General features: G+C 33.7%; 1 protein-coding gene across 1 annotated transcript; it reads right to left on the minus strand.

The window, feature by feature from the left end:
- Positions 1-17525: 17525 nt before the first annotated feature.
- Positions 17526-57020, minus strand: LOC129221987 (homeobox protein SIX6-like). Its single transcript, XM_054856396.1, has 2 exons — positions 56383-57020; positions 17526-19719 (listed from the first exon to the last, which is right to left on the minus strand). The coding sequence occupies exons 1-2, from the start codon at positions 57018-57020 to the stop codon at positions 19278-19280; spliced, it is 1080 nt and encodes a 359-aa protein (XP_054712371.1). The 3' UTR covers positions 17526-19277.
- Between the last annotated feature and the right edge of the window lie 15069 nt (positions 57021-72089).

Consider the following 72089-nt stretch of genomic DNA (forward strand, 5'->3'; position numbering starts at 1 on the left):
AACTGAAGTCAATGATGTGGAATGATCGGTGTTCTTTGAAGAGCATAAGCAGATTGTCTGTTGTATTGGTGCAGTGGGCCCTTTTCTTTTGATTGTTGCGCTGGGGGGCATCCTTCCGCTTGTTCGAAGTCCAATGGGCTGTGCGCAACAGATTCACTGCTTCATTAGTCCTGAAAAGGACTTCTCCGTGCTCTGCCTTACTGATGTATACCTACAGCGGAGTTTACCTTTTGATGCAAACAACTAAGTTTCTATAAATTGCTAATATCTGCATGTCCCTGAAGAAAGTCGTTTAAATCCAAGAAAGTCAAAATAGAGACACAAGCAAATAAATAATTCTAAGCTGATGTGGTTCCGTATCGTGTGTCTAGCAAACCAACTAATGCTTATCGTTTGAATTCTATTATCGTTAGCAGCATTTATTATTTTGGGTGGTATTTTGTTACATTTGTTTTTTCGTTGAATTCCTCCAGTGACAGCACTTGGCTTTTTATATAATCACTAGTGACACCCGCACGACAAGGACGTAGCCAAGGGGTGGGTCCATGGGGTCCGGACACCCCCCCCCCCTTCCCGAAAGACCCCTCTCCTTTTTTCTCAGTTGTTGCATCTCGCATCAACAAAATTTTTCCGAAAGATAATGATTTTATGAAACGCAGCATTCTCTCCCCCTTAAATATTCCCAGTAATCGGCAATTTTCTCAGCGTTTGAGTCAATTCAGAACACGAGAACCTCGTGCAACAACTGCAGGTTCCCAATTTTCGTCTGCTTTTTGCTGTGTCACCTACTCCGTTCGAAACGTGGAAATGTCCCTTTCGACTTTCAAACCAGCTGGGTCCTGTGACCTTGAAATTCAGCCCCTCTCCTTGGTCCATCAAATTGCCATTGGCAAAGTAAAAACAAGCACTTATTACCACTTCCGCTGTATCCCACAGGCTCATTGGCGTGGTTTTCTTTATTTCTTTCTCTTTTCTTTTTGGATTTTCGTGGATTTCGTAGACGCATGTTGTACGAAAGACAGCCAGAGTGAGGTGCGTTCCTGGTGAATTAGTAATTGAATTCCGATTCTTTTCTGTTTTAACACGCAGATTTATTTACCTCATACTTATAGGAAAAATATCTTGAACAAAATTGTATGCAAAAGAAAATTAAGTTTACCCAAACTAGGTAAGTCGCAGTGCTCTCTTTTAAACTTTCCTTCATAATACGAGCAATTTTACGTGTTAATGTGTTTTTCCATTTAAAAACTCATTTTAGATTGTAAGCCAGCAGCGAAAAAAGAAATTCTACACATTTCGTGTGTTTGAGGATGAGAAAAATAATTATTGATTTTTTTTTCATTTTAACTCTATATTTTCGGCATGGTTCATTTCAGATTCATTTTATATTTTGATAAAAATTTTATTTGAACTTTTAGATTACTTTTAACATCTCTCTCCTTTCTGAGTAACAAATTACGCAGATTTTTTACTGATGTTTTCCCCCCAATATTCAAGCATGATCATGGAACATATTAAATGCCCCCAAAAAAATTCGTGTTTGAAGGTAAAATAAATAAAATAAATGAATAAATAAAACTTGAAGTTGATGTAACAAACTTTTTACGGTATCAAAATCTTATAGAAAAATTAAATTGAAAATTACTTGAGTATTTTACTGTGATCCATTTATGAAATTACAAGTTCGGCCATATTAACGCATGTAAAAAGTAATTTATTAGAAATTATTAGTTTTAAATCTTACTGAATTGTCTGAATTCTATGATCCCAAAAGAAAAACAGTTAGTTTTTAATTGACGAAAAAAAAATCTTATTCGATGTTGTTCCATAAAACATATTTGTATTTGCATCATTGGAATGCATTTCTGATTGTTATTCACTGGCTTTGTACTAAGGAGTTATTTAATTAGCATCTATGCATCCATCTTTAGTAAATTGTGAAGGTAGCATTAAACATAACAAAAAACAGGCATGTGCATTTAACTATAAATTACTAGGTGAAAATTACCGCTATTTACTGTGTTACAAGCAAAGAAACAAAAAAGCTGAATACGAGGTAAACGTTTTTGAGCTTTTCTTTTTATATATTGCCTTTTTTTTAACACTTATTTTCTTCAAGCTAAAGATATTTACTATTTCTTGCAATAGAGTGTTTTGCTAACATCGTATTGAAGAAAAAAAAATCATTACCTGCGTCGTAAAATATGATATGTATTGTTGCTAAAATTAACAACATGTTGTTAAAATAAAATTACACGGATGCTTAATTTAATTCATTAGGTATCGGCAAATTTCCATTAATCGGCATGTGAAAGATCCCTTAGGTCGTTTGACTGTGAATACTCTTGACAAAATTAAATTCCTTTTGCAGTTTCGCATCGATGAGAGCTCAGATGTCTCCATCTGGTGGAAACCAGGCATCAAATTTCCCTGTGACATTCACATCCGCGACTTAATAGTGGCATATGATTGACTGGATGCCGTATCGTTGGTTCGCACTTGTTCCGCAAAAGGCTAAAGCCTCTAATACAGCCCCGTTAGAAAGAAAAAATAATGATAAAAAACGGCAATACGTCTTTTCCGATATTTAAAATTTTTTCGAACAGCTTTCACCCTTTGAGGAATAGCGACTTCACTTGAGAACACTATTTATTTCTTGCTTCTCTTTTTTTTTTTTTTCAGCTAACTGAAATCACTGTGTCAGTTGGCTGAAGAAAGAAAAAAAATATATATATAAAAAATGGTTGCAACAAAGGAAGCCTCCGTCCCTCAAAGAGTTAATAAATTGTTCAAGCTTTTAATTGATGATTAGGAATGATAATTAGAAAACGGATAAGATTGGAAATATCATTCTATTTCGTGTTATCAAAAGAATATTATAAATGTAAATAAATAAAAACTAATTCAAGCTTTTTAAATGAAACGTTGTTAATATTTTCGTTGAGAGAGTTGTGGGATTTTGCCTGAAATGTTGTTCAAATCGGACTAGGTTACGTTATGTAACATTCATATAGTTATACATTCGACTCCATAGATATAGATTTATTTATCCTCATATAAATAATGCCTATGATCGAGTAACCCGCGTGTTTCAACAATGAATTCGCACCACGGCATGATATGTAATTCGGTAATATGTTTTGGTAATGTTTAACATGCAAGGAAAGGCTTTATTGTGACAAGGCTGAACTCGATCCGGTAACTTGAACAGTTTTACTGGTAAGACTGTCATATCAGAGGAATGAAGAAACGAAAACAATGAACGCTATCTACTGGAGTATAGGGTTAATCCACTGGTGTTAGAGTTAAAATTTCAACTATCAAAATATCACCAAACAGGCAATTGCTTCGTTCAAATGAAGAAGAGTTGAAGCAATTTTCACCCTCCATGCCTTGACAGGTGACTTTCTAGTTTTCAAATAAAATGGCATAAGTACAAATGTACATATTTTGTTGAAATATATTACAAAGCTTTAATATTTTATTAAATTATCGCATGCATTTTCCAAGTAATTTCTAGAACAGTTTTCGTTTTCCGTTTTTCTTTTATTGTGCCCTTTTCATTAATAGAAAATATATCACTTATTTTCAGGAGGACAGAGGTTCACCCATATTTGGAAACTTTGTATGTGATAACTTTCAGTTTAATGTTAATTTACAAACTGACAATAATTAATTTACCAATTAACATAAACTTTTTTGTTAACTAATTTTAACTAATGACTCGATTAATTTCAATTATTTAATTAATTTTAGTTAATTATCATATTTTAATGATCAGTTTTAATTGGATTTATCTTAGTCTTGTGTAATTATCAGCTACTAATTCTGCTTTAGCATGCCTCCTCTTTTGAAGTTCGTGCAACCTTGGACCCCCCCCCCCTTAACAAAGTTCTAGCTACGTGCCTGCGCACGGCTTTGCCCGTAGTAGAAAATTAAAAGGTCTTTTGGTGCGTCTGTATATTTACAAATAATATATGATGAATTTCCCGCCAATTGAGTTGCCCATGTTACGGTTCCACGTTATGATAAATTGGTAATTTATTCGTCCATTTTTATGATAATTTTGCTCGGGAAAATGTTCTTAAAATTGGAATAGAATAAGAATGAAATCGAATTTTTGAAAAATAGCTTCGAGGTGCACACCCCCATGTTACAAACTAATTCCGTTCCAAATTTCATGAAAATCGGCCGAACGGTCTAGGCACTATGCGCGTCACAGAGATCCTGACAGACAGCCAGAGAGATTTTCAGCTTTATTGTTAGTAAAGATTTGCTGATTGAAATAAGTCGCTGTTCCATTCTATGTATATGAAAAAAAAGGTGCACAATACAATGCTTTGGATACTGAAAATTTGAAGAATGAATTAAATGAAAATGATTGTTTCTAATGTGTGTTTCGATTATTTACTTCCTATATTGTTGTCTAAAAAAAATCCAGTTTGCAGCTATATTTTTTATGAATAATTTTTGAAAAATCTTGTTGGTTTAACCAGAAAGTAATAGCATAGTTGTCAAAAGTTTTCTTGTCGAACCAACAATTTCGTGAAAAGGGAATTCTTTTTTTTTTTTTTTTTTTTTGTTTTATTCTACTCTCTTACGCGAATGAAGCACAAATATTATTAACTAGTGGTACCCGCACGGCTTTGCCCGTAATAGAAAAATTAAAAGGTCTTTTGGTTCGCCTGTATATTTACAAATAGTGTATGGTGAATCTTCTCGCATACCCATGTTACGGTTCCACGTTATGATAATTTCGTATCTCGCCAATTGGCTTGTGCCCATGTTACGGTTCCACGTTATGATAATTTCGCAATTTACTCGTCCATCTTATATTTTTGTTCTTAAAATTGGAACAGAAAAAGAACCACATCAAATTTTCGAAAAATCGCTTCGAGGTGCATACCCCCATGCTACAAACTAACTTTGCCAAATTTCATGAAAATTGGCCGAACGGTCTAGGCACTATGCGCGTCACAGACATCCTACAGACATCCTCCGGACAGAGAGACTTTCAGCTTTATTATTAGTAAAGAAAGATGACCATTCACTTAGCAAATTAGTAACGTGTACGGCGCTCACGTTTGTAGAATATAGAGTCATACATATGTAAGTCTGAGATAATTACTGCTAAGATAAATTGTAAATATCAGTTTAGTTGAGAGAATCGAACGCTTGGAGTGATATCCGATGGCAACTCATTTTAAAAGCGTGTCTGTCTAGCTAAGCACCACCTCCTATGTAACTAAAGGCCAAACGATTCCTACAGGTCTCCTAATGCTCGTAGAAACTTCAAACAAACTTCCTCTTAAGTAGAAAATTCAAAGCTTTTAAATAGCCTAAAACTTAAAAATGTGAATAAAATATTTCTCCCCCTCCCCCTTTTTTTCCAGATTTATATGAAAAATTGATTTAAAATTGGAATAGAAAAAGAACAAAATTGAATTTTCGAAAAATCGCTTTGAAGTGCACACCCTTTTGCTAAAAACAAATTTTGTCCCGAATTTTATGAAAACAGGCGCTATGCGCGTCGCAGAGATCCTGACATCCAGACTTCGAGTTTTATTAAAAGGTAAAGAAAAGATAATTCTCTCTTAATTTTGGATAACTACAATGCGTTTGGAGTGGTTCTTCCACTTAATGTAAAAAGCAAAAACAATTAAATCATTAAAATATGAGTGATGACTGTGACTAAAATATAAGGTTTGAAGCAAAAAATAGCATTACTGTAAAACTATCTAATTTTTTTTTTCCTTAAAAGTTGAAAACATATCATATTTGTTAAGGAAAACGTTCCATGTTTTAAAAACCAATTAGTGGAAGGCAATGGAATAGAATGTCGAAAATTAGCACACATGTGCAAAAAAAAAAAACAAATTTGTTTATTTAATTCATAAATGCATTCACAAAAACTAACGCTCCCCCCCCCCCCCCTCTTTTTTTTTTTCTAGTGTGTGAAAAGGTAGTTTTAGGTTGTCTGCTTGAAACAGTTACACACTTACACAGTTTGAGGTCAAAAAAAGGGAAATGATAGGAATCAAATTAGTAGAGAGATAATTGAAGTTTTTATAAATTAAGACGTTTTTCAGATTTTTATTGTAATTGGGTTCATAAAATGGCACATCATCATGAACTGCAATGCGTTAGAAAAAAAGAAAAACTTCTTTTCGGTCCTGAAATAATTTTCACTACTAATTCAAAAGACAATGATAAAAAGGCAGCACGAAAAAGACTACGCTATTATAACGCAATCGATCAGACTGCAGTCGCAACTTGATGAAGTGGCAAAGATTAATTGAGTTTTCCTCTCTGGTGGATTTTTCTCTTTGCTTTTTCACCATTTCTTCTTTCTCGGCGCAGACGGACATTTGAGGATTTGAGGGACATGTCGCTTCGAGGTGTTTTTCCTGGTTGACTTCTTAGGAACGTTTCAATCATTCACAGCCAAAGCGCAACAATGAGAAAATTACGACGGACATGGTTTAGATATGAGAAGTGTCAGGAGGGAAAAATAGAATTCTCTTTTACAGGCTGATGGAATGAGAAGTTCTGAAAAGAACAAGGTGTGATGACCACGCCGCGTTTCCTAGAAAATTGTTATGAAGTGATTATGTTATCAACAACTTTTTCAATTATATGTTCCTTCCCCATATCAATTCTTCAAAAGAAAGATGATATAGGGAAAACTTTAAAACGCGAAATTAATTACTTTTTTATTCTTTGAAATCTCTGAGTAAATAATTTCGTTAGCGGGAATGTAAATCGACTTTGGAAATCGTCTCTTCTGTCAATGGCATTAAATCTCTTACATTAAAATTGACTACTATTTAAACTGTTTAAACTGTGTTTTACAGTCACGTATGAAATACTATTAAATCTATTCTATTAAAATCTCTGCGTGTCTGTCTGTCTGAAGCTCGAGAATCGCTGCGAGTCGAGAGTTAAACGAGGTACCGATCGATTCGAAATTTTTCGAAGAGAACAATAAAACCGATTGCGTAACTTTACAACTTTAACTACCGGAGACAGTAATTAAAACGTCAATTAACATTACGTTGCTCAGGAATTTTTATTTCCATCCTGTTGCCATTTTGCATATATGGGTTAGCAAATAAAATTCTAATAATTGTTTTAAAAGGGGAGTTTTTTTAGCTGCTATCCAAATCTTTAAACAACTTACTAAACAATCAAACAACTAAAGCTTAATTAGAAGCTGATGACTTAAAGGATTTAAAGGTATTGAAGAAATGCAATTATTAGTATTTAATAAGTCTTAATGCTTTAATTTCATGTAATCAACCAACTAATACGTGTCGTTTTATGTAAAATGCGGATTGTTATTGTACACAAATATTTTGAATGTAGTCTATCATATGTAACTCAATTTAATATGGACACAGATTATCGTTAATAATGAATATATTTTCATCTTTTGTGTTAATTGAAAATACACTCACAATTTGTACAACTATTATTAACGTCAATAAAATTTTTGCCAAAAATATGTTTTACTGGTGTTTTGAAAACTCTGCATTACACGCCTTTATTTAATCCTTAACGAGTTAGAAACTGATGTCAGAGCATAACAAACAGCATAACAGAGCATTTACAAAAACATCAACTTGACATCTTTTTGAGGTAGCCCGTGCAACGCAGCTAGAATCTAAAATAATCAACTGATACGACACAATTAATTATCATGTATAAGTGGTTTTACGCCTGCAAAATTGCTCTTTTAGGAAATTACGCGTGTTATTATGTTTTTCAGAAGTTATCATTAAGACATATTGCGCATATAATGTATTCCAATTACCGTCCTTTACACATCTTCAAACTCTTCAAAACCAACTGTGTCTAGAAAGAGCATAGTTTTGTGAAATTTTGAGATTTTGAAATAAGTACACAAATTAAAATTTGCACAAGAAACTGCCTTTGTAACTCAACAATAATGTTGCGTGAGATATTAAAATTAAAGGCATAAAGTAAACATGATCAACTACGAGCGATTCTCCGTTACGCATTTTTAAGTTCACTGTTGCTCAAGTTTCATTCAAACTCTCCTGTTCATGTTCTTCTAATTTCTCAAACATGCTGTTAGGGATCTAAGGACTTTTTAACGTCAAAAAATTCAATTTTTTGCAAAAAATTCAATTTTTTGCAAAAAATATATGTTGTTGTCCCTACTTTTCTAAACAGTTTGGTACCAAACTTTTAAGAATCGTCAAAGTACTTCTGAAGTTATTAAATAAAATATAAAGTGTTGTTTACGTTTGTTTACGTTTTTGACCTTTAAATCGCTAGCGCCACGCCCATTTGAACATGCCAGGTGTTTTATTTCTCATGTTTTTTTTCGCATATTCTACATGCAAAGCCATTACAATTATTTTTATTGATAACGCAGGATGAAAACATCTAAACTATGTATTATCACTATCTCACTATGTATTATGGGAACGCCATAAGGGCCAACACAACAAATGTAAATGACATGCGCTCTGCTATTTGGGCTGTTTGGGCTCACACTGGGAGCACCGACGCAGAACCTATGCATTGGTGGTGACCTAAGGGACAAAATAGCTGGTGTAAATACAATGCTGCAGTTGAAAACAATGAAGTGCAACAATTTTAACATAAAAACCCCTTGCCTAAAGCTGTTATGGTGGCCATTAAGCCAATTTTCAAAGACTTATCCCACGTAAAACTTTTGCGAAGGTGTTTAGGAGGAAGAACGCAGAACGCGAAAGAATCTTACAATTCTGTCGTGTGGAAGTATTGTCCCAAAGTGACGGGATCTAGTGTGACAGCAGTTAATATTGTTGCAAATTTAGCTACTATTACATTTAATGATGGACAGCAAGGTCTTTTACATGTTCACAAGGAACTGAATTTGAAAATAGCTAAAAGTTTGCACTCATTTTGCCTAAATGCTAACAAAGTTCGAGTTGTCGTGTCGAGGAAACGTTCTTCAAACTCGTCGCATGAAGCTCGCAAAACCAAAAAACTTAAAAATGCTATTGAAAAAGAAAGATTTCTGCAAGAAGAAGGTGAAGTTTATGCTGCTGGAGAGTTTTAGGAGTATGTAAGCACTTTAATTTTGTTTTTAAAGTGAATTTTAACTTTAAACGCGTTTTTCTCAAAACGTTAAATTTCGGATTGTGTGCATCATATTAAAAACAATTATTGTTCTATTGCTCTGAAATTTTGTGTACATATTTAGTGGGACCTATTCTAGGACTTATACATCAATTTAAGTAAAAGTAGTTGAAAAATAATTTTTAAATAAAGTTTTTATATCAAAATTCTGATTTTTATTAAAATTTTAATATTTATAGCTATTAAAAATATTTACCACTTTATGAGCTAAAACAAAGGTGTATATCATCTTATTGTGACACTTAGGTGCAATTTAACACCCTTTTGGGAAATATAAGTCCATTATTTACTTCAAAACCATGCGCGGAGCGAAATGCTCACTTTTCACGATTTCGAGGAAGGTCATATAAAATTTGCATCATAGTCTTAATTATTTTGAATGAAAATCCAATTTGAAGGTACTACATCATACATTCATATGTGTATTTGCAGTCATAAAAAAATCAGCTTTGTAAAATGTTTCCTTAATAAGATAAAATTTTTTGAAAATATAGCCCTTTTCGCATGCTCGTAACACACGAAAAGTCCTAAGACCCCTCAAAGAAAAAGTGGACTTCCAAATTAATTTTTTCCTGATAGTGATATGTACAGTAAAATAAGAAAGAAACAAAACTCATTCCAAGGAATTTCTTTAAGATCTTGGATGTTGACTTGCTCCCTTGAAAATTCTTGCACATCAATGAAGGAGCATTGAAATTTATTCTTAATTGCTAAGAAACTCCTGAAAATATTGGCTTTGGCTGTCAACCTATTGAAAATTCTTCGATATCAAACAGCAAGCACTGCACTCCATATTTAATTGCTGAGAACCTAAGTGAAATCTCAGTTTTTGCTCCTGTCCACTTGAAAATCCTTGGACATCAATCAAAGAGCAGTGAAACTCAGCACGTGTGGGAGTAAAACAGTGGCGTATGCAGACAACCCATTCCCATTTGGGGAGCTGAGTTTCGAAATTCGCCTGAAAATTTTTCGAAATGAAAATTCTGAAACCGCAATATTTATTTAAAATATTTTAGACGATCTTCTGATACTGGAGGGGCTTCGGGCCATGTTCCTCGAAAATTCTTTAAGACTGTAGCTCTGCAAATGAAATTATGGACGAACTTCGGCAATGCTCGAGAAATGAAAGGATCGGGGAACCTCGACGCAAGACATTTTTCAAATTTAAACTTTTAAAAATGTAACCACAGGCTATCTTTGGTGTCTTTAGGAAAATGAAGGGGAATTCAAATCTCTCCCCCGCCAAGCAATTTTTCTAGAAATTGAAGCATAGAAAGAGCAATTTGTTACTCTTTGGGGTTAGCAGGAAGTTTTTTTGAAGTTAAAATTTTAAAAAATAGATTATAGATCACCTTTGGCAACGTTAGAGGAAGGAATACAGTTCCAGAGATCAATCCTATATTTTTTCGAAATCAAAGTTCCAAAAACACAGTTTTAGACTATGTTAGCTGTGGAGGAGCAGGAGAGGGCGGGTGTGAGTCTCTACTCCGAATGTTTTTGGGAAATGAAGACCTAAAACGCCATTATGGACTCTTCATGACATTGGGCAAAGGGATGAGGTTCTGTACTCTCCCCCAGAATTTTTTTCGGAATTCGAGTTTCTATAAATATAATTTTTAATCTACCTTTGGTACGGATGGAGCCACCATTCGGAGACTCTCTCCCTCCCTATGTCATGGCTACCTGCCTAATTTCCTTCTTGTATTTCCTTTTTTCTTCCTCTTAATTTTATCTCTTTATATATACGCTTTGTTTTTACTTCCGAAAAATTTTTCTTATTGTGTGTTTTCACAAAGAAGGAAAAATAAATTATTTTTATATACATTTTTAAAAAGCTTTTTGACCCCGTAGGTTACAACTTTATCAGTCCACACCCTGAGTACGCCACTGGTGTAAAAGGCACCCAACCAACTTCTTCTAAAAATTGTATATTAAGCAACTAAGCAAATATATAAAAATTTCTTGAAGCTAAATTTTAAACAATACGTTTTTACCATCAGTTGCATTTTCATTTGTAAAGAAAATCGTCAAGTTAAGTAGTATCTATAGCAAAATTTTAAATAGCTTTCAAAATGACTTTTTAACCTGTTTGAATTAATCTGTAATCTACCATTGCAAATGCTTTCTTTTTACTGAGAAATACAAGCAATACACAGAAAAAGAATTCCCAGTGAAATAAAACACATGGGACCATTTATATTTATAAAGTTTTGGAATAATTTGCTTATCAAATACTTAGCATAAGTTTTCATGTTTAATTGATTTAGTTTTTTTGCCACTGACAGGCAAAATGGCCCATCGTTCCTAAAGTTCACTAAATTGTAAATATCATGTTGCAATCAATACATAACTTATTTGCCAATAAAATAGCTAAACAGTTAATGAATTATTTTCTTAATATAGATTGAAGCTATACCTCATGAATATAAGGAATAAAGCAAACAATTACCCGAGTATTAATACCAGGGCTTGATTTCTCAAAATAAGTGCGGGAGCCCAACAGTCTTCCGAACTAATTTTCACCTGTAAATAGCCAGGATTCCATCTAATAAGTAAAAATTCACGACGAACAAACTCTCATGAACCTTCATGAAAGTCAAGACCTGAGTATTACACAAATTATTAGGGAATGCCTAAAACATGGTGCGCATTCATGAAGTTTTCCAAATGGAGTGCAGCGGGTATTACACCTGTTGAATCCAGCTCGGTAATACATTTACTGTCCGTTTACTGAAAAAAAAAGTTTCTATTTCATCTAGTACTGAAGACAGCGGACTCACCCTTAAAGCCATAAACCGTTGTGTAACATGTATAGCTCATATATGCATGCATAATACATCCAGATTACTATTCATACCATATGTAAGTGTTTGGCAATAGCTCATCACATGATTATCGTAGTCAGTGCATAATCTATATTATGCAAGAGAACTTGGACTGATAACGCCTCAGCACAAGGTGCGGAATCGGACGATATGACTACCTTGATTTACAAGCAGGAATTTCTACGTTGAAACTAATCGCACCTATGGCATCTTCTAGGCACCTATTTGTTAAATTACAATTGACTGTGTAATGTAGTTCATTTGGTCTGGTGGGCATGATAGTACGAAAGGCGAGAATGACTATAAGATATGAAAATTGAGTTTGGAGAAATACGTCACATTTGTTGAACAGACTTTAACGTTTAATGTTCTCTGTACAATTTCAGATATATATGCAGATCAAACATATATTTTCAATGATGGTTTGATCTTCATCTCTCGAGTTTTACAGTGATACAACAAGAAGTTCCGTCCAGAACTAAACGAGCCTACTTTCCCGTTTACCAACATCGTGTCTCTAGCTCCTGATCAATATTTTCTTATCAAAAAAAAAAATGCATAAATAAAACAAAAGAAATTGTTTGTTGCTTTTACTTTTTGGGTAAAAATAAAGCACTTCTGGTTTTATTTCTCCCCCGTTGCTAAAAAATTAAAGAAAAAATATTACTTTAGAAATAAATAACTAAACAATAAAATGAACTCCTAAATAATAAACCTTCTTGAAAAATTAAATAGTCTGTACATCGCTTTCTTTCTGTTTCAAAATAAAGCACTACGAATTTTCTTTTATTTCTATTTCACAAAAATAGGAAAAACAAATTAAAACTTTAAAAGGAAAATAAAAGCAAATCTTCTCAACAATCATTATTTGCTAGTAAAAACCGGAGCTTCGGAGTAGGAGTCGGAGTTAAGGATTCGGAGCTGGACTAAAAAGTTGCAGGAAAAGGAGTGGGGTAAATGAGTCGGAGCAGGATGTAGAAGGTTTTCAAATTCAAAAACCAGGGTCGGTCATTTTCTCTCTGAATCTATTTCTGCAAAGGGTGGGAGTCAGAGTCGGAGTTGAACTGATTTTGAGGTACAGGAGTCGGATTCGTAGTCAAAGGCCCTAAAATTCATAAATCGGGGTTGGACTCCGCAATCCAGGTAAAAATATTTGCTCTTGGAATTCATTTCATTTTGATTCAGTCATTTTATCTGTGATATGTGTCAATGTTTTTTCCTATTTTTTGAGACTAAGAACATATCTAGAATCTGCAATTTTCCCAAGAGTTTCGTTTCTACTCTCGTATGCGTCAACGATTAAAAAAATTTAATTGTTCAAAAAATAAACTTTAAATAGCTAAATAAACAAAAAAATAATATTATCTCTACATCTTCTTCATCAAGAACTACTTCCAACAAAGCTCTAACAAAGTTCCAACAAAGGATCTATGTTTGCCTTAAATTTCCCTGTAGACAATGTTAAGTTTTTTCAACTGTTCGAAATCGAAAGAAAAATTGTTCAAATAAAAACGTGAAATGTAGGAGTTAGGTGTCCAAGCAGAGATCTTTTGAACAAAAAAAAAGTTTGTTCAAATTTGACTATTCACTCAAATGTTTATGGGGGGGGGGGCGTACTGAGCGACGGGACACGCATTCTATCCATCTCAAAACCCAACTTTTAATTTTTTAATTTTCCAATATTTAGTTGATTATTTTATTTATTTTTGACTTTTTTTTCCCCATTTTTAACGATTTCTTTGGGATGCACTTAAACTTTCTCTCGTGCTTTTTTTTCCTCTTTACCTTTTACGGGAAAGCATGCTAAAATGGATTTGCGTTCAGTGAACTTTGAATACAAAATATCATATATTTATTCCTGAAACTACACGTCTAAGGTTTTCTTAATTCTTTTTAAAGTTTTATCTCATAACTTGGCGGCCAAAATCAACTACTATTCACAAACTGATATTGATTTAGACTGAATGAACAGTGGCATTGATGAGACAACTGCCTATGGCCACACGGTTTGAGAGGCGCAGTATTAGTCGGAACATGATCTGCAACACAATGATCGTTTTTAGATTCATGTTCCATGAAAGTAATTCATAAGGAAGGACAGCCTAATGTATAGAAAAATATCACTAAAAAAAGCTCAATAAATAATTAAATAAATAAATAAAATATTGAAAACTGAAATATTTGAAAGTCAGGATAGAATCTTATATAAATAAAATTTGAGCTTATGTATCTATGTATGAACCTATGTATCTATGTCCATGTTACTTCTCCCGAGCGCCAGTGAACTGACCATCGAACCAGGTATCGATAGATTCGTAATTTCCCGTCTTTATGTTTGGCTTTTTAACATAATTTTCCAATAATAATTAACGGAGGTATCAATTAATAACTAATAACTATGACACTTAGATTTCGACACAAAATCCCTATTTTTCGAAGGCTTTCCTCCATTCAACTTATTATTCAGTGCTTCATCTCAACTGTACGTATCAATGCTTTTATTAAAATTTGTAGCGTGTGAAGAAAATCATTAAATAAAAGATCTGTTGCAATTTTTTTTTCTCGAATATGAACAAATAAAATTCTGACTTTTGTTTTAAAGGTTTATCCTGTAATCGACATATTTAAAATGTTTCCTTTTTGGTTATTTTTCTGCAATCATCTGCCGCAAAATGTTACTGTTTTTTTTTCTTTTTTTTTTCTGTTTAAGCTTGATTGTTGAACACGCATCACTTGACATAACTTTTATTTTCAAGGTAGAATGTGCAAAGCCGAGTGACTCAACTAGTTTTAATAATAATATTTGAAATCCTAATATAAATAATATCCAATGATCGAGTAACCCGCGTGTTTCAACAATGAAACTCTCGCCACTTCATGATAATTTGACACTATGTTTAACATGCAGGGAAAGGCTTTATTGCGACAAGGATGAACTTGATCCGATAACTTAACTGTTTTACTGGTAAGACTGTAATTTCAGGGGAATGAAGAAAAGAAAAAAATGGTCAACAATGAGCGCTACCTACTGGAGTTTCGGGTTCATCCACTGGAAGTTAGGGTTCCAATTTCAACTATCAAAATATCACCAAACAGGCAATGCCTTCGTTCAAATGTAGAAGCAATTTTCACCCGTCATACCTCGACGAGCGACTTTCTAGTTTTATAATAAAATTGGAAAATATGTATGCAAAAATTTCTAAATATATTTTCTCTCCGACAAATGAAAGGGGAATCCCTTTTATTTTTCCTTAATCTCTCAATGACTTATAACCATTTATTAATATTACAAGCTTTATACTTCTTGAAAAAGCTATTGCTAAAAATATTTCAATATAATCCCTAATAATATTATACAGTAAACAATTATGCGTAGTAAATACCATTGTGCACATTCCACAACCCTCTAGTAATGCAGTTAATACAAAATAAATTTACGCCACACTTTCAGCTTGAAGCACGTTGCAGACATTCGGATTAACTGAGCGTTGAATGAGATTGTGGCGTACGTGAAGCAAGTGAGCAATGCATGCAGAATTCGTGGTGAACAATTAAAGGTCTTAGCGGGTTTTAATCATTGAGAAGAGTTAAAATGGAAGGATTGAAGACTTTCATTCATGAAATGCAGATCCCAAGTCACGCGATAGATTTTTATGCGAATCATTGGAAGAAATATTGTGTCTTTCTCTAGTCTCACGCAAAATGCGTCAACCATTCGTCTTTGTTGAGTCACGTGACTTGGGGTCTTTGAGTTATCTTCTGCTAGATCAGTGATTGTACTTGCTCCCTCCATTAAATGATTCCTGCTCTAACGTTTTGGACCATGGACCTTTGGTATGCTAGCCCAGTGCCAACACAAAGCCAAAGGACCTCATAGCTCGGGGGCAAAGTTGGATTATAAGCTCTGGAATTCAACGACCCTACTTGACGGTTGTCTAGCGACGAAGCTATCGTGAAGAAACTAAGGAGATTTTGCGTACAACATAATGAAGAGGTGGAAATATGTTTGAATGAATGATAAAAGTAGTTCTTAATATCACCGACAGAGGGGGCTTTTAAAAAAAAATGTGCGTCACGAGACGCTCGGCAGAAGTGATAACTTACATAGGATTAAATTATTATCATTATTTAATCCTATGAAAGTAACAATTGGTTTATGGTAGCTATAATAAGCAACAAATTTTTTGCATTGTATGTTATTTACAAATCTTGCGAAGACTGCAATCAAATACAGTTCTGTGACTTGTAGTGGCTTCTTCTGGCTTGTTAATCATTTGTAATTGTAATTTGGATTGTAGAAACGATACTAAATTTTTAGCTCGATCAGAAACAAAATTAACATTATAATATCCGGTTAAAATCAAATGAATTGTATAATAATCTTCATTAACTAAAGCAGAACCTTCTTGTGTATAATTTAAAAGCTGTTTATGTATAAATTGAATAATGCTTGAAATACTTAAATGACGCGTCGTTTCTAAATATTTCGTTTATCAGAAAAAACACTCACACTTACGAAACATTTTAGATTTTACTCTGTGATGAACAAATTAAATGTTTATTTATTATTTTTGTTTTCTCGGCCGTCCCCAACCCCCGCGTTGCGGAGTATACGGGAATGAAGTTCGTTTAAAATATTTACACCTTATCACAGTTCAAAACCCTAAATAAAGCGAGATATTTTTAGTATAACTAATCACAAAAATGTTTTTGTTTTGAAAATAAATTTAAATATTTTCAAAACAAAAACTGTTTTGAATATATATTGTTTACAATGTTATTGGTATTATATTGTATTATTAACCTCACCTTTCGTTAGGAGATTGCGTTGTGTTGCGACGATCATCCATCTTCTGTTACTTTCATTACTTTTTCTACTATCACTTAACGCTTAAAGCTGATCCAAAGAGGAAAGAAACAAAATTTCCCCGACCATGCGCGCTTCTGTCGTATGCGCGAACGAAAGGAATTCCAGACGAGAGTTGCGCCGTTACGCACGTTATGTCACAAATCGGTTTACCTTCACATAAGAAGTTATCACTTCAAAAATATATTACTTTCCGATCGTCAAACCTCGATTCATATGATTTTCAGCTTTGAAGGCATTTGAAACATCTCCTAAATTGTGATAATTCTTGAACTTTGCATGATCTTAAATAGAACATATCACGACATGTTTGCAGTATTTCCCAGAGCATACTGCAGACAAATGTAGAGCATCATGCTATTTCACGATTCCAGAGGCAGACGAAAATGATAGCCATATTGTTAAACATGCTCTGATGAAAGATTTGTTTCACAACCATTGTAAATGTATTGCATATGTGAAACTTATAAAATGCGCATTCTGGTGGCGAAATTTTGAACTTTTTTTTTTCGCTCAAGCAAATTCCCATCCTTCATTATTACACAAAATTTCGTTCGCAATAGTTTCGGCGCTAGACGACTTTAAAGTAGGTAGTAGGGTCGTTTAATTTTGTTACGGGTTTTCTCAATTATACATAAAGAACAATAATTAAGTACATAACAAATGAAGTGTAATTTTTTTTTATTCCATCAATCCATCCAAAACATGACAACCATAAATCATCATATTTTACATATAAACTAAGATATATATATGTACATAACAAGAAGAGCCTTTCATACACAGAATCAAGCAATCGCAACAAGTTCAGAATTTTGTACATTTTACATCAATATGCTTTCAAACACGTCAGTCAATGTAATGTTGAAAGTTAACATCATCCTCCAAGTTCTTTCATTCCAGAAAAACGTCTTTCTCTTTGTTTTGCACGTCTTAGGATATGGTTTACATCCGAAGTAAAAATTATGGATTTGAATAGCAGCTACAGATTACAGAAATTCAAAATGTTTAGTAACCATTTTTTCAACTTTTGTTTGTTATAATTTTATTTTCTTTACTATAATAAATATTATGTTCGGAAAGTGGTAAAAAACGAGGGTGAGGGAGCGTTCTCAGGACATTACGATTGCACAATTTCATTGCCGATTTTTTTCTTTTTTTACATTGATAAAAACAAAACATAATAATATTTTAAAGACCTAAATATAGCGACTGAAACATTAATTGAAAGTATTCGGGAATATTTCACAGGAAACTTTTCAATTAGAATTACAAAATTTATTTCCATGAAATTTAAAAAAAAAATCTTTTAGAGTATTCTTAACAAAATTCAAACAGCAAAGAGAATGAAGTTTACATTGTGATTTGCTACGATTTAGGTAAAGTTACAGTGCTTCATAAAACCTTTATCTGTCTTAATATTCTCTTCAAAAAAAAAAATTTCTACTAAACATGGAAACAAAAAGGAAATTGATGCAGTTATAACTGTTTGAATTTGACGTAATCAAAAAGAAAGGCGTAAGATTATTGCATATTTTAAATCTCCTCTCATACAAGCAAAAATATATAAACAATACTGACGACATACCATGAATTAATTGCACAGATAATTTCATATACTTGGAAAGACCAAATAGCTCCTATAAGTTCATCTTATCACTAACTGACAACGACACTCCAGCATTCAAATTCTTTGAATATATTTCTTAATATGCGTCATTTTGGACTTGCCTTAAAAAAATTAAAATAATAATATATATATATAAATCATGGTACTATCTTGAAATGTATTTTACTTTTCAATTAGTAAACTGGTAATGCTTAGCAATAAAGTATTGTTTTTTTTAGCGCTGCAATATTAAGCACAAGTATCGATTTTACAAACTAGAGAGAACTTGTAATGCTTAGCTATAAAGTTTTTTTTTTTTTTTTTTTTTTTTTTTGAGCGCTGTAATATTAAGCACAAGCACCTATCTGCTCAATAGAAGTGTAAAATCTGGGGGTTGTATTTTGTTTTTAACTTAAATTAAATGTTATGGGTTTATAAATGATTTACAAAAGCGTAAGGAAAAAAAAACTATTACATAAATTCAAAAGAGCAATGCGAGTTTTTTCTACCGAAAATAAGCAAATTAGATTGAAAAAAAATAATTAATGTATAGCACATTTAAATTAACCTCCAATCTACTGTTAAACATTAAAATTCAGATATATTTTAGGAATAAGTTACTTCCTAAATTTAGAGGAAATTAAACCATGCTTTGCTTTTGCATGTGCAAAAGAAAATGATTCAGCATAATTCTTTAAGAAGCTTTTTTTGTCCTTTTTGCTTTCACATACGACACGATAGATCTGGATTTATTTTATTTTTATTTATTCGCTTACTTCTTGATCAATTCGATAGAGCAAAAGTCTAATTTTGAAAGTTCAAATCAAGCCCTCTGATGCCTGTCCCTGTGCAAAATTGATGCCAAAGGATCTTGTCTGTAGCTATGTTGACTCAAATTGAGACTTTGACGTTGTTCTTGGTGGTGGTTATGGTGGGATGAGGTGTGGTGGCTGTGGTGGTGCCTCGGGGACGGAGTCCGGCTGGAGTCCGAGGTGGTGGATACGGGTGCCGGACTCAGGCATCGCGGGGATCCGGGTGAGCTGCAGCAGACGTCATCGAAGGAGCCCTCGTCGAAGCTGCCGTTGGTATTCTCGCCGTCGTCTGTGGTTTCTCCGGGGCCCCGGGGGTGGTCCGAGGATGAGGAGGAGAGTCTGTGGAGGGGGCCCTCCCGCTGGGCCCCGTGGTGAGAGGTGGGGGCTCCTCGCTGCGAGGAGGCGCCCGAATGATGCGACATCTGCTGCTGTTGCATCTGTTGCTGAAGCAATCTGGAAGAGAAAAAAAATGATGTCATTATATCGGTTTTTATGACCTTCTATTTAATGAAACATATCTACGAAGTTAGATCGCAAATGTGTTTGAAACGAAGTCATAAGGGGGGGGGGGGGTGGACTCCAAATGAGCACTCAAAATTACTTAAGGGGAGTCGGTCTGTGCCCTGTACTGTTAAATGTCTGAACTTTATGTGCCTTTTTCTCAAAAATTTTTATCGATACAAATGGCAACTTAAAATTTTCATGGTTTTCAAGAGATATCTAAGAATCAACCGAAGTGAAATTTCAAGGCAATTCTGTTTATTTTATAATTTGTTAAATGTTAACCAATAGTTACTTTTTAAATGTAAAAAGATAGTTTTTGACCTTGTTCAAGAAAAAATGTGAGTCATAAAGTAAAAACTTCATTTCTGTATAATTATGAACATATAAATAAAATGTGGTGAAAATTTGAAAATAATATGTAAAGTAGTTCTTTAGAAAAAGGAATATGATTTTTTGAAATTGACTTCTTGAGAAAATAGTGTTTGAAAGTATAAAATGGCACGTACATTTTAATGCATTCATCCCCCATTATTATTTAAAATGAGTCACTTTTTATCTACATAGAAACATGAATTCGGTATCGGTATCGCTTGAAAGCTCTTGATTTTGAGTAGTTTAAACGTATAAAAACTGAAAAACATTTTTTAAAGATTATAGAGTAGAAACTACCATTAAAGGTTTTTTATACAAAATATCATTTTTCGAGATTCAGTTTTTCAACCTTACTTGAACTTCTGCCCTTTTGCAATTTGAAATGCTATTTTAAAAACATCGACTTGGCTTTTTAAACGTTTAATTTTAAAATTCTGTACAAGGGAGAAAAAAAGCGATTTTGAATTGAGAACTTAAAACAGTTTTAATTTAAAAAGCTGCTATCCCAAAAATTGAGAGTCCGATGTCTAAAAATTAAAATTAGCAGGTTCACCTTTTTAAACTCCAAAAATGACAAACCAATGAAGAAGTAATCACTAAAAGAAACATTGTAAACGCCTCCTGGAAACTTATGTTTTTCTGGCATAGTACCATTTACCTCCCAGGAACAGAATAAATATATTTGGTTTTAGAGAAAATATGTTTGACACATGCTGAAAAAATGTATGTTTAAATGTATGTAAAAATATTAATAGATTTAGAAAGCTGGATCATTTTTTAAATGATAAAAATTGCTATTGCTTTCTGTAACTTGACTTTTTCGTTACCGTTACCATATTGAGTTAAGTCGCACCTATTCTCATTTCACATGTCCTATTTAAACTGCCCCCGTAGGAAGTGGAAATCTTTGGAGTAATGGTTTCAATTTTACGGGGGGGGGGGATTAAGAAGGGCAATTCAACTTTGCGGCAAAAGTAGAGATGTCTTCCTGGAAAATTTTCAGTTTTACGTCGAGTGTCATTCGATGTGCGGGTAGAAAAGCTTACGGCAAGAACAAATAATGTATATCAAACTTGTATGTAACTTTGCTCTTTTTCAAAAGAACTACTCGAAAATTGTATAATCGGAAATCGTATAATTCGGAGAAAGGTGTCCGCATTCTTCGAAACAAAGACCGAAAATGTCTTTGAAAAGAAGTTATAAGGGGCGGGGGACGAAACTCCAAATGAGAACTCAATTACTTAAGGAGGTTCGGTACCCTATAATTTTAAATTTCTAAAGTTTATGTTCCTTTTTCTTAAATTTGCTAGTTGCCGGTGCGTTTGTTTTTTATTTTCGAAATTTAACCCCATTTATCAGTACTTTGAAAATATTAATACTTTTGTCTGGTATTTAAGAAAACAAAGAAAATAAGATGAGTTACAGTCCACTAGCGCAGCCAGAAAAATCTTCTGGAAGGGGGGAGGGTGATTAAAAATACCTTCTGACTTTTTTTTTTGATAAAAACAGCCCTATTATATGCATAAACTACAGCAAGGGCGCCCATATAGGAGGGCAAGGGGGCTCGGGCCTCCCCTTAGAAACTAGAATTTCCTTGCTTTTAGTACTTTTTCTTTGCAAAAATGTAAAAACATTTCTTCTCCAGCCATTAATGAATAAGTTATTAAAAATGTTAATTTTTAATGAATCTAATCTGTCCTGAAATCGGTTTCCATGGGGAAAATATCCTGCTACACCATGGTTAAAATATCTGAGCACCCCTTGCAATTTTGTATATGGGCGCCCTTGAACTACAGTATTAGAATTTGCATTTACGATACAACTAATGACTCTGGCTGTTTTCACCCCCACCCACTTCGCTGCGTTACTGTTACAGTTTTTAATCGTAAATATTCCAGTATATAAATGGTTAACAACTGGAAATGCTCAAACTCGTAGCAACAAAAACTTTTTTCAATGCTTTTTTTTTCTTTTTTAAGAGAGATCTTCACTTCTGTTGCAAGAGATATCAGTCATGCAATAGCTAATTTCGATTTCATAAACCAAACAATCTCTCATATCTTTGATTGCATTGTTATCTATAGGTAAGAATACCTACCCGCTACACTATCATCAAGCAACATTTATCCATTTACAAAAAAACTGCAAATGATGTTTAACTTAACGCCAAAAACGAATTTGCATAAGATAAACCCTCACGCATGTCACCCTAAAGGTGTTTTCACAGATCATATGCTTGCCTTTACTGATAGCTTAGCTGCAAAGAATCGATCCTTGCCTGACAATAGCCTCTCAAAGTCAATAACTACGAACAGGTACAAATGTGCACATTTAGCTTATCGAATCCATTGTAACCTCAGTGATCGCACAGTCTGTTACACGAGTTGTCACAAAAAATCGCAACATGTCAAAAAGTTTTCTCCACGAAAAAGAGCTTCGGTCGTGATAATGCAAACACAATGATTCTCATTTTAAACAGAGTGAAAATAAAACGACTGTTCTTTGTGTACTTTGCATCGATAAGGCAGCAGAGGCCCCCTTATCCATTGTGTGTGACAATCGTTTAAACAGCTCGATAAGTTGCGTGCGTGTACCTGACAAAATAAAAATCAAAGAAAAGATTTGTTTCATTCAACTCATAGTGAAACGTGTGATATTTTGTTTAACATTTATCATTTCTGCTTATGTTTCGTGCAGTGACAAAAGTGTTTGCCTCGAACAACTATCATTTTGCTAAAATTTCAAAACTGTCTGCATTGTGAGCCCTTACTGTTTGATTTATTTCAGTTACTTGAGCTATGATTTTATATACAAAGTGTTAGACAAAGGAATAACATCTGCTGTTGGGATCTAATTGGGCCTACCCCTGTAAAATACGTTTCACTGAAAATTCGTCCGAAATTCCTACTCAGAAACTTCTGTTTGCATTGTATAGTGACGTAGCAAGACATTTTTCGTGCATGTGTGGTGGGGGCATTTCTTTACCTTCTTATTTTTATTTTCTTATATATATATATATATATATATATATATATTTTTTTTTTTTTTTTTTGACCAGTGCTCGGGTAAAAAAAATAGTGAGTAACTTTTGCGAACATGTTTTTTTTTTTTTTAAGAAAAATTTTACAAGACATTAGATAAATTAATTGTAAGATTTTTACTATGACTTCCTTGTAACGATATTTAAAGGTGAAGGTAAGAAGTCATTGCAGTTATCACTGACGAGTAAACAAATTTTAATGTAAATCACAGAAACTTATGAAACGTGATTAGAAAATTGGCACAAAAAAGTTTATTGCATAATTTTTTCAATAAAGAAATTTTTTGAGCAGGTAGGTTAAAATCTCCGAGGATTCCCGACCCCCTTTCCTCCCAAGATTGTAAATTCTGGTGGCGCTAGTGTTTCATATTATAAATACATGACATGGCAGGCTTATCAAAGAAATAACGCAACAGGGAACAGGAGTTTCATAAGCTTTAACTGCACAAGAACTGCAACCATGTATGTCAAAATAAGTTTCCAATGTCAATTATTAGTATATCTAATGAAATCTGAAAAGTTAGTTGAATTAGATGTTGAATTAGTAATATTTATTTACAACAACAATTATTTAGATCACAGTTTCGAGTTTATTTTACCATTTCGTATTATAAAGCGAAAGAAGTAGGTAGCCTATTTATATTTCTCACTTTTAACAACTTCAAAACCCAAATGATGGAAACAACTCACGAGCAAACTTCTTTAATTAGATAAGTTTTTTTTTCACTGCAAACTATGTATTGGACTAAATTCTGTTTAAAAACATCAGATTTTCTGATGGTGAACTTTTGACATCCCTAAAGAAAAAATGCATAATGTTCAATGATCAACTTCAGGAAACTTCCTCTAATATCAAACTGTTGAGTTTAATGAGAAAATATGATAATTACAATCAGCAGCAACCACCAAGCTCAACGTCATGATAGCAGCAGGAGGTTGTTTGTTTGACATTGCATTTCAAAATGCCTCAGCTTCTCGGGAAGTATATATTTGGGAGCTTATTTCAGGTTTTATGCTGCTTAATACCCATCAAGTCACCTGCCATTCGTAGAATCTATTTTACCTATAAACCTCGTTTTAGTTCATGGTATTCAAGTGGAAGGAATGCTGTCCAATGAACTTCTGTCGTCAAATCACGTGCTTATCAATTTTCCACAGTGGAGCGAAATGATTGCATTTATAATCAAAACATGTTCAAACTTAAACTTGTCATTTAACTCTGCGAAGTCTAACATTTCGAAATTAGCATCATAGTTCATTTCTGCAAATAACAATCAAACAATGTACCACTTTCATATTTGTTATGTCTCAATCGAGGTCCACACTGCCGTGGAAACGTAAACAGCAGTATTTGCAAATTTTTAATTTTTCTGCATTTTTGTCATCTAAATTAATTTAGCATTATTAAACATGCTCGCTTATTTGACTTCCGCTGAAACGAAAATACGAAAAACCAAACTTCAAAAATTCAGTTTTTAGTGGGAAATTCAAAAAGCGTTTCTTCAACTATCCAAAACCCTCATTTCTGCAGATACTGCGCTTTAACTTTCCACAGTAGTACATGCTGATTATTAATATTTTTATCAATTATCCGTGAGTGAAAGGGATACTTTCTAATCGCTGATGTGATTCATGTAAAAATGCAGCAATTTCTAAAACGCGACATGATGACTACATTTAATAGCAGAACATTTTCAGGATTAAAACTTCGACATTACAATTTTCTACCGAATGACTAGTGACGAATTCACAGGTTTGGTCGCCTGCCGGGATGAATTTTTAGGAACCACATAAAAATGAACAAAAATACTTAAAATATTTTGCAACATTTTAAATTTGCCAGCAAATGACTATAAGAGAAATTTGTTCGGCCTTTACATTCCCCAAGTTGAGTTTTATTTCCACTAAGTTTTCCAAATATGCAGAAATAAAGCAATGGATAGCACGTTCTTTGCAACTCCAGAATCTAACCATATAAACACTAACTATATCCGTTCAAAAAGGACTTATGTTTTAAATAGTTTCTGATTTGAAACTTTTATTCCACTTCTCAGCTCATTCCTCAAGTTTCGAAATTAATAACACTTCACAGTTTCTCCAACGGCTATCGTTTCTCCAATGATTATCTACACAGTAAATCCCATTTTAATGTATGATCTTCAAATGGAAAACATGCTGTCCAATAAACGTCTGATGTCCAATTAAGTGTATCAATTTACCATTTAGCCACGGTGGCAACATTTATGGTCAGAATATCTTCCAGTTTATCGCAGCTACATTTGTTTGCACATGGCAGTTTCTCCAATAACTATGGTTTTGTCTATCCTCCCATAAAATCTATTTAACTATAGATCAAATTTTAGTTTATTATCTTCAAGTGGAAACTATACTGTCCAATAAACGTCTGGTATCCAATCAAGTGTATCAGTTTACCATTGAGTCACGGTGGCAACATTTTTGATCAGAACATCATTCAGTTTGATTAGTTTCCTGTTTATTCCAATGCAAATTGACACTCTATGCATGAAAACACATTTCAAAAGTTCCCTCGAAGAGGAAAATATTTCACCGTGCAATCTGCCAATCATTTGCGAAATGAAGAATCTTGCTTACCTTCTCATAAAAGATCATATTTATTTGTAAATCGCGTTTTAATTCATGATCTTCAAGTGGAAAACATGCTGTCCAATAAACTTCTGATGTCCCATCACGTGTATATCAATTTACCAATGAGGCACGATGGCAACATTTATGATCAGAACATCATCCAGTTTGAAACTTTGATTACAGTTTCCTGTTTATCCCAATGCAAATTAGCACTCTATTCATGAAAACACATTTCAAAAGTTTCCTCGGAGAGGAAAATATTTCACCGAGCAATCTGCCAATCATTTGCGAAATGAAGAATCTTGTTTACCGATAAACTTCATACCCAAAATGCGATCTTAATTGCCCAGAGCGAGAGGTATGCTTGCCAATGCACTGTACCCGTCACGGCATCCAGCTATCGATTTCTTAACGAGCCACGAGGGATTTCTCGTGGTCTTACGAGCATCGTAATCATCGTATCAGGAGCGATGACGTCACGTAGGACTTTGATGAGAGTTTGCGGCTCAACCTAATTTGTGTAACCTATACGTGATTGAAAGGGATGATCACCCTGCGATTTTGAAAATTCCTGCATTGGCATGCTAAGTAGATTGTGAATGTAATTACCGCGCTGGTTTGCGAGTCTGCTGAATTGGAGTAATTTAAATTGAAGTTTTCCGTCAGAGTTTGCCTGAGAGGCGTTTCGAATATGAATTTTAGTTATTGCTGTTTCCCCTCCAGAGTTTTCGGATGGAAGGGATAATTTCTTAGGTTTCCTCAAGTTTGCTTTCATTAGCTGTAACAATGTCAAAGTAAGACTGGAATTATTTGAAACTGAACCATGATTCCTTGCCGATTGCTATGGAATTTTCGGCAGTAAATAAATTCTTTCTCTTTCTTTTATGAATATTTTAACAGCCAGAAATACCTTCTGATTTTTTTTTTGATCAAAAATACCTTCTGAAGGGAATTTTTTTAAAGTCGAAGCAGCGCTTTCATATGCATAAACTACTGTATTAGAATTTGCATTTATACTGGCTCTGACGGGGGATTTCATCCCCAAACCTCCCCCCCCTCACAGCACCACTGAATTGTGTTACAAATAAAACAAAGAGAATCATCAAAAATCATTGCACTTTATGTCAAATAATAATAAAGATTATTTTGAAATTCTTTAAAAATTTGCTACAGCACGAGGATAGAAAAGCAGTAAATTTTTATACGGTAAAAAGGAACATTGGCGATGATGAATTTTAAAAACATAAAACTAATTCTTTCACTCTATTTTCCGAAATACATATTAAGTCCAAAAATTTCGAAGTGACTTTCGAAATATTCTTCTTATTAGGTTTGCAGTTTTTGGTTTCAAAAAATCACTGATTGTCGGTTATACTGCCATGGGCAAAGGAACAACAGCATATGCGGAAATGAGTTCTTGAGACATTTGAAGAAACGCGATTTGGATTCAATACTAACAATAGCAAAATGGTGTAATTAGACTATTTCATCACTTTTTTTTCAGTGGAAACCGATTAAGCAAGCTTGTACAGTAAAGCTAACGTACAATAGATGACAAAAATGCAAAATAATGAAGAATGAAAAATTTGCATTTACTGCCCATGACAGCATATCTCTTTATGTAATAATATTTTACTAATTACAATATCATAATATTTACCAGGGGATACACATCCAATAGTGTCTTAAACACGCACATCAGGAAAATGGTCACTGAAAGTTGGATAAAAAGGTGCATCAGTGCAGCAGTGCCGGACAATGCACTGCTGCTGAGAACCGTTCTTAACGGATAAAGGAGTTTTTTGCAATCAAAGTTAGTAAAACGGAAAATAGAATTCATATTATATGAAATTATTATTAATACAGTGAAACCTGTGTAAGTTGACCACTTGCGGGGCACTACTTTAGAGGTCGACTTAAGCAGGTGGTCAAATTATAGAGGTAAATTATGTTAGACAGGACTAACTATGTACCTGAGAAAAGCAGTGTCAACTTAGACAGGTGGTCCACTTACAAGGGTGATCAACTTTACAGGTAAACTAAAGTCTTACCACTGAGAAATCTACACTGTTAAAACTACAGGTTGCGTTTGGCACCTTTCAGTGGTGAAACGCTTGTTCACCAGTGACACCCGATAGAGAGCCGAAATTGCACCCTTAGCAAGGGTGAAAAACTGGCTCCCTTCACCCAACGTGCACCGTAGGTGAAAGATGGTACTCTAGGTGAGAAAAATGGCACCTTTATTGCTTCCTAGAGAGATTCCTCCCCCCCCCCCCGTGTTGTTTGCGTTTTTTAATACAATTGTGTTTTATTTATTTTGATTTATATATACGAAGGCATTTGATCACATTTCAAGTTTCGAACATAGTTTAGAAGTGTTCATGACTTTAATTTGTCTGTTCGTGCACTAACTTTATTCACACTTGGATTGCTCAGTAATGAATATGTTGTTGACAACTTTTACTGCATGATCCGTACTGAAAATGAATAGGGAAGGTAGTTATCAATCATTTGTCGGAACAACCAGAAATATTAGGTAACATTAGATTAGAATCATGGGAAAATAAAAGCGTTCATAAACGTTTAAAATTTTAATCGAGCGTAACATATCAATACTTAGTATAAGATTCGATATTTGAGTATCCTTATGCGTACAAGATAAATACTGATTTAAAAGCCCTTCTTTCCAATGTCAAGTTTTCCGTCAGATTAAAAATAAAAACGAGTAGATAACTACATTCGCTTCATGCAATAACGCCTAAGAAAGATACGTTAACCAAAACACGATGTGAAACTCATGAGTCAAACGCTGAGTGAGAAAGATTTCTTTTCAGGCGGTTCCCCCCCCCCCCCCCCCTGCCTTTGCTGCTTTGTTCGTTTCCACTACATAGTTATTTCATTTGAGAAGAAATAGATATTGGTATATTGGCTACTCACGTCGATGCATTTTTATTCCGGAATTAGCAATTCAATTATCAGCTGATTTAAACGTTTTTATTTTTAATGTTGTTGTTGTTCAAGATAGTGCTGATAGATAGTTTTAGATAACAGTTTTGCAGGACATAAATAGCAAGATATTAAATATTTAATAAGGTAAACGGAACAATAAGCAGTTGTCAACATACTTTAAACACTTTAAATATGTTCGAAAGCTCTAAGTGCTACAATATGATCAAATGCCTTTACTTACGCGATATTTCGAAGATTAATCCACGAAAGTTTCAGTTTTGTACTTCATTCAATGTGAAAGCAAATTTCGTTGCAACTTCCTTCGTTTGCCATTCAAACTGAAGTTGTCGTTGGACGATTAGTCAGAGCGCATGCGCAATGAGTCGCTCTCCTATTGAATCACTTTTGTTAACGTCGTTCACCCACTGAGTAACCAAAAGCACCTTGACGACACTTCCTAGCCTCCGTTTCACCCCGCGGCACTGTTTTTTCACCCTAGGGTGCAATTCCTTACCCCTGTGGCACTCCTGGTTTTAGCAGTGTAGGCTCTGTCAAAATCACTTGAAAATTGGCGATCTATCTTTGAAAGAAAGGTTTTGAGAAAGTATCTGGGTTTACTAAACGTCAACGGGATATGTAGGCATACGTAATTCTGAGCTGTAAGAGCTGTATATAGAAGCAGATATTATCAACTACGTATATTAGAATAAACTGCCTCGAATTTTCTAGACATATCTGTCAAATGAATCCTTCTTCCTAACATGTTTTTTATTTCAAACCGATTGCTACCCGTATCAGAGGCAGTCCCAGGGTGGCTTGGCTGTGTTAACGAGAATGTTAATTAAAATTTTAAAGCTGACAATAGGAGAGTTGAGCAGAAGGAGGTTCTAGAGAAGTCATTGGTCCATAAAGAGCGGTCGAATCATTGAAGATAAAATACCAATATTTATTATCTGTATCTCTTTTTTAAAAAAAGCTGAAAAACCTCAAAACTATTGCTATGAGCTATGGAAAAGAGAGCTGGTTATAGAGGATTATTTGTTTACTAAAAGGAATTCCTAAGATAACCTTGGCAGAAAATGCTGTTTCATAATGGGGTGGTTTTCTTCAGTCAAAAATACTACTTTTAGTCATTGAAATCGATATAATGAGCAAAAAAAAAAAATACATGGATCCAGAAAATACTTTCATTTTCCCCAACAGTTTTTTTTTTAATTAATTTTTTTTAATGTCCGATTTTTCAAACAAGGCGTGGTCTTTGTGACGTCACAAATGATGCAATTTGGCGCATCTTTCTACTACGTTTTTCCACGTTATGATAATCAAGCAGCGAATTAAAATTGCGCTCTACGCTTGCTATCAACCATATCGTTGCCAATACATACGTGAGTAAAGATGCGAATTAAATATTTTGTTCTGTGAATGGCAACAATGAATGGCATTTCATCATTTGTGATGTCACACGGCAGAACAGAAGTGTAAACAATAAAAGCGCACCGATTTAAGTAATTTTTTAAGAACATTAAACTTAAGTAAATTATTTAAAAAATGGTCAAATCCTATATTTTTAAGCATGCTCTTTCAGAAAAAAATACTTTTAAAATTTTGGAAACGACCCCATTACACTAGTTTCATGCACTTGTTATCAAGGAGAGTTTATAAACAATTCGTCACTTAAACCTTTTCAATTTCAGCTAGCTTTAGAGGGAGGAAGTGATCAAATTTTTTACAATGTCCTTGTATTTTCACATGCTAGTTATATCACCAATTCCAATCTACTTTAGAAACTACAGAGTATCCCAAAAGTCCGTGACACATTTTAAAATTCAGAAGAAAGCAACAAATTGTCGTATGCGGTTCGCGGCATAATACCTCATAGGTTCAAGAATTCTATGACGTCATTAGAAAAGGGAGAAAAGAAACATTGTAAAACGAAATCGCTGTATCGTCGCAATTAGTATAAAACAAGTGTCATGTGATGTGTTCAATCATTGTATTAAGCAGAAAACTGTGTGAACCGTTTGAAGAAATGGGATGAACTTGAGTACCGTTCGGATGGGTTCGAGCAACACACGGTGCATAGATTGAACTCTGGTAATGAAAGGTATTGCTTTCTGGTTATAAAATGATTAAAAAGCTCACATGCGGTTTGTTTATTTTTTACTATGACGATACAGCAATTACATATATTCATATAAATACACTTCTCTCTCTCTCTCTCTCTCTCTTTTTTGGTTCTTTTTTTCTTTTTCTAACGATGTCATAAAAAATTCTTTACCCTTTGACGTGTTATGGTGCAAACCGTGTAACGATAACATTGTTTTCAATAAAAGTTTTAAATCAGTCAAGGACTTTTCGGACAACCTGTATATTCAACGAATTAATTTCATGAAATGCGCATACGTTATTCAGCACAGTCTTTAAAAAAAATGTAGAACTTTTATCCTGCGTGCATTTAAACTTTACTGCTGGTTTATCTGTGTTTTTCATTCAAAAAATGATCACTAAGGTTTTTAATTTGTTTCTACACACTTATATGCAATTATGGTCATTAATATTTTTTAAGAAAAAGGAAAGAAAAGAAACGAAAAAGAAACATTTTTCATGTTGCGGGCGTAACACGTACAAATCATTATTTTTCAAACATAAAAATGTTTTTCGAAAGTAGATACTTCACATTATGATACATGATGGTTCCTTTATTCGAATACGTAACAATTAAAAGCCAAATTTTAAAATTCCGAGAATTAAGAACAAATATATGCGGGAAAATTTTCACTCCCGTTTAGGCCTCCTCACAGAAGGCAACTTAGTTGAATTTAAGGAAGGCCACCTGGGGGAGGGGGAGGGGGGGGGCATGGCGCAGACTGCGCCATTGAAATTTTGTATGGGCTGTTTTGAGCGGTATTTTTCCTTTTTTGGGAGGGGGATTGTTGTTTTTAGGGGGGTCTCCTCAATAATTAGAGAGGGTGCGCCCTTGCTCTTAGGGGAGAGGGAGCACTCCTGCTGAATTAACTTTTGAACTGAAAGTCATTGTTAGAAAAGTAAAGTAATCCCCCGACTGCCCTTCACACAACAATCAACACACCAGGCACATGTGCCGCTATCATTATCATCCCGATGAGTTGAATCAACTTTTAAGTTGATTCAACTCCTCGGGACAGTGCCAAGAGTTCGCGTTACACAAGAGTAAACTAGTTGAGTCAACTCGGTTCAGTTTTAACAGCGCTGGTGAAGCAGCTGCTCGAATAAATTTGGCTTATTAGTAGAAAAGTTGATTCAACTAATTTTCATCGTGTGAAGTAGACCTTAGTTTATACGACTTCTAAAAATCTCTATATTTTATCTGTTGATATTATCATTGAAAAAAATAATTCTAAATTTGTTTGTCTAAATAATAAACAAATAATCGTGAATTTTAAGGGTTCCATTTGACACATAGTTTTAACTCTTTTAGTTCTCTTTTGATTGATTTTATACAATAAAAAGGTGTTAAAATAATATAATGGAAAAATATGCGTCAATCGCTATTCTTAAAATCACATCACAATAGCGGATATGCAAAATTTAAACTAAACGTTTGTTTATATAAATAAAGTAAAAGATTACGTGAAGAAAAAAAAATTACACATTTTTATTATGTATTTTCCTTTATTGGCCCGATTATTTTTTGACGTCCACGTACATTACGGGTACAAAAGCTCTTCGATGCAATCAATACTACGGTTATTGATTAGACTAATATACATAGAGAGCTTTCCTGCTTCCACACGACCATACGCGAAATCAATAGTCTCGGGGAAAGTGGACAACTGTTTAATAGTAATTACGGCGACTGGATGTGTAAAGCGGGGGTCCAACAAAAGGTTTCTCGAATTCTTCGTGGGGGGAATCGATACCGGAGAACAACCTCCGCTGAGCGTCAAAGGATGTTCCCAGCGCGAGCTTTTGTGTTCGCAATACTTCGGATGCATCGTATTGCAAACTACATGCTGGGAAAAGTTTAGCGGGCTTTTGTGACGTTATCAAAAGTTTCAGTGAAATGGAGCACGTTGAGTTTACTGTGTCCGTAATTATGGACCAATGTTGAGCTCCAAATATATTTATGAAGATCTAATTTCATAGTGGTTTTGGGGCGATATTTTTAACGTTTTCTTACTAGAAAGGCTATCCTTTCTTGAATTGGCGCAGCGAAATAGAGTAGAGTATCGCCCCCCCCCTCGAGGCCTTGGTTTTAACTTTATTGTCAATATTAACATAGTAGTTTACACACATATAAAGACTGTTAAGAATTTTTCAAAAAAAAAAAAAAAAAAACAGATGGTAATTCTGGCCGCGTTGGTGCTTGCTTGCGTCCACATGCTCCCCCCCCCCTCTTTTTAGAGTCTTCTTGCTTTTTTATAAAGACTGCTCCCCCCCCCCTGGGCAAAACTTACTCCAACTAGTCTTGCCATTTACTCGGTCCCACTTCAAACAACTCTGACAACAATCAACTAAAAAATGAATGAAAGTCAGTTTATATTACATTTTAGTAACATAATTCAACAATTAATAGCAATTAAAGGATGAATTATTAGTAATATTTATTGAAACATTAGAGTTGCACATAGCTCACAAGTAAACCAACCCAAGTGTCACACGCCGATTGGAATAAAACTTTGCACATCGATAGAACCCTTTAAAATATTGAACTCGTATGTTTTTTTAATCGGAAATAAACACTTTCAACGGGATGAAATTCATTCCTAAATATTGGATAATATCGAATACGATCAATTGTATCAACCAATAGTGAATCCAGAAAATTTCTTTGCCCCACCTAGAAAGCAATTTCTCGCTGTGCTACTGTTATAAAGAATTCTATCGAATAGAACACAATCGAGTTGAATAAGTCCTTTAATCAGGGTTGCCTTCTTTGAGGGTTATTACGGTTGGAGTCATTTTCATCCAGGAGATTAGTTACATTCCAGATTTAGTCAATGTCACTAGCTTAACTTGTGTTTACCCTCGGGAGGAGGAGCGTTCCTTACATATGTATAAAATACCATTTTAGGTTTCGACATATACGTTAAAACTAAGTGCTCTTTGTAGTTGATTCCCCTCTCCCCTCCACTTGATGTGTCACTGACCAGTTGTCCATGCTGGCGAGTTCAAGAGACACTAGCAACCGGAATATACCTTCTAAGGAGGGATCTTAACAGTCCTTGCATGAATGTAAAATATCATAATTACTAGAAAAGACTTACTAAAAAAAGTATGGTTTACAACGAAGAGGTGTAAAATTGAAACCATTCGCAGTAGCCAGAGATATAGTGAAACCCTTATTTTACGTTTCAAGAGATTGAGGTTAAAAAACGTAAAATACAGGAAATGCACAGAAAGCAAAAATAAAATAGAAAACTTCAGGTAGTACAGATGATTCTTTAAAATGCTATAATAACTATATTTTGCGAAAAGAACATTATTATGCGTACCAATTTAGATATTAGATCATTTTAACACATTTAGTTGCGTATCCGTTCGTTTAGGGTGAAATTAGTCCGTAATATAGAGTACGTCCGGCGATCTTGCCCCGTCTGATAAATTGCCTGAGTAACTGTATTTTTTGATTGTAACAACAGAGTGCGCCTATGTCAACTTTTTCAAGGGGATTTGTGTATAAAGAATCTACACGCATATACTAAAGCCGTTTTCAGCGTTTTTTCGAAGGTCATTACAGCTTCAGAGCAAAGTGAAAGGTAAGAGTGACATATTTTAACGCTTGATCTAAGATTTTACTTTTTAAAGAACTTTTGTTTCATTAACTGCGTTCAAATATTATGTTCGATTATCGGTTTATGCAGTAAAAGAGTATCATAAAGAAGGTTGTTACTATTAATTGCAGCTATATAGGCTTGCTGTTTGAACAAGAGGTAGTGGGGCAATTAACCTTGCCAAAAAGGTAATATGCCCCACCTGAATAAAGTTTATTTGCCCCACTGATGACTTGGCAGGGTAATATGCCCCACATTTAATATGTTTTACTTTGGCTGAACTCCGAAGCCTTATTTATTATGACAAAAAACTAATATAGCTATGTATTATTCAGGTAAGTGACTGCATTTGGGGGGGGGGGTGTATGTACAAAGAAAAGAAAAAAATGTTCCTAGCATACTTGTTTTTAGTTGAACTGGGACAGTTTTGTCAAAAGTTTAGAAAATGTTATAAAAACTGAAGAATAGAAACAATCGTCTGCAAAAATTTGATTAATATAGCGTTTTCAATGTTCTTTATAAATATTTACTGTTTGACTATTACAGAAAAACACCAAACTCTGAGAAATGCATCGCTCCCTTTCATTATTTAGACAACTTGCGTCATTTACGATTCATTCTTAGCTGGTCAGAAACCAATCACGATTTTTTTTTTTTTCAATTTGACGGAACATTTACGCAATTTGACAACAACATATCAATCTGAGCATTATTCTCAAAGTCATTTCGTCAAATGGGGTGAAATTTTAGTGACAATTGAAAATTATTTTCTGATTGTAATTGCATAACATTAAAATATATTTATATTTTTCTGTGCAATGAAAATTATTTTATTTAATTGTCAAAAAAGTTGCTTCAAATTACTGTATTTTCCAACAATTGAGTCGCGACCGCATGTGGGGTCGTAACTATATTCTTATACCTTTCAGATGTACAATACCGTAATGCCTCAAAGTTACGCGTTGGGGTTAGCAAATTAGGATATTGTAATTCGAATTCGCATAAGTCGAGGGGTGTTATTTTAATTTCCATTATTATTGTTTATATAAAGATTAAATGGAAACAAATCGATTAAGTAAAGAATAGAGGATTGAGGCAAATATTTGACGTTATTGCGAGTTAAATATGTGCATTTAAGGAAACCATAAATTAGGGGGAAAACATTATTTTCCTTTGTAGCAATGGTAATTGCGATTAATCTTGTTGATAAAAATGTAAATTGATTTTGATTTTTCATTTAGTTGCCCACATTATAATTTGTATTTATTTCAACTAATTTAGTCAGTTAAGACATTTTCTTACTAATAGCAGCAAGTTTTGCAATGCTGGTCAAGTGGGGCATTTTACCTGGTGTAGTGGGGCGAATTGTCTGATTGTCAAGGTAATATGCCCCAAAGCTGCAGTTTTTTTTTTTTTTTTTTTTGCAATAAATACTTTTATTCGTAGTTTTTGGCCACGATAAATTTCACACAGCATCTGGACCTACATTAAGAGAGGCGGGAGGTATTATCTTTTAATTTTCGTTAACATATTTTTTTTTTTTTTTTTTTTTTTTTTTTTTAAGTTTCTGCTTAGGTGGAGCAAAATCGCCGGACTTACTCTAACTGGATGAAGTAGAAGAATTTCTGTTATATAGATTTACTTTCAATAGTATGAATTAGCTCTTAAAAAAAGCACTAAAGAATATTGCTTACCTTAGAATTTCTGCTCTCCACAATTGAGATTATGTCTACCAATAAGGTTTTACATTGCGTTCTCGTGATAAAAACATAATCTTCATTGTTCTCTTTATTATACAGTCTAATGATCTTGTATTTCAGTTTTTAGAAAAAAATTTCTTTCCCAAGAAAAAAGTAAAATGCAGGAAATTCACAAATAACAATCTTTCCATCTGGTTCAAATTAACATTATTAGTATGCGGGAAAAATGGGACCTGGTGGGACAAAAAGGTGCAATGCGAGAAAAACGTAGGTACGGGAATCGTAAAATCGGGATGTACACCTTAACTTGAAATGAATCTAACCCTTGAGTGATGATTCTCAAAAGTCAAAACTATAAACTAGATAAGTATTCACAGAATATCTTGGGACTGATCTTATTAGTTTATATCACGTATTTGGCTTGGTTCCAAGATTTGACAAATTGAGAGTGCAATTTTTATACCAATAAAGCTTAACATTGCGTTGTCGTGATAGAAAAATGATCTTCATTGTTCTCTTTATTATACAGTCTAATGACCCCGTATTTCAGTTTCATTCATTTGTTTGAAGTTTGAAACACATAACATCAATGTGTTACACTTTGCGAAAGTGATCAATCATCTGCTCTTACAATTAAGATTTTCGAGTAGCTGTTAGAGAGTTCAAAATCAATAGAAACACGTGATCACAACTTAAAGGGAAAAGCCATCATCCGAATTGTTAATGAATGCAATGAAAACAATCAAGTTTTAGCGTTCTATTGAACTACATTTTTTATGACATTATCTTTTCGCTTTAATCATTGGCCTAAATCGAGAAAAGAATTCTTTATTCCTATTGGTTTTCTGGAGAACTTCAGTGCAATACTTTAATTTTGTGATTATAGATTATGCAAATCATAGCTGTTTGATTCAGAGGATTAAGAAGTGACTGTTAATTGGACGTTCTTACAGTTGCATTGAAGTTGGAAACCAATAAAAACAGATTAATGCTAAATGAATCGTAATTACTCTTAAGCAATGTAAGTTCTCCTTTTATTGACAAAACACTACGTCCAAGGTACCATCGTCTTTTATTTCATGCTGCGCATTTTTAACTTTTAATGATACTGTCTGAACATCTCTAAAAATTCAAAGAATTCGATAGTTTTCCAATTGGGGTACAACATTCACAACAGTGTTCATTACAGCACTTTTCAGCCCCAAGTGACATTAACAAAATATGTGTGTGTTTAGTGTTTTTTTAATAAACTCCCATTTTATCATGCAAATATAGTTTTAGTAGCAGTGCCGAAATTGATTGAATCCGAGGATGTTACGTAGATCAGATTTAAAACTCAGTTTGTTCGAAACCTTACTTGTATGATAAAATGCATAGTTTTACTGCACAATTACTTTCTTTTTTTAAAAAAGTTTTCTTATGTTTTGTATTTCTTTGAAACGTGCTTGGTTTATTCTTTTGGCTAAATGATTCTTCTTTTATTCCATAGAAAGGGATCCAACATAGGTCTCGTATGTTCGATTAACCACATTTGTTCTCTAGAAGGAATATTGAGGGTAATAAATCGGTTAGTTTCGCATAAAATGACAAAATAAATGTTTTTAAACAATTATTTGAAACTCATTCTCAAAAGAATCGGTTTCTTTAAAACAGTGATATTAAATAATAGTTGTAATAAAGGTTTTAAGTGCGAATTCTTTAAATTAAACTTGAAATGCATTCAGTTTGTTTTGTTTTGCTACTTTTTTCTATCTACTTCCAAAAAAGGAAAGTCATCAATTAGTATAGCATTATAATAGTAATAATAATAATAGCGAGTGCTATTTTCTTATCTGTTCATTTATTTAAAAATGATCCGATTTAGCGGACTTTTTCATGTTATTATAAATTTTAAATTTCTTGAACATAACCAGTGTAGGTCTCCTGCGTCGAGTCTTACCTTCTGCTGCTATTGCTTACTTCTTCCATATCCATATCATATGGATCGAGCCTGTTTTCAGACAATACCGGTGACATTCTAGACCTTGTTTTTTTTTAGTATTTTTTTTTCTTCTTAGAGTACCATTAATAAACATTATTTTATGGGGGAAAATCAGGCTCAACTTCTGAATCGAATGGGCTTTGAAGAAATTTTAGGAATTTCTCAAATTGCTGAAAGGAAATTACCGTTTTCAATATTTAAGAGAAAAAAAATCCTTTTTTGCCTTCTGTTCTTGAAAAATCTTGTCCGCAAAAGTTAACATGGATTTACAGATAAAACTTGGTATGAATGTTTTATAATATTTTTAGAAGGTAAACATTGTTTTGTACATAATTTTATCAGTGGCGCAGCGAGGAGAGATCAGCTCCTCCACCCTCCTCCGCCACCGCCACATAGTGAAGTCGATCCTGGTGCTTGCAAGCTATAGGAAAATAGATCGGTAGTTAATTTAGGTTGCCGATCGCTGATTAAAGCATTGGATTTGTGATAATTTTCAAGTTTGGAATTTTAACAGATTTATACTTTTCGTTGGGAAATGGTGCTAGTTAGTTTTTGGTGCAAATCTCTAGTTTTTTTGCATCTCCTTAATCAGGTTTTTAAAAATTTTCTTTGATGAAATGGCAGCAGTAACTTTCTTCCATACAATTTCAGAAACAATTTCTGGGAGGAAAATTCTGAAAAGAAAAGTGGTGGTCTACTGGTTAGACAAAAGTTTCTTTACTGGATTGCTGAAACACTTTTAATTTTTCCTCCAAAAAAAAAAAAAGAAGAAAACAAAAAACCTTGAGCAAAATAATAAAACAGGTTTTCTCAGTTTTTCTTTTCTTTTTCTCTTTCCCTTCCCGTTTTTTTTTCTTTCTTTCAAATAATTATATACTCCGATGCATTATAATAATAATAATAATAACTACTGTATTGTACGAAATGCTAATTTTTAACGATATGAGTTTCTAAAAATGAAATTCCGTTTAAATGTCCATTTACTGATCGGACTGCACTGTAAGGGATTTTTTCCACACATCTTCTTATGAAAGTGTTCACTAAACACACGCATATGGCAGTCAATAAATGAACTTACAACTACTGCACAATCATTACGTATCACCGGCGCGCTGAGTAATGCCTCCCATACGAAATGAATAATCATTTTCTTTAAAATTTTCCAAATCAGACTCGTTAAAAAACTTCTACAAACTATAACCAGGAAAAGACAGGGATTGACAAGGAAATTACAGAGAAGTCAGCAAAGCTCCTTTTGTAGTCCGTTTGCACATCAAACTCAATTTCCCATCCCTCGCCTTTCATTAATTTGTGAGTGACGTCAGTCTAAAAAGACATGAGGAGGGAGAGAGGGACACACATGGAGGGGAGGAAGGGGTCCCTCAAAAATAAATTCCGTCTTACAACGACATCAGCTGTAGACATAAATGAAACTCTAAACAGTAACTAGGACAGGTGATTATTGAGTTAAAATCCAATTGGGAATAAGCGAGTGCTCCCTCCGGTGATGTGGGTACACAGCAGAACGGGTGAGACATGGTGTGCAATTCAATTTGCAGACTGCTGTTGTGTGCGTTTGTCTTCTTCGTTCGGAGCCCGGTGGAAAAAAAATCTTGATGATAGCAAGTTGTTTTTACAATTTTGTGCTTTGTAACCTGAATATATGCTTTGATGTTTTTCTTATGCTGTCGAATCTCGTTTTAACAAAGTCCAAGGGAACAGCCAAATTATTTCATTGTAATGAATTTTCGTAACACCGGTGTTGCGAATTTTGACATTGTATTAAGTTTGAGTTGGGGATTATCAAAGTCTTCGTTATGACGGACTTCTTTAAAATGGGGTTTGACTGTATTGGAAAATTTTTCAAAAAAGAAAAGAAGGAAGGAAAAGGAATGAGAAAGAAAAAATTAAGAGGAAGAAAGTAACATAAATCAAATTTTTCTGTTAAGAGGGAACCGGAAGGAATGGGACAGCTGCATTTATCTGCCGAAAGAAAATTAAAAAAAAAAATATTACTTGCTTGTCCAGTAGATACAGCAGATTAGAATCAAGTTAGTCTAAAGCTGATATCTCCTTTCCGCCGTCCCACTCCTCTTGGTTCTCCGTTATCAAAATTTTAGCATAGATTCTTAATTTTAAAATTTTAGTTTCTCAGCAGGACATATGTTTTCTTGGGTGAAAAAAAAAAGTCATATGCTTTTTCTTTCCTGCGCAATTTTCAGAAAATCTAAAATTGGAAAACTGTTTAACATACCCTCCATCACATTCTACCAAAGATTAGACAGCTCGTTTTATCCACGTTGTTAAGAGGAAAAGTTGTAAAATGGAAAAAAAAAAAAAGAAAGATTACCTTCGACAGCAGCTATTTATTTTTAATCAAATGTCTTTTTTAAAAAATCAATTTCTCCTACTACCTCTTTTTCAACTAATTATTATTTTTTAAATAAAAGATTTTAAATCTTAACAAATACATTTGAAGTTAAAAAAAAGCTTCTTTTTTAGGTTATTTGTTGCTATAAATATTGCTATTATGGGTATTATTGTTATCATTGTTATTACTTTTATTATTATGGCTATTATTAATTAATATAGTTACTTTCATTTCTTCTTTTTCTCATACTCTTTAAAAACTGAGAATATTTTGTTTCAATCTTCTTTAAAATGTTCTGCCTATTTGAATTGCAATTATTACTATTATTATTATTATTTTAATACTGAGTTCCCCGCCCCCCTTTTTTTTCCTTTTTTTTGCGTGTAGCTTAGAATTTTGCATTTAACATTTTTTAAACTTTCAACGAAAAGATAAAGTTCTTCGTTTAATAATGGAAACCAAGTGAAATGAACAAATTCAAGAAATGATAAGATGATATAAATGACTGTTGCTTCGGATGTAATGTTGGTTCAGTTGATGTACAATCTTAAATTGTTACCTATACAAATACATGAATGAATTACTTGAACATTGTTACATTAGAAATAATTTGAATAGGAAACTATGAATTGAATGCTAATATATATCGTCATTAACAATGGGATAAATAACCACGCAACTAGTAAACTTATAGCAAGCGAATTAAACATCTCAAATACAATCAAAAGAAAGACGTATTCGTTGTTGTGGAAGTTAGGACAAAGACAATTGCAAAATTCTCTGAATACAACGAAGCAATTCTTTAAAAAAATTTAAAAAAATGAGCCAACGAAATAGTTATTGTTGATGCATATTTGATGGCTGACTCACAATCTTAAATTGTTACCGATACAAGTACAGCAATGAATTACTTTTGCATTAGAAATAATTTTAAACGGAAACTATGAATTGAGGGCTAATAAATAACGTTACCAAGAGTATAAATAACCACGCAACCATTAATTTATAACAACCGAATTAAACATCATAAATATAATCAAAAGAAAAACGGATTCGTCGTTGTGGAATTCAGGGCAAAGACAATCACAAAGATGTCCTGATACAATGATGCAAGTCTTGAAAAATTTAAGAAATGATCCGACAAAATATTGACTTTTGTTGCAGATTTAATGGTTGCCTCACAATCTTAAATTGTAACCGATACAAGTACATCAATGTTACAACAACTTGATTGTTACAACAGAAAATATTTGAAACGGAAACTATGAGTTGAGGACTAATAAATAACGTTACAAAAGTATGTAAATAACCACGCATTCATTAATTTATAACAACCGAATTAAACATCACAAATAGAATCAAAAGAAAAACCGTATTTGTCATTGGGGAATTCAGGGCAAAGACAATCACAAAGATGTCTTGATACAATGATGCAAGTCTTGAAAAATTCAGGAAATGATCCGACGAAATAATGACTAGCAGATTTGAAGACTGACTCATAATTTTATATTATTACCGATTTACCGATTCAAGTACATCAATGAATTACTTGTTTGTTACATTAGAAATAATTTGAAACGGAAACTATGAGTTGAATGCTAATAAATAACGTTACCAAGAGCATAAATAACCATGCAACCATTAATTTAAAACAACCGAACTAAACATCACAAATATAATCTAAAGAAAGACATATTTGTCGCTGATTTAGGACGAAAACAATCGCAAAGATGTCTTCAGATAATGATGCAAGTCTTGAAAAATTCAAGAAATGATCCGACGAAATAATAACTATTGTTGCAGATTTGATGGCTGACTTTTAAATTGTTACCGATACAAGTACATCAATGAATTACTTGTTTTTTACATTAGAAATAATTTGAAACGGAAACTATGAGTTGAATGCTAATAAATAATGTTACCAATAACATAAATAACCACGCAACCATTAATTTATAACAACCGAATTAAACATCACAAATAGAATCAAAAGAAAGACGTATTCGTCGCTGTGGAAGTCAGGGCAAAGACAATTGCAAAGTCACCAAGTTCATAGCGAAATGCTTAAACAAATTAATTTATCATTCTCCTGACAATGAGAAGTGAATGTAATTTAGTTTCGAATTATACCGCTCCCCAATCGCATTGTGTGTTATTGCCCTAGGGCGCTGCTGACTAGGATGAAAAGCTGCCGTTGATGACTTCTCACATCAGAACAAAGGAATCCATACAAAATCACGTGTTCTTTAGCTTCCTCATTACAACTGTTGATGGCAATGAAGACTTCCGTATAACTTAATTTGCTTCCCAAGGAAACGCTTTGAAACTTATACGTCAGAAAGCCTCTCTTTCAAAAATGAATGCGGCACTTAGGTGTCGCCACCCGAGAAAAACGTTAATTGCTTAATTAAGCGAGGATATTTATACTGGAGAAGTTTATCATCCGCTGAACCAAGTGAAACACTGCACGAAATGCTGCGAGAGCTTGAAGCACAAAAATGAATGCAGTTTTGTTTTTCAATGTTTCGTGTTAACTATATCTGTAGATGCTATTGTTTAAATGACTAATTAATTGAATTATGGGAGCAAAATCAAAGTGAACTTGTGAAAACAGGGAACACGAACTGTTCAGGAGGTGCACTAACAAAGAACAATTCTTGCAACAGTAGAAAGAAAAATACTAGAGCAGTAAAAGACTATATTAAAAAAAATCTTAACTTACTATAGGTGGAAGACAACAAGTTTAATTACTTAGACAGAAGGATACAGAAGAAGAAAAAACTGTTTTAGAAAATATTTCTGAAAGTACAAAAACGGACGGATGAAAATAGAAAACGAAAAATAAATCATTTTCCCCATAATTTCACTATAAAGCAATGAAAAAAATAAATAAATAAATAAATATTAAAAAAAACCTTGTAATATCGTGCTTATTCCGAATTACTGGCGTCACGACATGGATGGCAGAGCTTCTTGTATAAAAGGCGCCGAGTCCCCACAGTAGCAAAGTTGTTAACATGCAATATTAATTATTTTGCATGGGCGCCCATATGCAAAATTTGGGGGGGGGGGGTAAGATATTTTGCCCATGGAAACCGATCTCAGTACAGATTAGAGTTATTAAAAGTTGACATTTTTAGTAATGTATTCCTTAATGGCTGAAGAAGAAATGTTTTTACATTTTTGCAAGGAAAAAAGCACTAAAAGCAAGGAAGTTCCAATTTTTAAGGGGAGGGGCTTGATCCCCCACACCCTTGCCTCCCCCCCCCCCCCGCCCATATGGGCGCCCATGTTTTAATGTGTTTGCTTGGGGAAATCCTTCAAATAAATGACGCACTATAGGTTAAAACTTTTTAATCTTGATACTAATTTACTGTTGGAGCTCACCCCCATTATTTAACATAGTTTTAAAAGGTTTGAACTTCTCACGTTAGTACTATACTTAAAAATAAAAATATTTATTTATTTATTTATTCCGTGTTCATAAAATATTTTTAAATTCATTCTGCTTCATAAACTATTTCCGAAAATGTTTATTTGAAGTCAATCTATCAGATATATATATATATATATATATATATATATATATATATATATATATATATATAACGATTTGTGACTACTTCCAGTAATTTACGCAGAGCCTACTGTGACATTTTTTGAAATATTAAAATTTGTTCAAATGGAAAATGGAATGAGGACTCCTGACAGAGATCTTTCGAACGGTAGAAACTGTCCCTCTGGAATCAAGCTAATCACACAAGACTTTTTCTTTCATTAAATAGTGGATTTCGTGTAACACCTGATCAGTGGCGGATACAGAATACCATTTTTGTCATGCTGAAGAATTCCCCTCCCCTCCCTCCCTGCTGGTGTGTCGATAAAAAGCACCAAATCAGCCAGGAATAAGGCACTTAGTAAGGTACAAACTTTATAAACTATTTTCATTTGCAATAAAAAGTAGTGTTTCAAATACTCTCTTAAAAAATTCCAGCGATTTTAACTCAGACTGAGTAAATTTTCACTCCTTTCCAGTGTCGAAAACGCACTTTCCTTATAGGAGTGAATTTCATTCCTTTTGCGGAGCGGTTATTTTCACTCCTTTTGGATAAGCTTATTTCACTCCCTTTTGATAAGTGTTTTTCACCCTTTTTAAGACTAAATTAATATCCTAAATGAGTGGTTGCTTTCTGTTTTGGAAAGCCGCTATTTCACTCTTTTTTTAGAATAAAATAGGTAAAATCATTACACTCTCCTTTGGTGAAATTGTTTTTTAAACGTGTTTTCATGTGCTTATGCTGTGTATTTGAATTTAAAACTGTTTTTAAAACTTATTTCATTTCAAAAAAAATTAGTTTTTTAAATTAAAAAATGAAAAAAAAAAATGTTTTTAGTGTTTCCGAAGAGGATGCACAAGAACTGTATGGCAAATACGAAGAATGTTCTTTTTTATTAAAACTTTAACTGGTAATATTTCTTGAACTACTGGTACATCGTTACAAATCACCCACGTGCAATATTACGTACATTTCCGAATCTAAAGATTGAAATAAAACTAAAAAACCCACACAGTTCCAAATAAATAGATTTAAAATTTTGAAACTCTATATTGATATTCTCGGTGTGCCTTTTAACATTAATAATGTTTTAAAAGTTACATCAGTTCAAGTTAATTTAAAAAGTCACTCATAAATTGTGACATGATACGTTTGAATTCAATTTTGTTTCTTCGAGGCCATTCATTAATTACGTAAGGGCAATTTTGGCAATTTTTGACCTTCCCTTCCCCCTATGTAAGGGTATGTAAGACTCCCCCCCCCCCCATCTTAGGTAAGATTCTTTTTTTCTTCACAATAATAAAATAACAAATATTACATCACTGGGATCGTTCTTAAATTAACTATCATTTTTTTAAATTTTTTTTAAGGAATCTAGACCGAATGTTTTTTGACAAATAATTTTTGTATATGATGCGATAATAATTAAAAATAAGACATGCAAAACACAGTGCGATTCTTTTATTATATTTTACACGTTTCATTCTTTGAAACAAAAGTAAAAAACAGCTCATCCTATAATACATACTTTTACCTTCCTGAAGCAAATGAAATATAATATTTGCCAAACCACTTGACCGCGGATTTCTAATATAAAATATCGGCTTGGAAAATATTACGTAAGAATGGATCTACCCCCCCCTCCCCCTCTCCAAGCAAGGGTATGTAAAGAATTTTCCACCCCCTCCCCCTCAGGACCCTGAATTAATGAATGGCCCGTTACACATATGAATGAGTGTATTATACAAAGTTTATGATACTCTTTAAAGTTTAATATACACAAAAACAATGTTTGATTAATTTAAAATATACGCAGTGGTTGGAGCTCCGACCATCGGGAGCGGATTCGGTATCCGACCTATAGATTTGCGCATGGTCGGGTCTGTAACACCTGCCTAAAATATATATACAGTATACACTCACCAAAGATGGTAACGACTGTTTCAAATGTCATATTTTTGATTCGATGATCGAAATAAAATTGTTGATGAAAGTTTCATTCATTTGGAAGAAAAAGTTACAAAAAGTTCGCCGTATCATTGCACGTGGATGATTTGTAATGATATACGAGCAGTTCAAGAAATATTAACAGTTACAAGTTTTAATAAAAAAGAAAATTCTTCGCACTTACCATGCAGTTTTTGTGCACTTCCTTCAGAAACCTCATTCGGCAACAAATAAAATTAAATTCATTAAATGAAGACATTTAGAATGTGACATCCACTTATTACTCGCGACCAACGTTGGGTAAGCCTAACGTGGAGGTATAGACGATTCTCCCTAAACAAAATCACGTGACAGAATCGAACCAATGAAAATGTTTTTGAGTCCTTCTTTTAAAGAATGTTTTTATATTTCGCTCATCAACGGAGTGTTTTCGAATTTCACGCGAAAAAAGAAAAGTTTTAGTCTTGGTTTTTTCGTAAAGCGTCTTTTTTCGATAAAGCTAGCACTCAGAAAGAATGAATGCACCTGCAATAGATTTCAATCTTTTTAAGAGTTATTTTTTCGCTCTTTTGAATTAAGAGTGTATATTTACTTTCAAAAATAATTAATGAATTGAAAGACTACTGAAATTATTTACGTTTCATTCAAAAGTGTTTGAACACTTTGTCGATGGATACTACTTTCGACAGTTTGTGGGGGGGGGGGGAGGTCCCATGACTCTCCCCTTGTATCCGCCACTGACGCGCATAAAATATTTTTTTGTAATTTTTTACGTCCAATTATTATTTATCATTTATTTTTTCGGAACAAAGGTAAAGAATTTAACTCTCACCATTAGGAGGGAGGGGAGGGAGAATACCCTACTCAGTCATTGATTAGTCCAAAGAAAGAAAGAAAAAAAAAAGAATACGAGGATGGGGAGAAAAAAAGATTCGAAAGAAGCAAAGGGGAAAACACCACGTTGGAAGTAACGTCGAAAACCCAAGTGAGCAGAAAATAAGTCTTTCTTTCCCTCAATCTGAACCAGATTAAGGACCATTGGGAAATCAGAACCGGTTACTTTTATTAATTGAAGGATGTTTCGGAGACCCGTTGGGAGAGGGTGTTGTTGTGGAACCACATCCCTTGTCGTTGGTTCCCCCGTAGGGCAGTCTCCGGGGCCAACAGGGAGTCTGTCGACGAACCATTTAACGTGGTATTGAAAACCCCTTTTGAATCAATCCCCACTTCATCTACTCTTCATTTCCTGTGTTGTACCGCACATAACCCCCGACATGCTGCAACGGAACGACTTTTCATTCGCCAATTTGCGACACTGTTCGACTTTTTTCCCCCTCTAAATTTATTCATTGGATAATTTGCATGAGTTTTACTCCTTATGTGACCATTATGAGACAGTTTTCGTTTTTTAAATGATTTTTTATGGTAAATTTTAGTTCGTTGAAAGAACGTGATGGCCTAATTCTTTTTTCTCTCGTCAGAGCTTTGAGAAGATTCTTCTACGTAATTAAAAAGGATAATAATCATAATGTCTGATCTATCCTCCCTGATAGACAATGTACTATTGAAAACTTTGAAATAGTTGGAAAATATTTTCAACTTCAACCGGAGTTCAACTTCAAGCAATTGACAAATCGAGTCACATTTGAAAAAAAAAAAAAAAGATCGTGTCGCAACATACAGCTTCATTTAATGCAAATTTGATCGGTTTAGCTCACTGATTCACCGAGCGAAAGTCTTCAAATTTTTAATGGTAGAAATTTAAGCTTCAAAATTTTTAATGGTGAAGCATTTAACCAAGACCTTGTTTTTTACTCCGTTTAATAGCCAACAATGATGTTAGTCTAGAAAGGATGACGAAATCTTTTGAGGCACATTTTAATTTAAGATTGAAAATTCAAAGGGGTTCCCTGTAGTTCGAAAATATGTTCTACACTTCTTGCTGCCTTTGTTCCTCAAGCAAACACATTAATTTGATTTCTGTTTTAATCTAACTTTTGAAACCCGATTGCATATTTTTTTCAGCACTTAACTTGGAACCAAACGTTTCTGGATTCTAATTCAGCAGCCAGCATTATACTCTCTGCTTTGAGAAACAAGGAGGTAAGGTGATTTTTGTGTCCCAATGTCCAGTCTTATCAAGTTGCCTGGTTGCTTTTACTTGGCTTGCAGTTACTCATACAAATGCGAGGCAACCAACTTTAGAAAACCTTTTAAAAAGGTAGCGTTTTCCAAAAGGAACTTTGCACTTAAACAAATTTTGTTTTGCCGAGTAGACCTCGTCAAGCGACTAGTAACACATCAACATAATGTCAATATATGGAATAATAGTAAAATGAATTTCAAAGAAAAAAAGATATTCAGCTAAAAACGATCGGGGAACTTTTGGACATAGTTTGCCATTATATACTTTAACTCGACGAAAACTTGTTTAGGCAGTACCCTGGAATTAATTTTCATTTCCAAACAAAAGCATCAGCCTGCTGCTGTTATCTAGCATTCGAAACATAAAGGCATATTTTTCAATTTTATAAATTTACTTCTCATAAATTAAAATTCACGATGTGTAAAAGTTTGCCTTCTACTTTAAATCTGCATGCAGTAACATTACTTTTTGAGATATAAAATTGTCAATAATTTTTTTTAAACTTTAAATCAATATTGATGTGTTCCAATAGCGCAGACAGAAATGCCTTCTGAATTGTTATTTTTTTTAATCAAAAATACCTTCTGTTTTTTTTTTAATCAAAAATACCTTCTGAAGGGGTTTTTTGGTCAAAATAGCCCTTTCATATGCATAAGCTACTGTATTAGAATTTACATTTATGCTAAAACCAATGTCTCAGGGGGGGGGGTTCATCTCCCCCCCCTCGCTGCTCCACTGATGTGTTCCAAATTCTTTCTACGGTTAGTCGACTAGTCATAAATAGGCATGTAAATATGTATTATATAAGAATTACTGAACTGCATTTCTTACAGAAGAGAAATGCTATAATGCAAACGTCGTACGCATCTTCAGATGCATGCATAAGCATCTTACATTCCAAATGACAAATAATTAAAGTACTGCAAGCGCATAGTAATTGACTTAAAACATTTTCTACATGCATAACTAGTAACTTGCTTCAATTCTTAATCATTGAATCGTCAGTTTCAGCCATTCGCAAGCGGTTAGTCGCTATTTTCTTATTCGGAGGACTTCATTGTTTTTTAACGTCATCGTTTACTCCTGTAAGATACATGACATAGATGTATGACTTTTTAAAAGACAACAGACATTTGCAATCAGTGTCAATGCTGCGAAAAAAAAAATGTGAACTCCCATTGCGTGTCTATTGATTAAGACATCTGTCAAGAAAATTGATAGATGTTCGGAATTAAAACAGAAATCATTTTCGTGAACTCATATTTTTTTCCCCGTACCGCTTAAAAATTTCTTATATATATTTTTTAGAAATGTTAAATTACTCAAAAGCTTCTTTTGTTACATCATTAAGAAGGATTGAAGCCTTTATGCTAACAAAACTACTCCAATGACACTTAGCATGATTTCAAAAATTTGTATCAAAAAGTAACGTATCGCTCATTTGGAAGAAGAGTGCCACAGTACGAAAAAATGAAATTTTACAGGAGAAGCGTTTGAAATTGAACTCTTCAGGCAATTTGCATTGAGAAAAGTAGTTCACTGTGCTCTCCAGTGGTTACTATTAGAACAAAAAATCTGTCATTATTTTCCAAAGAAGATAACGCATTTGAAGGCCTTTAAGCGAAAGAAAAAAAAAAAAAAAAGAAAATGAAAAACTTCGTATTGTGGCACTCTTCTTCCAAACGAGCGGTTATTAAGGATGAACATGAGATTATTACTTTAAATAGATATCTCACTTTGTAGTAATTAATAAGTTCTGAGAAGGGTAAAATTGAACTGTAATGATGTACTGTAACTGCTAAGAAAAATCGAGGAAACTGAGGGAGTTAAGTGTATTAATATACTCTGAAATTACTCATAAAAAAACTAGTCCATAGATATTTCACTGCTGAATAGGCAAAGTAAAGGTATACCTTCGCAAGAAGTACAACTGATTGAATCAAACTCTTAGTAGATCTCGTTTTTTTTTTTTTTTTTCAAAAGTAGGCACTATAGATAAATTCTTTTACCCTAAAACAGAGCGGGATGTTCCTGAATTGTAACAGGGTAAAGATGGAACTCTCTGCGACCCAACTAGTTTTTTATTTTTTACAGAAACTGCTGAGCTGGTTCCTATGGCTGAGCAAGACCCCACTTAGCTTGTGGTAGATAAATGTAACCCAAAACGGCAACAATCTGTGTTATTTATTTCTGGCTGAGAGACGGTTTTTCTCTATTCAGAGACTAAACTAAAATACCATGCTTCTATACATCATAACATTGTTTTTTCACATTTCCACATTAAAACACAAATTTTACTCTGAATTTTTAAGTTCTCATTCATTATTGAAGGAAAAAGGTACCTATTGTGGCAATAGTTAAGATTTTCCCCATCAACTACTTTTGATTAAAAAAACCTGCAAAACTTTTCATGATAATTTAATTTTGAAGCTTAGTCCACTTTTGCACTCAATTTTGACTCTGAGCTAGAGCAGCTATAGACTCGACTGATTTTCAAAATCCGGCACTGCTGTCAAACTCTTCTAGGTGAATTATGGTCTTAGAACAAATGAAGCATGCTTATAGACTTTTAAAGGGCGCCACAAGTTTTTAAGTAGCGGAGAGATATTTTTAAATTTTTGTTATAGTAGAGGCCTTGAACCCAGTTGCCCCTCAGTATGCCATGTAATCGGCTATTCCACGGATCTATCATCTCCCCCGTCATTTAAAGGAATATATTCAAAAATAAAGCTTTCGTTTTCTTTCTTTCGATAAGAATTTCGCGTATTCATTGTTTAAAATCAACTGTAGCGTTTCAAGCTTTTAATATTCTAGGAAAATCCTGTTCTTCAATTTGAATTTCTATTGCATTTTGACTGTATCAGCGCCCAATTTACCAATAAGTCCAGGAGGCCGGCTTAGGGGCCTCCGGGTCAAGGATCAGTGTTGTAGTTGGGAGAAAAATACTTTGGGTACTCCCCTTGGAGAGTGGGGTGGGGGGGGGGACTCACAAAAAAAAGTGCAATTTGAAACCAATTTTAATTACACTTATCTAAAAAACTTTCATCTCAAATTGTTTTTTTTTTCTTCTTGGCGCTTATGTTGTAGTTAGAGTGAAATAAAGGATGAACATCACTTACTTTTTATTATTGCTCTTATTAAAACTACATTCTTCAAAGGAAAAAAAAAGGATCTTTGCAGTAATTATGCTATGACGAAAATACAAAGCATATCTCCTAATCCCCGTTTTATACTATGGTCCTATCGTGTAAAAAAGAAAAACTGCTTTTGATAAAAAAAGTAATAATTAAAAATAAAAAAACGACCAGAAAACTATTAAAAAAGGAGCGCCCAGTAGTTTAGAATGTTAATAAGTACTACTGAATAACTACTCCATTGAAATTGTTTTATAATCAATACACACATAAGACAAAACATAAACTCAAAAGCAGAATAGAAGGATCAACAGTCGGGCCCATTCAAATTTTACGGGGTTCCTTGATTGGTCAAAAAGGAATGGTCCATGAACACCCATAAGACATTAAAAATTTGTTTAGATCAGCAAATGGGTAAAAAAATACCTTTTGATTTTTGCTGTTATACCCAGTTATCAAACAGTTATTTCTTAACATTTGGCGACCATTAAAAAAGATTTTAAAAATGTCAAGTATTTTGCAGCAATCGTACAATGTTCAATTTCTTATATCGTCGCCTCAGAGCAACTGTAGGATATCTTACTGTTATTCCTGGGATTGAATGTCTTAGTGTTGCTTTGAGGCAACGATATATACATTTCAGATCGCACTGAATTGCAGTTGCTCTCAGCACTTTAGATTTGAAAGGATGAAGTTAATATTTTTGTAACGAAAAAGAGAGACGATAAAAGAAACGTCATTGTGTCAAAATTCTAAAGTGGCCACGAAGTGAAGAAAAACAGCTAGAGGAAAGACAAAGAAAAATATATTGTGTTTTTAAAACAAAGCTAAAGGACATTAGGAATTTATACACAACGTATGGAAGCTTTTCTACTTGTATTATATTTTTGATACCTCGCAAAAAAAATGTTTAAATTGACTCCAGGTACAAATTTAAATTTTTGAATGTCTACAAATTAAGAAAACAGAACTATTATTTGACACAGAGGATCCAGGAGTCGAGGGATGGGTAAAGTGTCCTTTAACCTTTCACTTAAAAAGGTTGCCAATCCTAATAATCTTAACATACAGAAATGAAATATCACAAGATAATTATGTTATAACCCCCCGGGGGAGGAGAGAAATATGATTGTACATCGTGAAGCATCTGAGAGCTTCCAACTTGTTAACATTTCTCAGACATGAATATTGAAATTGAGAAAAATATAAGATCATTAACCTAATAATAGCATTAAAATTTGAGAAGAAAATTTCAGTTATGACAAGTATTTTTTATTTGTTGAAAGGAATTGATCTATAAAAATAAGAACAGTTTACGATATGGATTAACTTACAGTTAAATATTTTTAAAGAGAATTCCAATACTGGGTGAAAATTCATTAATTTCTCATGTCGATCACAATTTTGCGAAATTATTCTTGTCCTTCTATTATTGAAATATTAAGATAAGTGTGCCAAATGAAGAAAATCTAAGGTTCAGAGCCGAATATCTCGCTTATTTATGATTTAATTGGACCTAATTTACGTATATTCATGAAATGACTCGTAAGTAAGAAAAAACACCATTCCATGTAAAAATTTAAGTTTAAATTATGTTTGCCAGTAATTTAACAAAGAATGCCAAATTGGAATTTCTATGAACCCGGTTTAAACTATAAAAAAAAAAAAAATAAAAGAAGAAGAAAAAGAAAAATTTTCTATTGTCAATACAAAAACATATCAAACCAAATTTGATAAACTCAAAAACATTATCGAAATGTCCATATTTACTTATATGGAAAGGAAAAGATTAACCATCACATTCAAGGCACTGATAAGTCGTGATTTTCTGCTTGTTGGTCTCACTCCTGCTCATAGTTCGGGTTAACTTTTAACTTTAACATTGTTTTTTTTTTTTTTTTTTTTTTTTTTTTTTTTTTTTTGTGCAAGAACAAATATTAACTTTTTAAGCAAGTTGTACCTCGATTTGGCAACATGCAAAAATTCTATTTTGCTTAAAGTTAATATTTATACACGAAAACGTCGACCACTGTAGTAACATCGTTGAAAAATACCGAAACAATAATTCTAGCAAGTACAAATATTTGTACATTACAGCTATATATTAGTCAAACACGTTAATTGACCTGCTTTAAAACGTTCTTTTACGCAGTTATTTAGAAAGAAATTGCGCCAAGTCAAGCACGGTGAAGACAAATAATACTTTTGATTGATTCTTCTAATTTGTACTAATACTCAATTTGTATTGAGATAAATTGTAGAAATAACATGCCTTTTTTACTTTTAGAATTTTTCAGCAACAATGTATGATAGAACGGGCACGTTTACGCATGGGGCACGCAGTGATGTTCCCATCAGTTTTTCTGACGGTATACTTCAGTAATCCACTGCGCACAATATGTGTATGTGATTATATTTAGTTTGTCATGATATGAAAATTTATGAAGCTTGAGGGAGTGCGCTACATGTCTAAAAAATGTTTGAAAGTATACGGCGTATATGGAGTATAACCCTATGGGAACACCGCTGGGGGCACGTTTACGTAAAGAATTTTTTCCAAAACAAATTATAACTAGAGAGCCAACAGTCATAACAGATCGATGCTGCTTCCTAGCAAATATTCTCACAAGTTTTTGAACATCAGTCGAGCTCCGAATTAGCATGCAGAAAGGAAAAATCTGTTTTCTACCAAGTTGAATAAATTTTGAGTTGAACATTTTAAAACTTATTGTGAATAAATAATACTTAGTTAATAAAGAACAAATATATAAAAATTAGCAGAATTTTATCCTCTTTTGAGAATTGTAGTATTTGTATTAACTGAAATGTTATTAAATTTTTTTGCACGTTAAAAACAAATCCAAATTTGGCGACAGGGCAAGTTTACGCTTTGACGTTGGAGCACCTTTACGCACGTTCTTACTGTGTCTTACTTGAACGTGCCCCTGACATTTTTTCGCTCCAAATTGTCTCAAACCTTTTTTAGTATTTTCCGGGTATTTAGTTTTGAAAATGATCATTTAACTTTTAATTAAGTACACATTCGTATCTTATAACTTACAATAATTTAGTGTTGTGCCCCTTCAGCTTTAACTTTATACATTATTCAGTCTGTAATAAATTTGCTTTATTTTAACGATGGCAAGGCATTATGTTCAAAACACTAACAGGAGCCACGTTAGGTGTCAAAATGAGTATGCGTAAACGTGCCCCGCGTCCAGGACAAGTTTACGCAACCTACTTGAACTCAAAAATAATTTTTTTTTAACGGTTAAAAATACAAACTGAGCAACAACTGAATATACCAATTTTGGCTCCATTAACTGCTTCATAAAACCACAATGCCTAAAACTTCCAAAGTTAAAACAAAAAAATTAGAAAATTCATTGAAAAAAAATCCGCGTAAATGTGCCCCGGTCTACCCTACAACCATAACTTTAGGCAATAAAATTTTCGTTTCATATTTACTTGATTCAAAACAAATAATTATTTAATAAAAAGTTTGACATGCTTTCAAAACTTGAATTAAGATAGTTTGTGCATTTGTATTTATAGTATGTGGGAGAACGATAAGGAATGGGACAACTGCAGTCATCTGCCGAAAACAAACGTGAAAAATCATTTCTAGCTTGTTTAGTAGACGTTGCAGTAAGAGTCTATGCTACATCCACTGGACAAGCTAGAAATACTGCTTCACATTAAATTTCAGCATATAATTCACCTGTCCCAAGCATCTCAGCTCTCCCCTATTATAAAATTAGTATTCATGTTATTTATTGCACGATAATAATTGAAAAACTGACATGAACCATTTGAATAATAATGTAATTGAAATCATAGTTGTTGATTGTAATAAAAGGTAATTTCAATGAAATGAAAGTAACAGAGTCATTTAAATAATTATATAATTGACATAAAAAATAATTGTAATTATTGTATTATTTCAAGACAGCGATTTCTTTACTTTTCCCACACATTGAAAACAAAACAAAACAAAAAAAAAGCAAAAACAAAATGTCATCTGAACGGAATAAGAAGAGAAAATTTTCTACTTTATCTTATGTATTTAAAATTAGTGAGTTACTGATAGAAACGTTTTACTTTTCAACAAAAAATTAGCTTCTGAATTTCCTCAAACATTACAGAACTTTTTCTGATATAGAATTCACTGAGTTTTAAATGCTTTTCACATCCAGTGCTACTTTCCAGTGTGATATGCTAAAAAGTTCATTTTTAATCAGTCTTTAAAAGTCAGATTGTGAACTTAATGCTAAGTCAAAATACGTAATTTATCAGCTTCTTTTTTTCTTGAAAAACGTTTTATAGAACGCTAACGGAAATCACAAAATTTCACTTAAAACAGTAATCAAAGACTATGATAACTTAATAAATCATATTTTTACTTTGTGTCACTATTAAAACTGTCATTGGCTTTAAATGACAGTATTATTAGCAATAAAACTGTCATTTAAAGCCAATGTCGTTTTTAAAAATACAACTGACGCACCTCATACACAAGTTACATGCTAACAATATACTTTCTGCATAAATTTATCGTTTAATAAAAGTAGAAAAAGTAACTATTAATTTAGAATTTATTCTTATTTTTTTAAGTGAAACATTAGTAAAATAACCACACATTATTTATTCTTCAATTAGTGGGGGAAAAACAGAAGAAAAAACAAGAAAAGTAAAAATGAAAAGATGGAGCAATTTCTTAATTTTCAGACAGTCCGAATGTATAAAAATGATTATCGTGTGATCGAAATATAGTTTTTTTTTCTTTAAAATTGTGCTGACTATCCCTCGATTTAATGCAAGTTTAACAAATTCATGCTCAAAAATAATTGAAAGTGCATTTTTCTCTAATGCATGTGCTTTATCAGAATGTAAGCATGAAACTTGTTTTTTGTTTGAATGAAACTCATTGTTACAGTTATTGGAGTTTGATAAACATAATGTCATCTCCGATGATAATGGCTCTTTTTTATAATAAAACAAATTACCTGTAGGATTTTGAAGCAAATGATGAGAGGAAAAATAATTTTTGCTCACCTGTTCTTAGCCGCTGCTGCTCGATCTCTTTGCCGCCTGTTCTTGAACCAGTTGCCGACCTGGGTAGGAGTGAGTCCGGTCGCCTGTGCCAGCTCTCGCTTCTTGGTTGGGTTTGGGTACGGGTCCTGAAGATACCACTCTCTGAGCAGGCTGCGAGTCCGCTCCTTGAAGCAGTGGGTCTTTTGCTCGCCATCCCAAATCGTTCTAGGCAAAGGATACTTCTTCCTCACCCTATACTTGTCGACGGGACCCAGTGGCCTGCCCCTTAGCTTCTCAGCTTCTTGATAGTGGGCCTCCAGCCACATGGCTTGCAGTTTGGAATGGGAAACCTTGGTGAATCGGTGGTTCTCCAGAATTCCATAAAGTTCTCTAAAATTACCGGTATGAAAGGCGACCAGGGCGCGAGCTCTCAGGACTGATTCGTTCTTGTTCAGTTCTGCACAGTTCGGATGGGCCACAGGCAGCGACCACAGGAATCGTCCGAGTCGCTCGATGTCACCGCTGTCTTCTAGCGTTTCGCAAACAGCAGCCACCTGATTGATGGTGAAGTTGAGCGTGGGTAGGAAGACCATAGGATTGTAACCGGGGATTGGAGTTGGTTGACTCAGTCCCAGAGCCATCTGACCTCCGTATTTCATGAGAATTTAGAAGTGGATACTACAAAGTCCAGCTGTTTGAAGTTTATAATTAGATTTAGAAGTTGGAGTCTTTTAAATGTATTGCAATTTTTTTCTCTCTTCAACTGCTTGATTATTTATTCATACATAAACAAAATTTATTGGCAAAGCGAACAGCTGCTAAAGTTATCTATGACATAAAAGTTTCTACCTAACTCGATCTAAAATACCATTTATGTTTCATGTCAGAGACTGACTGAATGGTTTTTATCACGCCAGAATTTTTAGCACACGTTTTGTAAACGAATATACTTTGAAATCATTCATTCTAACAATACAATAAAATCATAGCTTGACGTATGTCCTTCTTGCAAACTCACCAAACTAATCTTTTCTTCTTTGTATTAACAATTACCAACAGGTTTTCTCTTTTGCTTGTCTTAGTAGTTTCTCCTCTTTGAATTCAACAAACCAAGCGATAATAAATATTTACATCATTGATTGACATCAAATTTCCATCAATCTCGTTCAACTTTAGATCAGTGTTTTGGAAATTAAACTATTGCGAACAATACAATTCTATCAATGTCAACGTTGTACTTTTTATTTTTGTTTCGACGGTAAAATAAAAATCATTGCATTGAAACACGAGAACTAAAAGAGCGAGGTCAAGTTACCGGAATTAGGCGCTAAATCGATGCTTCAAGTGTGCGTCTGAAACCTGCCGCTCACCGATCTCTAGTGACTAGTGAACAGCCACTTACGCTCCTCTGAAGACACTTTGCAAATAAATCATCGCAGAGCACTTCGCAGCAAAACAAGTTATCTAAATTCAGGTCTCGCTCGCCAACTCCGAAGCTAGGAGGGAAGCAACCGCCGATTCTGTGTTTCCCTCGGTAAGGAGTGGTAACTGAGGAGTCTAGTGATCCCTTATAGGTTACGGAGTCTTCGACAACGCCATTAGCCATAAAACTGAAAAAGGGGAGGAGGGGCTAGAGTCGTATCCATGGCCGAGTGCGTAACGTGATCTCATTTGCTGGCGTCAGACGCTAGGTGCGATCCGATTGGCCAAGCGACTACGCCAATCAATGTCTCCATGCCAATCACCGCGTTATGGAGCTGACATCGCATCCAGAAATCAGAGTTCAGTTGGCGGACTTTTTCTTTATTTCTCTTTCGCGCTGCCATTTCGGCTGCAAGAGTTGGGTAAGTTTGGAGTTTACGAAAGGAGCCGAAAAAATGGAAACGCGCTTTTCTGTTTTCTTGTTTTGAGAGCGCCCACCTTCTTTTTGAAATTGATTTTTGTGAAAAGAGATTATTTTAATCATACCACTGAGTGAATGCCCGTTTGAGATAAAATTAACCAAAATTATTCTTCACATCCAATTTAAAAGTTTCAATTTAAAAAGTTACTTTTTTAAAAAAATAGCAAAGACGTAACGATGTTGCCACACTTTAAAAATAACAAAAAAAAAAAAGACAAGAGAGAAAGATGTTTTTATGTTGAGTACATTCACGGCCCATTTGTATTTGTCATAAAAATATGATCGATTATTTTGCCGAAAACAATTAAATAATGTTTTTATAAAAAAAAATATTTTAGCTACATTGCTAAAAAGGTACCACAACTTTAATTGTTGGTTTATTTATTTTTTACGTATCTACATCATGAGACGTGTATTACTCGGTTCAGAAAAATTGTTGTGCATTGAAAACTCAGTTTAATTTCATATAATTTCCTGTGCTTTTAGGGTCGATAATCAATGTACTATCAATAAACAAAAAGTTCCGTCCAAAACCAAACGAGCCTACTTTCCCGTATATCAAAATCGACTTTCTAATATCTAATAAATATCCTCAAAATTCGCTAGGACTGCAAATTATGTCGAACATACCTTTTTAACGTTTGATGCTGATTTCTAGAAACAAAATATGCCTCGCTCACCTGATGAACTAGATATGTGTAAAATAAATAAACGAGTAAATAAAGTAGTGACACTTTTAAAAAACAATGCAGCTAATATGTTATTTCCCCTTAAAAAAATCTTTAACCACTTTCAAAAAGGGGGGGGGGGTAACAATAAAAAAAATCTCATCCAAAAAAAAAAAAAAAACATAATACCGAAAAATGAAAAAAAAAAAAAAAAATCTTAAGCTCTTTCATCCAGGGAGCGCGTTGGATTTATAATGTTCCCCGTTGCCAAATAAATAAATAAATAAATAAATAAATAATAAAATAAATAAATTCATTTAAGCAAATAAATAAAAAATAATAAAATGTCCACTTATAAATAAATGATTATTTTCCTTTCATTCAGCGTCCCCCTCCCCCTCTCCTCTTAATTTTGCACCGCTTTTTCTGTTTTGTTTTCTGTTCCTGCTTTTTCTGGAGTCGGTCATTTTCCCTACTCTGCAGCTCGTAGCCTGGTAAAAACCGGGGTTGAAGAGTCAGAATCGGATTGGTTTAGGGATAAAGGAGTCGGAGTCGTTAGTAGAAGGCTTTAGTTCCAAGATTCGGAGTCGGTCATTTCCCCTCCGAGTCTATTTTTGCCGACGCTGTGTAGTCAGAGTCGGAGTCGGACTGATTTTGGGGCAAAGTTAAGGCCCTAAATTGATCGGAGTCGTTGTTTTCCACCGACTCCACAGTCCTGGTAAAAACATTTGCTCTTTGAATTCATTTCATTTTCATTCTTTCATATACTTATCTCTGATTTGCGTCAATTTTAAGTCTACGACATATGCTACTTTGATTTTTATTAATAACATTTTTCTATTTCTTCAAACCAAAAACAGAGAATGTATACAGAATCTGCACATTTCTTTTCTTTTTTTTTTGGTTCCAAAAATTTTTTTTTCGCATTGCTATCCGTGTTAAAAAATTTTGAATTATTCAAAAAGCATCCTTAAAATAGCTAAAAAAAAATTTAAAAAAAAATTTGCTCTGTACGTGTTCTAAGCAAGAGCTTTCTAAAACAAAGTTTGTTTGAAACAAATCCATCATTAAATCCGGGAACCTGTATTGACCTTAAGTCCGGGATCTGTGTTGACCTTGTCCGCGATCTGTATTGACCTTAAGTTTTCCCGTAGACACTAATGTTAATCTTTTTTGGACTGTTCAAAATTGAACTAAGAATTGTAAAAATCAAAAAGTAAAGTATGGGGATAAGGTATCCTCACCGCGATCTTTCGAACAGAAAAAAAAAAAAAAGTTAGATTGGACTTTTTACTCAAAGATTATAAGGAGTACAGGGACAGACCGACAGACGCACATTTCCTCCATCTTATAATCTTAATTCCCAATTTTTAATTTTTCGGTATTTATTCACGTATTTTATTTATTGTGGACTTTTTGTTTTTTAGCAATTTCTTTAAGATGCATTAAGCTTTCTTTCACGCTGTTTTCTTCATTCTTTTACTTTTACGGGAACGTGGCTAAAAATGAAGAACATTAATTAAAGTTAATAAATCAATAACGTACCGTAACACTTCTCTAACTTCAGTGATTAAAAAAGAGAAAAAGTAAAAGAAATCTAAAGAAAAAAATAATGGCAATAAAACAGTATTTTATAGGGACAATACTTTTGAATTCCACATGCAATCTTTAAAGTGAATAATTCACAAAAACAAAAGTATTTTAATGCCAAAAATAAATAAAGAAAGAAAAGAAAAACGGGAATGTAATGGTTTACAAAACGTTTTGCGTCTGCTGTGTAGTATAAAATCTTTACACGTAATTTGTTACGCATGAAACTTTACTCATGCCAATTCGTCAGCAAAAATTTTAAACTTGACATTAAGAGCTTATTTTTCCTCACATTCTTTCATTCTTTAAGCTGACAGTAAAACGGAAAGGTCGAAGTTGAAATAAAACAAGGAAAATGTTGATAAGACAGTAAGCATTAAGCCGCTATACGGATGCTTGTGACTGAAGCTGTGATAGAAAAAATGCATGTAGTACACAGCCAGATATGTGCGTAAATACCTCAGGCTTTATCTTTGCGTGGTAACTTTATGACTTTCGCTCATATGACTCGTACAAATTTACGTTTTCGCCATCACTTCACACAAAAAATTTTCACTCAAAAAGCTCATTTTAAGAGCTGTTGTTGCTAAACACAAAATCTTAAAGCGATAATTTTTTTCCTCGAATGTTCTTAAAAGTATGACTCATTCCAAAGCCTGAATTACATGGCAGGAGACCGTAGAGCAAATCTTACTGTTTGTCCAACAAACTCACCTTTTATCTGTCATGTTCGCTGTAAAAAAATAAGGCTCATCAGAAATAACGACGCATCTGGACTTCTCTAACAAAGCATAATTTGAATGGGAGCTCACGCAGGAGTACCTTCACACTCTTTTAACTAAAAGTACACCCTTTTGTACATTTTAAAGAACTAATATTTGAATTTGTGCAGATTGGACCGAATGCAGACTACTGGTGCATCAAAATAGATTCTGAAGATAGTTTCAAACAAAAAGCTGCGGGTGATGTTGCACTAAGTCCTAATTGTCTCTAACGTAATTCATCCATATTTCTACCATTAGACCGCAGAAAAATATTCTCTATAGGGATTTACCTAAAGTTGTTTTTCCATATATACTTTTCGTACTGCGTTTTTTATTAAATATCTTAAATATTAAATTAGAAAAATCATGGAAAAATTACTAATTTTATAAAATATTAACAGTAGATATTGACAGCCTCCATGAAAAACGTCATCGATCCCATCCTGCCTATTGTCGCTCTTGGTTTTGCTTTCAATTTTAGGTAAGTTAAAAAGGAGAGCCATTTTCTATTACACTAGCCCCGTAACGTTCCAGAACTTTTATTATTCGCAGATTAATTCGATTCATGTTGTTAGATTCATGTAATTAGATTCATGTTGTAAAATGGGATTTGCGAGAAAGGCATCAACAATTCTCAAAAATTCGCATTGGCACATTTTCTTCTATCTACGAATAACCATAAAGCAGAATCTAATTTAAAGAACTTTAAAAAAGGCAATTTATCTTTTAGTGTTCCTTTTTTTTTTTTTTTTTTTTTTATGGCAGACTTAAATGCTACTTAATAGAATTCATCTAACTAAGATGTCAATCAGGGTGGTTCGAAAATACATGCAAAAATAAAGTTTCTCCTAGATAACAGGACACCCCTTACTGTTTTTAGACTTGTGAATAGTATAATATACTGGTAGAATTTTAGCTTCCTTTTTCAACTGAAAGAGGGTGCTCAACCACCTCCCCCAAACTTCATACGTATGGGGAGGAGGGTTAAAAAAATACATTGAACTGAAAAAAACAATTCTGCATATTGTAATATACACGAGTAATATGCATTTACCATGCAATAATATAATTATTTACCAAAAAAAAAAAAAAAAAGAAAAGAAAAGGAAAAGAGGTGAGGAAATTAAATGTTTCTAAATTTGTGACATTTTTCATGCTGCTATGGCTAATGCTAAATTGAGGGATCTTTTAGCACGCTCTTAAAATTTTAATAAGAAACTAAAACTCTTACAGCACAATACTATTAGTAAGTGTTAAAAAAAAAAGGGATGTCCTGGACTCCAGCTGAAAAAAAGTTTTTTTTGAACCACCCTAATGTTAATAATGCAACTAGTATCGAGAAATTCTCAAATCTTGACTGTGTGTTGCAAGCTTGCATTGCAAAACATAACACTGAAGGATAAGGAAACAGTTCAATTTGTTAAGTAAAATACAAAACGCGTTCACGATTTTTAAAACCAAACGTTTACCAATGACTGACAATATCGCGTCATCGTGAAATTCCTGAACACGTTAACGTGTTCTTATCGCTGAAGATTTAAGGATAAGTTGTTTTAAATGAAGAAAGGAAAAGTGACAGCTTCTCTTTTTCAGAAGTGTCACGCTTCGATTGAATAAAATAAAGAAGAATCTGGAAAAATCTTTGAAATCAGACATTCATGCATCTGAGAAAGCGATCCTCTTCCTAACACGGATGGAAAGAAATGTCAAGACAGAACCTCTTAAGACGTTGATGTCTGAAGGTTATGAAAAGGGTTTGTCAGAATATGAAACCTCTGTTGGTTTTAGATACGCTTTTCAGGAAGATTTAGAAGGAATTTTGCTCTTCGTTGTGTTTTTCCTGTTGTTTGCTAAGAGGAAATATCGAAGTTAGTTTTCTTATCCCCCCTATCCCTACATTTTTTTTTTTTTTTTTGCTTCATTGACGTTATATTTTTTTTACGTTGTATGTGCATATGATTGTCAAACCCTTGCCTCTGCTTACAGGGCCTGATTAACGCACTGGAAAACTAGGCCTGGGCCTGGGGCCCCGTCTTCCTAAAGGGCCCCGAATTGTTTAAAAGCATTAAAAAATCATGTGTTTTTGTAAAAATAATAAAAAACCCTCTTTTAAATAAGTGTTAAACATAAATTTAATACATTAAATTACGTTGACTTTGACGTCACGTTTACGTTGCATTGATTTTACGTGATAGCATGGAGAGGGGGGGCCTCCAAAGCATTGTGGGCCTTGGGCCTCACTTTTAGTTAGTCGGGCCTTGAACTCTCTTTATCTGAACTCTCTCTATATTGTGAACACTCTGATGTTCTGAACAAACTTTGATGTTCCCGGGGAGCACAAATGCATTAATTCCGCCTCCATCTGTAAGAAACACTCCTATAATCAAAAGATTTTTGTTCGGTCTCACGAGTGTTCTGAACTGAGAGAGTTTACACCATTAGCTGATATTTTGCTCAAGAAATTGGATAAGTTTATTAATTTTAAAGTTTTGGTTCAAAAATAAAGAAACGTTATTCCAAATCCCATTAAAGAGGTTCGACTATTCACATGCGATTCTTCATGATGTGCATTGTCAAATCTTCTGAAAGCAATCAAACTTATTTCATTTGAAGTATGGCGCGCTGCATCAAACTGTCAAAAAGCTATCGCTGTGGGGGGGAAAATCCTGAATATTCGCCGTAAAAAGTATACCACGTCCACGTTGAAAGAGATTTTTGCGGTGAAATTCCATTTCAAGGGTCTTCCTGAAAAAAAGTACTGACAACAAAGGTTCCAGCACTTTCTAAAGTAAATTTTCAAGATTTTTTTCTTTTACAGTGCTTGTATATGGTGTACTGAAGAGCACTTTATCCTCCCGAAACATGTCACACAGCTGTAAAATAATAGTCGTTTCCGTTTAGCAGAATTGAATTACAAATATTCAATTTTCTAAGCATATTTTCCTCAACACAATGCTATGAAGTAAACTCATTTGAAAGTCATGCTTCCCAACTTTGAAGCATTTCAGCGTAAGTTCAAGAAAATGTATTATTGTACCAGAATGATTTATCACAATTTTACCAGGACTGATAAATAATATGTTCGAAGGAACCCACCAACTTTAAAATGTTAACCCTAACAGAATTACTCAAAAATTATGAGGTTGCCTGAAAACAAATCTTATCTAATGCAACATAACGCCAGTCATACGAACTTCAATCAAACAGACAGACCGATTAGCTGAACACAATATATCTTTCTTTAAAAAAAAAAAAGACTAAGTTAAATCAGAAATCTTTACCAGATCATTTTATCATTCGGTGTAGCAATTTCGAGAATAAAGGCTTGGGCGACGGGAGAAATCATGGGCAAGAATGCAGAATTTTAGCAGTGGCCTGACTCAGTGGCGTAGCCGGAAAAAAATAGAAAGGGAATATGTCAAGAATTTCAGAGGGGGGTATGACTAGACTAGTTTTAGTCCTTTTCTTCGCTCAAAAATGGAAAGTTTTTGAGTTTCAGAGGGATCTTTCCCCATGTCTCTCCCTTGGTATATACACCACTGGCCTGATGTAAGCCTGGATAACATGTGAAGGGAAATTGCGCGTTAATATTTTATGAGTTTTTTTTATCCAGTACTAAATATATATTAAGACATATATTTGCTGCATCAAAAGCAGGTTACTCTACATTTCAACTATTTTGGTGCAGTCAGGAATATTTCTGAAATTCCTGTCCTCTTATCCGAGCTTTTGCTTATCCGAACTGGTACTCGACCGCAGATAATTATATAATTGCACATATCGTCGCCAAATTCAGCGACGATAAAATTGAGATGAGATAAAATGGAGGGAGTGAAGGCTTTCATTCGTGAAGCAAAAACCCCAAGTCACATGATAGATTTTAAAGCGAAGAATAGGGAAGTTGCAACCTATTAAATGTTAATATTTTGGCTATTGGATATTGTTAATTGACCCTCAAAACTAAAAAATTCACCATCGCCGAATTTTAAAACACCGTGGTTGATTTTTAATGAATTTTTAAAAATCCACGCGCAAAAGTGCGCTCTTCTGAAACGTCACGAGCCTACGTCACAGGGCGCGAATGGGCAGCCTTCCGCCGAAGATCCCTTGTTTTCGCTAGGGACATTTTGAGCGCGCTGATATTTTTATTTTTTAGAAATTCAATAATCCTTTTGAACACACTATGGAGGCCGGAATCGTTAAAGCACAATCTAAATAACCTTCCTCAAGTAATATCAATGATGATATTTGAATATTTCCGAGAGGATGAGAGGTTTAATGTTCCAGAAACGCAAGGAGTTAAATGCGAGGAGATAAGCCTTTTACGTTTCGTCTTCGAAGTCGAATGCACGTTCTTCGGTTTCTCCCATGACATGGGAACCGGTTCGCTAGCGTTTCTCCCCTACCGGAAGAGCGCATGACGTCACTTCCTGTGTCATTTGACGTCACAAGCGCTTGAACTTTAAAAATTAATTTAAAAAAAACTACTTATCGTATCGCAAAAATTTTTTCACCTATGATGTTCATACATGTTACTCTATCATATAAAAATAAAATTGAAAAATCGAAGACTTCCCTTTTGGAAGAAATCAAGTTACTTTCGCTAGTTTCACAAAAAACGCGTCAACCATTTGTCGTTGCCGAGTCACATGACTTTGGATTTTCGCCTCAGCGTTTTCTAAGCCAATTATTAGATTTGTTCCCTTCGTTTACTAATTCCTGCTCTAAGGACGATACAACGCTATACACATTTGAGAGCTTCTGTATTTGGCAATAACGAAACATGAAACCTTGCCATATTAAACCACAATAAGCGCTTCTTGTGGACTACAGCAGCGAACTAACAACTTAAAAGTCCTCGTAGAACTATCAGTACAAACGATCAATATGTTTTAAGTCTACCTACATTTACATCCAATACTAACTTTAATGAAAGCCTACTAAATTCAATCTTTGAAATTTCCTGTCCAATTTTACGAACTTTTAACCTATCCGAACTAGTGGCCAGTCCCGACTTGTTCAGATAATCAGCGCGCTACTGTATTTATCTGGCAACTACAGTAACGAAACATGAAACCTTGTCAGATTGAGCCACAATAAACCCTTTCTCGTGGACCACGACAGTGAACTGACAACTTAAAAGTCCCCCCTCGCACTATCAGCAGAAGCGATCACCCCTTTCAGCTCCCTGTTTCTCAAACACAACCACTTTCTCCATTCCTATTTATCTATTCTTTTCGAAAAAGGCGAGTGATAGAGCAACAAATGGGTACTATATTCTTCCTGGCATTGTTGCAAAAATCTCGCGAAATGCATAGAAGGAATAACTTGGGTAGAAATTGTATTGCGTTCCAGGAAAAAGCCCGATGGAGTCGTTTTGCAGGTGGTGTAATGTTGTCAAACTTTCCTCGAAACTAGTAATTTGTCGGATTGTGAAGACTTGTTAGAACAAATTTCACTGTCCAATTTTTCACCCCTTCTTATATTCTAAGAAATGGGCAGGAGGGCGTTTGACATCAACATCTGCTAAGAAAGGCTTGATTTTTATTAAAAGAAACTGTTTGCAGCAGAAAAAGGTACATGAATTATTTGTATTTACAGCGCAATGGCAATGTCAGAAGAGAAAAATGTACAGTTATAAAAAGTCTTTTTTTTTTTTTTTTCCTTGCATTCCCAGTGCAAATTTTCACCCTAATTTGCTCTGTAGGAATAATGTAGTGCAGAAAAAAGAGGTTCTTTATAATACTGAATTAGTCTCGATAAACTGTTATACAATAAGAAAAATAGGTTAAAAGTGAACAGAATCCTACTACCTCACATTTTGCTGGTACCTCTGTCCTTTATTTTTCTTTAATTCCTTCCTACGTTTATAAAGGTAAAAGTGCTTGGATAATTAGTACTCTGAAGCAAATATCATTGAAATGTTGTATGTGCCAAAACTCGCAGCGAATAGCAGATGCGCGTCTGCGAAGAATTTATTATCATACCAATGAAAACATCAAGTTAGAAAATAATTTTCCAATAAGGGGTACTTTTTATTAGCGAAAACATTAAAGCATTCAATGGCGACATGAATTTCGTTTCTAAGTCAACATTTTATTTTGAGCTTTATAGTTACGTATAATGTAGAATATTTATTTCAAAATCAATTTAAATTTTATTTCATCTTATTTTTGCAATTAAAAGTGCATCATAAATATGCAGAAACACATTATGCTCAATCGTTACGTTGTTATAACGAATTCGCTGTTATGGGATATCCACTTTAAACTCTTTAGTGCCAATTACCGTAGAGAGTTTTTACTACATTACTCAATGTCAATTTAAAAGTGAATGCAATGACCATAAAATACCTCTATCAATCAACTAAAATACCCGCATTGTTCTACCCTTTTCCGAACCCATTAATCAGAGTGAAGATCTAGGCATTTCCTGTGTTTATGGATCGTGATTGCGCTGAACTTTCCTCAAAAAGCCATTTAAGGTCTATTGGAAGAAGTCTTAGATCCTTAACTCAAAAACAACTTTGAAAAAATCTAGAAAGTATAACTCCACAGCAATTAAGTTCGTGAACTGTTATTAAGACACCGTTCAACTACTTCCTGCAACATTAAACGAAAATATGAACCACTTTAAAGAACTGTCAATAGTGATGTCAGGATGCAACAACGTTTTTGTTTAGCTCCAATCAGATACTAATTGCACGAGGTTTGTTTATTAAGTGGTACTTCGTTATAGACGGTTTTGTTTATGACAAAGACACAGAAATAAATTGGTGTGAGCGAATTTTATTTTTGTATAGCCGTGTGAACACGTGTTAAACACCCCAGTTGGCCTTTTCTTGCTGGGACCATTCAAACGTCTTCAGAGGACGAACTGACGGAACTCGAATGCAGTCTTTCGAATTGACAGTTCTTTGTGATTCTTTTGATAGGTGTTTCGAAGTACAATGACACTTTAGTGCGGTTTTTTGTTGCCGTGAGGCTGCAAACTTCGAATTAGGTGCATAAACTGGTTGTGGTTTTCAGATGAAGAAAATTGCAAGATGCCATGGGGAGAAAGATGTAAATGTTCTTCAAATAAGGTCGTGCTACATACAGAAAACTATTTTTGGATGTTCATTTAGTGTTGCTAATTGCCTGCATCTTCTAGCATAGAAGAGGCTGATTTGTTTCGGAAAAGGCCTAACCTAGTAGGTTGCTGAAGAGAAATCGCTGTTAGAGCTAAACCTCTCGGTAGAAATTGTCCAAGTATAACCTCTGAGCAAGGACGGGAGGGGCGATCGCCCCTCCCTTGAGGGACCCCGCTCCGGTAAAATTTCGAATTGAAGTCGCAAAACGCAAATGTAGGCCATATTAAACGACGTTAAGGAAAGAAATAGGGTTCGAATTTGAATTTCCTTTTCGGAAAATTTTTCAGAGTTGAAGTTTCAAAGATACAATATCAAACGATTTTTGGCGACGTTAGGGAAAAGGAGCACGGATATTTCTCCCGATAGATAAAAATGTTGTGGCTCTTCTTCCAAGCATGTTTTAGTTAAAGAAGTACGTAGGATTAAAAAAAAATAAATAAATAATTAAATAAATCAACCGCCGATACTTGAAAATTTTTTGTATCCGTCCTTGCCTGTGAGTCTAACTTGTTAATAGCCTAACAATAAAGGAAATGCTATTCAAAATTCAATCATATGATATCATGATAGACTCTTTTTTATAAATAAAATTAGGTGAAAATGATAAAAATAGACATTTAAATTTGCAAAGCTAACTAGACGAAATAAAAATAAATAATTTAAAGTTAAAAAAAAATGTTTTTAACATTTGTATCAACGTTACCACAAAACTACTTTTGAAAAAAATCTTTGATGATTCTGCATATAAAATTAAAAAATATTAATAATGGTTTTAATTCGGTGTTCAAGATGCTGCTTCTGAGATGAGAGATGAGTAATTATTGTGTTACTAGCATATTATTCCATTGAAAGTTTCCTTGACAAAAATGACGTTTATTTTTTTTTTTTTTTTTTTTTTTTAAATAAAAAGATGAGATAGATGTCAATTGTAAACTATCAGAATATGGATGACTTCAATAATGTTTTCAGGGCAGCAAATTTCAATAAAAGACGAAGAACATAGGTAATATATTAAAAGAAGTCCCTCCCCCCCCCCCTCCGGAAGAAAAAGAAGTTGATAACGTTGCGGAAATTTAAACAATTGGATTGTATTGATAACTGCAAAGCTAGAATAAAAAAGAAAATAACCTAAACGTATTTCCATTGAGGGACACTTTTAACAAAATTTGTTACTACAGAGTAAAAATAACGAGTTTAAATACCCACACAGATAAAAGTAAATGCGACCGAGAGGAAAAAAGGAAAGGAAGCGAGTCGAAACGAAACTGGTGGGCTGTTTGCTGAAGTAGTGCAAAGTGCGCTAAAGTGTCCAACCGAAGTGCACTCGAATTTTTTCTCCTTTTTTTTCACTCCCTCTTTTTCCACTTCGTTCCTTTCAATAGCAAAGGTGATATAATAGATTGTAATGTATATGGGTCTCCATTCACACAGGCGGCTGTATTTATTCAACGAATAGGAGGGTTTAAGTTTAGTTTTTTTTCTCTCTCTTTTTTACTTGGGGAGCGTTGGCATCGGTATCTTTGTCGTACGAGAGTGTAAATTGAACCGCCTAGGGGATAGATACTCCATTTATGCTCTATAGCTATCCTGTAATTATGGGAATTCAAAGGAGAAGAGGTGTGGGGATCGTTTTTCTTTTTTTCACGAAAGTGTTCGCACATGTTTAATAACATTTCGTCATATCTCGAAGTTTTTTTTATTCATTTTTTCAAGATTTTATTCCAGTTAAATCGTTTTTTCGTGTTTTGGGAAACTATGAAATACTAGGATTCATTATTTTGATTTGTAGGAATAAAAATGATTCATTTATTTATTTCAATGTATGTTTGTTATTTGTTTTATCAATTGTTCTAATTATGGTGTGACATAATATGTACAGCATTATTTGTTTACTAGCACTTTCAAGCAATATATTTTTCATAAAAAGTGAAAACAAATTACTTATGTTTTTACCTGAAGGGAATAATCTGTCGAATTTTCAACAAAGTTGCTAACGAATTCACTGAACTGCAAATTAGAAAGATTGGCTTGTAAAGAAATTATATAAGCGACCACTTTTTATAGTTTTGTACTACACAATATAAACCTTTTATACTACTAAAAAGCTCAGAACCTTGCTGCAAACAAACAATAAAATCTAAAATACTTACAAAACAAAGTATTTCTTTGGAATTTATTTAAAAAAAAATCAGTTTCGTAGCTTTGAAACTCAAAACATATTTGTCAAAGTAATTTCGAAATATAATTTTATTCCTCAAAAAGTAATGAAATTTAACCTTTTTTTTTACTTGTTGCGAAACGTACGATTTTTTCTACCTTCATAGCTTACTAGTATAGCTTACTATAATTATAAGATTATCTTTGGTAAATGTATGGAAGAAAATACTCATGTAGTAACACTGAATTTGGAAATAACAAATGCAATTACCTGTCCCCTTCCCCCCTTCTTTTATGACATTTGTAACTGGCTCTTTTTATGCGCAGAAAATATCAGAAATTCTTCCTTAAAGTCTTTGAAAACTTCCTTAAATACAGATATAATTTCTACATAAGTACTATTGTGTCACAAATTGTAAACTAATCATCTATTGCTCCGCAACTTGAAATTGATGCAGCCATCAAAGCCCTTAATGTTTAAATGAATAGGTTAGAGAAAACCAAGTCTAATCAGAGCAAAAAGCATCATTACTCAAGCATAAACCCAACAGATGCCGGGGTAAACGGGCGTCACACGCATGCGTGTTCATTGTACCAGAGGTACGAGTGGCTTATCTGGGGTATTAAGATCTCTGAAAAGAGGGATTATCACCCCTCGCCGTATTCATTACATGCGGTCTGTCGCCCATCAAGAACAAGTGAGGCGTCAGCAACCAACAAGCTGCCCTTGCTAAATCTTAACGGTCATTGGATTACAATGGTCATTCAGTACTTGGAGAGAGATATCTTTTACAGGGATGAAAAGGCTCTCCGCTGAGAGGGAAGCAGCCGATTGTGGTTTCAGAATTTCCCTTGTCGGATAAAGTAAACTGAGGTTGTGAAAAGATTTTTTGTCAGAAGAGGAGGAGGATAAGTTTAAACGGGTCCATTTGGTGCAGGTGAGGAAAGTCTGATGATGCACGGGAAGTGTTTTACGATCCTTGCAGATGGTATGCAAGTTCCAAATTTCGAACCAAAAAGTGAAGTATTTTTCTGGAAAAAAATTCAACAGTTTCAGTGAAATGCATTTGCAGTGGAACACCAATTTTGCATTGTCCGCTTCATACATTATCCCGCTTCAAAAGTAATTTTCTGTCGATCAATGTAAATTGTTATACCAGAAACGTTTTCCGGATTTTTCGTCAAACTTTTTCAGAAAATCAATTTAATACGTTATTCTTAGAACAGATCAAATGAAATTTTCTCTACAAGACGCATATAAACTTTTCTTTTCTGTGCCTTTATTTTCAAGATAAATTCGTTTTTTAGCTGTTTGAAGTCATTCCGGAATTTTTTCTATTCTGTATATATATATATATATATATATATATATATATATATATATATATATATATATATATATATTACTGGAAAGCATAAAACTTTCAATCTTTAGTTGTATCTACAAAAATAAATAAATAAAAAAAAAATAATAATAGGTCAAAAAGTACGATAGATGAAACCATCGAAAAACA

This window comes from Uloborus diversus, chromosome 5 (assembly GCF_026930045.1).
Source record: "Uloborus diversus isolate 005 chromosome 5, Udiv.v.3.1, whole genome shotgun sequence".
Lineage (NCBI taxonomy): Eukaryota > Metazoa > Arthropoda > Arachnida > Araneae > Uloboridae > Uloborus > Uloborus diversus.

Excerpts from the sequence above, each read along its gene's own strand:
- LOC129221987 (XM_054856396.1), bottom strand. The coding sequence starts at position 57,020 with ATGAAATACGGAGGTCAGATGGCTCTGGGACTGAGTCAACCAACTCCA. Across the intron at positions 19,720-56,382 it reads GCAGCAGCGGCTAAGAACAG|ATTGCTTCAGCAACAGATGC; the intron begins GTGAGCAAAAAT and ends TTTCTCTTCCAG.